General features: G+C 34.8%; 3 protein-coding genes across 6 annotated transcripts; 1 reads left to right on the plus strand and 2 right to left on the minus strand.

Moving 5' to 3' along the window:
- Positions 1–10,408: 10,408 nt before the first annotated feature.
- Positions 10,409–17,113, minus strand: MOGAT2_1 (2-acylglycerol O-acyltransferase 2). 3 transcript variants are annotated; one of them, XM_051209190.1, is made up of 2 exons: positions 16,069–17,113; positions 10,409–11,398 (listed from the first exon to the last, which is right to left on the minus strand). In XM_051209190.1, exons 1-2 carry the CDS (start codon positions 16,940–16,942, stop codon positions 11,379–11,381), a joined length of 894 nt encoding a protein of 297 aa, XP_051074625.1. In that variant the 5' UTR covers positions 16,943–17,113; the 3' UTR covers positions 10,409–11,378. The 3 variants fall into 3 exon arrangements, with proteins under 3 accessions (XP_051074625.1, XP_051074626.1, XP_051074627.1); XM_051209191.1 differs by lacking the exon at positions 10,409–11,398 and adding an exon at positions 13,239–14,000; XM_051209192.1 differs by lacking the exon at positions 10,409–11,398 and adding an exon at positions 15,437–15,632 and having other exon boundaries at positions 15,675–17,113.
- A 524-nt stretch (positions 17,114–17,637) lies between these two features.
- DGAT2 (Diacylglycerol O-acyltransferase 2) lies at positions 17,638–35,460 on the plus strand. The gene is made up of 5 exons (XM_051209193.1): positions 17,638–17,968; positions 23,172–24,274; positions 31,492–31,675; positions 33,277–33,455; positions 34,281–35,460. The coding sequence occupies exons 2-5, from the start codon at positions 23,470–23,472 to the stop codon at positions 34,427–34,429; spliced, it is 1,317 nt and encodes a 438-aa protein (XP_051074628.1). The 5' UTR covers positions 17,638–17,968; positions 23,172–23,469; the 3' UTR covers positions 34,430–35,460.
- Positions 35,461–35,833: 373 nt separating this feature from the next.
- On the minus strand, positions 35,834–54,160 carry EIF3H_1 (Eukaryotic translation initiation factor 3 subunit H; the record flags this gene model as incomplete). 2 transcript variants are annotated; one of them, XM_012941543.3, is made up of 10 exons in its annotated part: positions 36,722–36,910; positions 38,901–39,239; positions 40,068–40,091; positions 48,891–49,133; positions 49,168–49,494; positions 49,578–49,729; positions 49,942–50,320; positions 50,341–50,658; positions 50,740–51,214; positions 54,054–54,160. In XM_012941543.3, 10 exons carry the CDS (start codon positions 54,158–54,160, stop codon positions 36,722–36,724), a joined length of 2,553 nt encoding a protein of 850 aa, XP_012796997.2. The 2 variants fall into 2 exon arrangements, with proteins under 2 accessions (XP_051074629.1, XP_012796997.2); XM_051209196.1 differs by lacking the exons at positions 49,942–50,320; positions 50,341–50,658; positions 50,740–51,214; positions 54,054–54,160 and having other exon boundaries at positions 35,834–36,910; positions 49,168–49,729.
- Between the last annotated feature and the right edge of the window lie 3,914 nt (positions 54,161–58,074).

Consider the following 58,074-nt stretch of genomic DNA (forward strand, 5'->3'; position numbering starts at 1 on the left):
TTGTCTCTACCCGACACGCATTAGCTCCACTGGTCACGGCTTCTCACTAGAATTCCGAGAATTCCGTCACGAAGCTAGTCACTAGTGAGTACATGGTAATTATCAGTATAGGGTTGTGGAGATTACTAAGTCTTTAACTGAGATCATGTAACTGATTGATGTTAGACCACCATTGAAAACCCGGAAGCAAGTGGTATCGTGGATGCGCACTGTTGAGAAGTTCCACAACAGGACGAAACGGCCATCCAGTGCTTCCAGCCTTTGAGTGGTGGTATTACACCAATCAGTTCATGATCTCCATCAGAAACTTAATGATCTCCACAACCCTATACTGATCATGGTATTCTATTTCGTAAGAACTATACTTTACAGTTACGTAACCATATGTTTTAAATAAAGTGATTACAAGTTTATTTCAGAATCTTTGTAACACAATGTGGATAATAAGATTTAGATATCTCCTTAAATTGTTTACACTGAAGTTTAAGTATAATGTGAGAATTTATTGCTGTCTGTCGAATGAATCCTGATGTTAAGTGCATAGGGTATTCAAAAAATTGTATTGTTTAGTAATTTAATTTTCCATTTTAATTTTTTTCATCTTCTGATATCTCAGGTATATTAGAGAATTTATATCAAATCATTAGTAAATTGTAAATGGTTTTCTCTTTCATGCAAATCAATAGAATCCTTTCTATGGGTGTAATTATGAAGACAGAAACTCAGTGAACTTTCACACACCTATTCAACTATTATTAAGCTTTATTCTAGTCATCAGTATCATTCGAAACCAATCAATAAAGATAACTACACAAGGGTTCACAACTCAAGATCATATAAATTGGAAAGCTATTAAGCTTTAGAAAATCCTTCTGTACATTATGAGAGTTCCATGAAGCATAATTCGATGAAATATTTGAAAACAGAAGACATAATCATAAGGACCAGGTTCCACAGCAAGTAACCTAGTGGCATGTTTCTCATTAATGGGTGCTGTTGAAAGTAATGTTGACTACCGTAGGGGGTGGTTGGAAGAAAGTTAAGGGAGGCCAAACCAAAACATGGCATAAGTGCTTGAAGTCACTAACTTCTGGTCTGAGCCATGTTGGTAGATGCAGACTACTTGGTTGGGGTCCACGTGACTATCACAACTAATAGTTGGAGACTCTGTGTGACATGGCTCAGAATCGATCACAATCGCGTCGGTGTATACACTCTGTCTTTCCTTAAACTAAGAGATTAAAATCGCTTCATATCTTTCTTTCTACGAACCAATTCCTCCTTCCTTTACTATGTTTTTATATGCTATCTTCCCCTTATGTATTACTACCATTAAAGTAACAGCTTCTATGAATCTGGTGTTCATCTTGATGTGCTAATGAGGTATGGCAACTTGATCCGAAGTACATATGTGTCTAGTAAACGTTATAGTTAACTGACTGTGTTTCATTAATGTGTAATGTAATTATACCACCAATTAGAGAACAGTGATTTATCGATCTGACCAATGACGCATAAAACCTGTACGAGCAGTCTAGAGTCGTTATCTGTCCAGCTTCCTACCTAGCCTCATCTGCTAAGTCCGGAACACCAACCTCAGCTTCTGCGATACAAATCATGTATTTCAAGCATACTGAGTTTATATACAAACCAAACAGACCACATCGTACCATAAAATAGAAAATAACATTTGTACAAGATTTAACCAAAAGTGGCTACGAATGTAGGAGATAGTAATTGATAGACTGAGCATAACTCAAGAATGGTAAGTAGTATAATAATAGTTCATAGATCAAAATAAAGCTTATAATAAGAGGAACACGAATATGAATAGTTTAGCTACTTAACAATTATACGATAAAAATATGTGTATAGTATTAGTCCAGAAATAGATTCCGACAGTTACCATTCATTATTCTCATTGGGATATAACAGTAACTAAACTTATTCGTCTATGACAAGTTTGTAACTAAGAGTTCAAACCAGTTGATTATTTCAAAAAAAGTAAAAACATTTCTTCCAGTTATTCTTCGGTGAATAATTAGCAAATACCAACAATATCAAGTGAATATATGAAAATTGTTTATACAATATATAATAATTTTATTTCTTTTTCATGTAATTTATTTTACTTTTAAATATATCGTACTCTTTTAAATAACTCGATATTCAGAAGTTGATCCGAGGGTATAAATGAACTCTTATATAATTTAATAAATACTTGAATTCAATAATGAATCCTACTTAGATAAATAAAAGCTCTTGGAAAATTTTAAAGATAAAGATAAGATATGTAAAGTTAAAAATCCATCCAAATCAACTGATGAATAAGTCATTCTGAAAGTATCAAGATCTCCAAACACTTAAGTGATTGAAAAAAACATTCTGTTTTAAGATGGAAATTCAATGAAACGATTATCTTCATTGATTTTTACATTATGTTAAAAGTGAATAAAAAAGTCAAATTTATTTTGAAAATTTTAATAAATTAAACAAATTAGAAATCTAATAATCCTTTAGTTAGTTTCTTATATACTACTGTCATATAAGTATAGACTAGTAGTTAATTGTCACTTTATATACCTTAAAAAAAATTTTTTCTTAGCTTCAATCTGATCAATTAGTCAAAGTTAATGGTTTATATTATCCTTCTTACATCAATAGACAAACAGCTTATTTTACAATCATCTGTTATTTATCATTTTTAAGACAGTCCCATTGACTCATCAATAAATAGGGGCTTCTGACTAGGTAAATATAATGAAGTGTTTTCATTAAAAATTTTCAAGATATCCGATAATGAATAACTCCTCAGCAATGCACATTCATTATCCCATCCGCGGGATTCGAACCCAGGACCTTCGGTCTTGTGGGAGGACACTTGACCTCCAGACCAACGAGCCAGCATCTAACGGTTAGGACAAAATGGCACTGATGACGAGTCCCATACTAGGATGAAATGGTAGTCCAGTGCTTTTAGACTTTCGGTTGTTGTCTAACACTGATCGATTAATGATTTCAGTCAAAACTCAATATTCTTCACAACCCTATACTGATAATGAATAACTAGTAGAAATTAGATACGAAATTAAATGAAACAACTGAGTTAGGTTAAACTGTAACCAGTTAGTCAAAAAGCATTCAGTGAACATAATTATTTTTAGGATTTGTAAAGCGAGTGTATAATTACAGCAGGCTACTAAATGTTTTGTATCTTTAATTAGATTTGAAATAAATAATTTTAGTGTATGTACTTAGAGGTTAACAAAATTTTACTCAATCTCGTTTTGCATGAATAAATTACATTTATGTTTATATTAGCAATTGTTGATATGAGCTTAGTAGCACTAAATTACTAGAGTTACATGCTCAAATAATCAGTTTTAGGTAAAATATAAAGATGGAAATTTCAAAACATTGTCTAGATGTTCTTTTTTTTAATTTTAAAACTGAACTATTAGTTTATAATGTTCAGATAGACATATTATTATTATTGATTGCCTAAAGTTAAAACTTACAGTACAAAGGTATACTGTGAAGTGATATCACCTACTGATAAACATTATAATCATCGGTTATTATATTAATGCACTTTATTAACATGTGAAATACACTATAAGTCAATATTTACTGTCTATATAATATTCATTTTACAAATTGAGTCAATCTTAAAACTGTATATTTTTATTATTAAAATATTTCATTTTCATTTTGATATTTATTACGTTAAAAGAGGATTGTTTTTAATCATTTTCAATAAACTAATCCTGTATTAGTCAGATAACTTGAAAAAACGGTTGTTTATCTTTTAAACTGAATAATTAATATATATGCAAAGATGTATAGTGGCTAGCAGTGTAATCCTGGACGCGCGTTTCGTCCTATCTGGGACTCGTCAGCTCGATGTACCTGAGTCTCAAAGTTTATATACATCCTGGCTATTAGGATTCAATAGATAAGTAAATAACGCGATGAAGCTTGAAGCAAACGGTACTGGTTTGATTCTCAGAGTGAACATCAACTCTGTGATGCAGGTACATCGAGCTGACGAGTCCCAAATAGGACGAAATGCGCGTCCTGAATTCCACTGCTAGTCACTATACATCTTTGTATATAAAGCTTGTGACCTCAAGCAATATTGAAGCAGTTCACACAATATGCACATATGCCAATAAGAGATTGATCAGTTGCAGTTCTAAATAACAATGGGAAGATACACGTAAACGACACCAAGTAAATATAAATACCCCATATATTCATCAGTTATGATAATGAATAGCAGACTTTCATCCGAATCTCGTAATTACTTTCATAAATGGTTGTCTCTAACAATCGTGTGTCAAAATACTAAATGATAAATTTCTGAAGATTTTAATGACATCTTATTTCGTGGAAGAAGAGATATTCACTGAACTATATGTTGGGAGCCTCTTTTAGAAAATATGTATTTGGAGTGTATTACACTTCTGGCGGATGCTAAATCAAGAGGCTGTTTGGGCACAAAAATAATCATTCGTTCCTAACTTACAGTCAGTAACTATACATTATCATATATTGAATAAAGTCACTGCATATTAGCAGTTATATATGTGACCTACTGATCCACAAGAAACAAGTCTCGAATAAGATTTAAGATTGTTGAGTTTACCCACCAGTAAGTTGGTCAGTATGTCCCGTTGACGATAATACGGCTGGAGTTTGTAGAAATGGTTCTGATACACTGGGATAAACAGAAATCAATTAAGTGATAAATGTGTGTGATTGAACAATAAATATATATATATATATATATATATATATATATATATATATATATATGAGTGGGTACACATGCATTCGATTCTATTAGTCAATTAAATTCCTATCTCACACTCAATCTTTTCACTCAAATGACCAGGACGATTGCATATGGATGTCAACTCTCTGACACTGCACATCACAAACCTTTCATCATTTACTGACCAACAGAGTTTTATCGTCTGTTCTTGAAAATATTATAGAGCTTTAAGTCCATAGTTTATTACTGTGATTTACAACTACTATGAAAGATTAAAATTATGAATGTGAACTATATTGACTATTTTATATCTAATGCACATAAAGTACGTGCTTGATTACTTCTCACATGTGTATAAGAACTGTGTAATCAGTATGAGCGAAACACGAAATAAATAATACTCTAACAAACTGTATGTTCGGGTTATTGGAGAATGTTAAGATGACTGTTCCTGTATCTCATTATGGGTCTATTCTCAAACTGTCAAGCAGATTAGTTTTATTAAATGACATGTACCACATAACCCTTAAGTTACAACAAAAACATTATCAGAATTACATATAATCAAATAATATTAATTTATATATATATAGACAGAATAATTACTTATACAATACTGGCTTCTATGCAGTGTTACAATAATCCAACAAATTTTCACTTGACTGAATTCCAAGAATGATGAAATCATTTCGATTAGAGGTGATAGATGTATAGAAACTATCAGAAATATTCACTATTTACAGATAGATACTTTGATGTTTTGTTCAAAAAAGCATTTCCCTCTCTTAACATCGATTCTAACTTAATGGTATTATCTCTCCTGACTAAAAGATCAATTTTTCACTGTATGAGTTGATTTATATGGGCTAACTAATAAGAAATGAACAATTCACAACATGTTCACAGCCTGTATATCAAAAAGAGAGTGTTTATTGAACGTAGGTAATTAGTCTTACCGACCAAAATATTATTTATTACTAAAGCTTAATGTTAAGAATGGGATTTAGTCTATAGGATAAGTGTTTGAAGTTTAGGGTTACAATGTAGGTTTAAATCCCAAACCCCAGTTTAAAAAAAGGTACATACAGACTAGTCATAAACTCATGGTCTACCTTAAATCCTAAACTTCTCATCCTAATGTTAACTCTATTTATTAAGCTCTAAATCTTAATTCTAATTACTAACATTATAAGTCATCCATCTATATTTATTATCTTCTAATTAGATGTGTGGGTTTAGAAATTTATCACAGTCATCTAAATAGTCCTTCACGCTTACTGTAGTGAGTCGCTTTTACCTTTTTGCATTTTCTCTAGTTTTAACACTAATCTTATCAGACATGTCAGAAGCATATGATTTATATTAACATTAGCATGAAACAAGTTCAAAAAGTCGAATAACATCATTCATAACTTGTTATGAGATGAATGATAAGAGTAAAGTTTTGTCATTACATCTATATACTATACTATTATCGAAGGAAAATTAACATAATGATCGAATAAAATAATGAATAGTTGTTATGCCTAAGAAAAGTGGCTAAAACAGACTGGCTACTAACCATTTACAGAAGGAAAAGATATGAGCACAACCATAAGAAATATTTATTAGCATAACTATTTCTAGTGTTGTTACCTTTAAATTAAAAAAAGATAGCTTGACTAAAAAATCAATAAATCTGACCATAAAACTATTGAATACTAGAAGTTTGATAAATTTGCTTACGATACAATCATACATAATTATTATCTTTATATATCATATATATATATATATATATATATATATATATATATATATATATATATATATATATATATATATATATATATAATATATAGTGTCTATCAGGACTCGGTAGTTAGGTGGATAACGCAATGGCGTTCGAAGCGAATGATCCTAGGTTCGAGTCTTGGAGTGAACATCAACTCGGTGATGCAGGTATATCCAGCTGACGAGTCCCAAGTAGAACGAAATGCACGTCCTGAATTCCGCTGTTAGCCACTATACATCTTTGCTTAAAAAGCTTGTGACCTAAGGCTATATCGAGGCAGTTCGCACAGGCTGTACATATGCCAACACGAGACTGACCAATTGCAGTCCTAAATAACTATGGGAAGATACAAGTAAAACAACACCAAGTGAATATATATATGTACATATATTCCTCTTTTAACGCTTATTTTAACCTTTACATTATTCTGAATATATAATTTCATTGTTAAATTTGAGCTTTTATCATATCAGTAAATTTCAATATCTTATCACATCACAACTCTAACATGATTTTTAGAAATGTTCCCATTACTAGTTCAGTATAACATATGATTTCTTAATTAATGATATAGTTCTCATTTTGTTTATTGAATATAATCATTTTTGGTATCTATAATTTATTTAAACAAAGACACTCACTATACCAAATATATTATGTAAGTATATAATCTATGATGTTTTAGTGACTAAGTTATAGAATAGTAAGTTAAGAAATTATTAAAAGTCATATGATTTCATCTAACTAATTTAATAACTGGTATAAATGTTTATTCCATAAAAATCTTTCATTGTATTCGAGATATATAATGAATAAATAATTGTGACAAAATAGAAACTCTTTGATCTCTAAACCATAATGTATTCGTTAAATAATTATAAGTTTTTGAAATTTGTAGCATACTATTTAAATAATCATATTTTGTGTAGTACTTCATTTACTTCAATAACCTCAACTAAACTGAGACCAAAGCATATAAATAGCTATATATTTGATGTGACTCTTAACCTCTCTATGTTTGTATAGCTATTCAATGTTAACAGGATAAAAATAGTCATTCCATATATGATTTAATAAATTTGCTCCAGGTCCTTTATATCTATCAACAAAAATGTTATTCTTTTCATTCTATCTTAATAATATTTCAAGTGAGAAAACTGTACAAGGTGAACATACTTAGCTTTAAGTATACAGACAGTGTGAAATATATTGATGCCAATATTTGTTATTTCTGTTATGAATGTAAGTTGCTTAAATTCTGAATAAACAGATAAAAGGATGATAAAAAAGAAATCAATTCTGTTTTTAGAGGCAGGTGACTTCTTAAAACCAATGAATCGTAGATTATCACTGTCTTTTATAACATTATTGGCAGAACTTATCGGACTACACTAAACTAAAATCTCATAGTTTTCTAATCAGATATTTCATCGAAGAAAATATTGTTTTATCGAAAATATGCTTTCAAATTTTTGTCGCTTGAATTTTTTCATGACTTTCGTTCTGAGCTTCTTTCCATTAATGATTATTTAATGCAATTTAAGAGAAGAAACATCTGATAAGCCACAAAGACAGTTTTTTTTTACTGAATTCAAGATAATCTTCAAATCCATACAAAATAGAAACACACAACCGATATTCCTTCAGTAATGTCTAAATATTAAAGCTTGGTTCGATAGTACTTTTCTACTCTGTAGATTGTTATAAAGCAGAAAGTGAAGACAAAATAATTTGATTAACATATCAAAAGTTTCTTTTAGATTTTGAAGTGCTTCCTGGTAATGAGTGTCAACATGTAAAGCTAGAATTATTCAGTAAATGCCTTTATTGATTTAACATGAAGTGCAGAAAACCCAAAACCTGATTCTCTGAATTCCATAGTTTGGTCTATAAGTTTCGGTTCATAATTGAAAGTGAAGGAAAGCACAAATCATTGTTCAATGGCTCCTTCATATATGAATGACTTATACATCAATAAATGCATTTGGAAAAAATCTAAAGAAATTCGATAAAACATATCGATCTTTTCAGTGTGCTATAAGAGTATAAATGAATATTTGTAATTAGATTTTAAATGATCTAGACAAAAATGCAAAACCATCAGTCAGTCAGTCAGCTAAAATGTAAGACCAGGCTAATACTTACAGAAAAAACATATTAATTACTTATTATTCTTCCTCGTGATTTCATTTTATGTCATTAAGGACTATAAAGGTGAAGTAAATAGCACACTATTGTTTGTTTTTTTACGGACTTGTAATATATGTATATTTTTTTTAAAAAGTGTATATATTTTATTCAATCATCAAAATTCAACAAGAAGTTCACTATCTGAATATATTTTCTTTCTGATAATCAATTGTAATTCTTTGTATACTCTACCAATTGTTATAAGTTAGTTTGATGAAATATAGAAATTAACACAAATAATAGTTCATATCTATCACTAGATATTTGCAACCGCTTAATTAGACAAATTCATACTCCATTATATTACATTAAATTTACTGCATTAAAATGAAGTAATTACTAAATGTGTTGCTTAATTTCGTGGATGAGTTGAAGTTAAACATTAACACCATTGTATGCTGACCAGCTCAGTAGTCTAGTGGTTAAGCGCTCGCTCACGAGAGTGATAGGTCCTGGATTCGAACCCCGCGAGGCGGGTTCGTGGATGTCCATCGCTGAGGAGTCCCACAATAGAACGAAACAACCGTCCGGTGCTTCCACGTCTTCCATGGTGGTCTAGCGTCAAATGAGTCATGATCTGAACTATTGTAGTTACTAAAAATTATTATTAACTAATCATATGTACAGTTTAATCTACGTTAGACCAAGTAGAAGTTATTTAATGACATATCGATTATAAATTAACGTTGAGTAATTGGAAGAAAAAGGATTAATAATAATCAAAGTAATTATTCGAATATCAATCAGTTGATACGTTGCATAATACATGTAAAAAAGAGAAGAAACTAGCAGAATATTTTGATGAATGGTCCGCAGTAGTTATGTAAGAATCAAGAGATGAATGTTGAGAATAAGTAAAATACAAAAATACAAAAATAGTCGAAGAAATACGAGAATAGCTTATCAAAGTTCTGCTGCAAACTCCCCCAATGCCGATGGCCAGGGTAGTAAGAATGGTTGTATAAATAGAAGTTTATAAAACAATATTTATTCAGTTCCTACTATTTCATTGACTAATTTAAAAGATTTCAAATAGTCAGTTTGTAGTTTATTTATTTCTTTTTTAAGAAACATAAAATGTGAAAAAAATTGATCAAAAGCAACACCGATTACATAATAATGAGTAAATTGTAGTGACTTTTTAGTTTTTTAATTTGATTCTGTTCTTAATTTAATAACATGTTAACGGATTCTATTAATCCTTTCTCATGTTACTAAGTGGTTCATAGAGATTGTAAATTACTCAAATCATCTTCATTATTAAATAATCAGGACCGTATATATATAATCTTTGAAGACACATGGGACAGAATAGAACTTTTGTTTATATACATCAGTTATGCCAAATAGTTTTCTTTCATAGAATTCACTATCCAACCTTTTTTCTTTAATTTTTAGCTTTCTTTAGTGATATTTAACATACCGTAATTCTGCTATATTTTAAAATTCATACATAAGTTAATGAATGAATTGAATCAATGTAAAGTTTGTTTATATGAAATGAATTGATTATCATAACCATTCAGTGACTATTAAGTATTTAAACCATTCTTATTTTACAGATAAATTTTACAGAATAATTAAAATTTTTATTAATTTTATGATTATTGACTATACATAGTTCCTATCAAAAATGAAAACTTCAAGGATTTGAATGGGGATTTATTACCTTAAAATAACTGGAAGGAAATTTAGACGTATTCAGGCAGATAATATAATTAACTGAATGAAAAATCTATTCATCTACCATTCAGTTAGACAAGGCGTGAATGTGACAATTCATTCTAGTCAGTAAGGGGTTGTGGAGATTGATGAATTTTATTGATACCATTAAATATCGACTTAGTCGTCTAGTGATCAAGCGTTCGAGAGCATGTCCAAATGTCTTGGGTTCGAGTCTGGAGTGAGGAGTCGTGGGTGCACACTAGGATGAAACAGCTGTCAAGTGCTTCCAAGTTTTCAATGGTAATCTAACATTGATCGGTTCATGATTTCAGTGAAATTGATTATATCTTTCTCTAACGCTAGCGTCATTACTTGACAAGGTTTATTTCTTTGACAAAAGTGATGATGTTCGAAAAACTATCAAAACCAAAGTACGGTATGTGCTAATCAAGAGCAAATACTCCCCAAACAAATCGTCCTTGAAGTTCAAAACTGGGCTACACAAACTTGTGTAAAATTACGATATTAGGTTCTTAAAGATATTTACTGTAGGTATATTGTATTTCTTCCTACCGAACTAATCGATACTCAGACTATATGTATACAATAGCTCCCTTTTCTTACGGTTCAATTGTACGAGCCCAAAAAATAAACGAACAAGAAATATGTTTATTTTTACCGACACATTAATCTTATGGCCTCTAATTATCTAAGGATAACTTGAAATTACAAAAGCTATCACTATTATTAAGTCCATAACAATTTAATACCGTTGAAGAAAAAACCACATTCCAAGGGCTGTGCTACAATTATGACATCAAATAAAATACATAAGGAAATAATTAAGCTTAGTACCTGAAACCAAATGTAATTTATGTGTAATGAGGTAGAGGATTCTCAAATCTACGATAAAAGCATCTAAACGGCAAAAGTTGTTCACAAATTATAAATGTGTATATAGACGACCAGGTGTTACGATGAAACTGAGTTATCTAAAATCGAAGAATAAAAATAACGATGTGATTAAATTAATCACGCGAAGTTAAGGAAACTGTTTTCGAGTGCTGAAATTAAAATTTTTAAAAATATTCCTCTTTCTTAAAATCTCCCAGGAATTTACCATTGGATCATAGTTATTTTTCTCTTTCAAAAAACAGTTTTCTAATTAAACTGACGTCACAAAATTTATCTTTAGTGAATAAGCCATGACATTACAACGTGTGTGTTGTAGTTTATTTGATGTCGGATACTAAAACTCTTTATACATGAAGGACCATCTAATGATTTCTAATCTTTTAATTAATGAGTAAGTCTTTACTCTTAAATGCCTCCCAGCCGTTTTTTCACGATATTAACATTTACTATTTGACAGTATAATTTGTTGCCGATCTTGACTATGATTAATAAAAAAATGACTTTTCATCTTAGTAGAGTTATCAATGGAACATTAGACTTGGATGATGAATTTGGGATTTATTTTCAAAACGAATGAGCAATCAAATCATAATCTGTTTACCGTATAGACATTTATCAATCTTCATAAAATATATCTTTAATACTTGAATTTACAAAAAGGTTTCTATTTAACTTAGGGATAGTTATTCTACTGGATTAGTCACTATGTTTAAAGTTCAAGGTAATCCTTTCTAAATCTATAGCTTCAATTGAATCATGATCTCAACTATTGAAATTACTGAAATCTCTACAAAACCCCTTCTGATAACAATCAACATGTGCTTACTAGTGACTGGCTTCAAGAGGTATATCCTATAATTCTAGTGAGAAGCATTGACCGGTGGAGTTCAACCGTGTCAGTTGTGAGGCAGGAACTCACTGGTGACAATGGTGGATGTGTCACTCAATTTCGTGGATTAGTTGAAGTTAGACATTATCACCGTCGGATGCCGACAGGCTGTGGTCTAGTGGTTAAGCGCTCACTCGCGAGGCTGATTGGCCCTGGGTTCGAATCCCGCGAGGCGGAGCTATGGATGCCCATCGCTGAGGAGTCCCATAATAGGACGAAATGGTCGTCCAGTGCTTCCAGGTTTCCTATGGTGGTCTAGCTTCAAACGAGTCATGATCTCAACTATTGAAATTACTGCGATCTCCACAAAACCTTTTTTGATATTAGTTAACGATTATTTTAAAGGATATATTTCAGTTTGTGTTCACAAACTGCCATTAACTTCGACGCTAATAGGAGCATTTTTATTGGATAGGGTTTGAATTATTCCGTTGATAATATTCTAGACCCATTTTCTTTCTTGCATACGTACTTTCTTAGCGGATTGTCTCGAAATAGCCACTTTGTTACCAATTTTAGGATAGATAAATTATGGACAGGATTATGGTCAACGATACACGTTTTGTTCTATTCGGTACTTGTAAGCTGTATATGCCTGGATCTCCATGTTTAGGATCACACTAAGAATCGAACCGAGTACCTTTCGCTTCAAACGTTGAGTCATCTATTAAGCTACTGAGACCAGATACCCATTAATCCATCTATAGTAATAAAAACAGACAATAAATGAATAGTTTATCGTCTGAAATTTTTTAGCGTTTCAATAAACAGATTTCTTGGTTCTCTAACTTGTTGGTTGAAATTACCATCATTATTAACTTATTTTATAATGTAATTGAAAATAGTTGGTTAAACATTGTTCTGTTTATAAAACTATTTGTTGAAACATATATGTTTATTTGAAATGTGCTAAACATATTTAGTGGTGAAATAAACATGAATGACAGGAAATGATTCGATATATATACTGACCTTATGATATTTTAAACAAAGGTTCAATCAAGTTTATTAATAACTGTGCATGAAATGTTTACCTTAGTCCTGTGAACCACTATTTAAGCCACTATTACTAACAAATTTTCACTCTAAAATTTTGTTTACAAGTCACTTATCAAACGAACTGTTAACCTTCCACTTACATTTTTCTCATTAAAATGCTTATAAATCAATTTACTAAATTTAAGGATACGGTTTCCCCATATGACGTTATCATTAAATATAAAACAGTAGTGAATAGCTACGTATTCTACTTAGTAAATCCTTATCAGTAAGAACATAAAAACCATCTTTTAACTAGATCTAGGAAGTAAGAGTTCCTGACTGATCAGAAATAGTTTCTAAACCAATTAACCTAATATTATTTGTCTCTTTAACCAATTCTTTTTTGAGTTTATTTCTAGTTTCAATTGAAGGAGTGATGATAACAAAAATGTTGTAACGGGTGTGACTGCAGGGTTTGATACGCAGCGTATTTATCGATCGCTTCTGTGACAGTGACACGGAGAACACGTAAGGACGACCTAGTGCCCTGATTGGCCCTGCTTCGCTGTCTGTCCCAGCCAGTTGAGTCAAGAACACAAGTCACAGCCTCTGAGTTATGAATCATTGTATTTCAAACATACTCTATTTATATACCAAGCAAACAAACCACATCGTACCATAAAATAGGAAACAACATTTGTACAATATTTAACAAGTGAAATAAACATCGACCAATAAGAACTGTACATTTAAGGTCCAAGGCCACCATAGACTTAACACAATAATTATTGGTATATTTTCCGACTATCCTAACAAAAAACAAAGGTATATTCAATACTTTCTAAATGTCATGATAAAAACTATATTTTAAACTTCATTCAATCTCTATAAGCTTTCATATATCTTAACACTATATATTGATGAATTTCAGATAGGTTAGTTTATTCTTATATAAAGGAAAACATTAATTAGTATGATATAAATTTATTCTAAATATTAGAACAATGAAAATTAATCCAACCATACAAAGAACAGACTCAACCTATTAAGGAAATTGCTAATCTTTTTCTCATAGAAAATCACAGTTTAATTAACCATAAAACATTTTAATAGAAAATCAGACTAGAATAGAAACATTAAGATTACTAGCAACATAGTAAATTTACTCAGAACATTAAAAAGCGAAGTAATACTTTGGACATTTACAGAATGTGTTAGATATTAAAACAATATTTAACTGTTATGTAATACCTATCTAATGTGTTTCTGTGGGACCTCAAAAATTACATATCTTTGGTCCTAATTTATACGTTTAAAATTGAAGTACTTGAAAGATACATCATACGAAAATGTAACATTCATATAACAACAATAAAAAAACATTTAAACTTTGGACAAAATAAATATCATGTCTACATACCATCATTCATTTTTTAAAGATGTCATTAAGTTTTGAAGGTAATCATATTAATAAATTGACATCGTTTGAAGGAACTAAACAGCTCTCAATAGCTACATAATAAATTGAAGCATTTTATGGTTGTGGTCTTTTAAATTTTAATTCATTGATGTGGTAGCCTGAATGTTCTACCAACAAGTGTAAGATACTGACCTCCAATCTGTGGTGTAGAGTAGCTGAGCAAAGTGGAAGAAAAATGGTACACCTAATGATAACGGATGCACATTACAGGACCCCCAAAATACCAACACGTAATAGAGGACCAAAAAATGAAGCTACAAAGGACACTCACGTCACAACATTTGGGAATCTTGACAACAGCCATGAAGATATTATGCAAACAACACAGAGAACAAAGAAGAGACACCCTAAAGATGAAACTAATCAAGATCTCGAAACCATCCATGGAAGAAAACATAAACAACTGCGTGGTCAACCTGTCAAATTCAGTGATGTCAAAGTTTCTTTCTTATTGCGCTAAATTGAGTGTGAAATCACTAATGGATATTAATAAAGAATTCCGGACTAAGATGAAGTAACTTTTCAATCCTTTCTTTCTTTAAATGTTTCTCCAAAAAATGAGAAATACATTCAAATCAAAATTTGTTATTATGTAAAGTGTACTACAAGTGCATAAACTTATGATTGTTTCAAATAATTTGGTAATTTTATTTTGGCACAGACCAACATTCAATAAATACAGACAATTTCGAAAAGATAATTGAACAGCACATTTTTTAAAATTTTTCAACTATTCAAATTAGCATTATATATATAATGAAAGTTCGCACGTTCATTCTGTTATTTAAATCGTGCTTACAAAATACTGTAGCTTAAATGTAAAGATTGGGTTTTATCTTTAAGGAATAGTATGATGTATATATTCACATGGTACCAGTTTTCTCATGAGCACTTGTTTTTGACTAGAAATCAATTCTTAATACCTAAAAAGTCCAAATGGATTTATAATTCAGTGTATCAACTAAAAAATATAATACTGATCTATATTTAACTCTGAATTTACCGATAATTTATACAGAATAAGCATTGCTTTTCTTTTTTATGTGGTTTTATTGTATTTATTGCTCTTCATTTTTTGTTTCCAATAGTACTTAGATACATGAAATCGACATTGGTGATTTTGATGTTCACTATTAAAAGTCAATAAACTAACTTATTTACTATGATCACATTCCGAATGACATATTGGAATTCTTGAAGCATCAGATTTTTTCAAGTTTTGTAGTGCAATATTCTGATGTACACTGGTAAACATGGAAAAGATTCAGGACTTCCTGTGTAATGATTTCAAACGCATGATGCAGTTAAACAATGTTTCGAAACATCATAAAAAATAACTACAACATATAGCAATTGAAGTTATCACTCAAAAAAAATAATAATAAAAAGACACTTACCGAATAACATTAGAAAATCTCGATAAAATGGTGCTATAAAATGAGCTTTTAATATAGCTAAATATGGCTTAAATCCAGGAAATACTTTTGAAAAACCAGTAGCTTCTGTAGCAAAATTAATAAATGCTCCTGTAGCAAGTATTCCATGTGGATGAAATCCAACCAAATAATTAACATCCATAGATAAATTTTCTTTCATTAATTCATTATCAAAATGATCATCATTTTTATAATCTTCATTATTCATAATAGAATTCATAAAATAAGAATGATGTTTAATATGATGATTATGAATTTTATTAAATTTAATAAATTCTTTACTAATTACTAAATGTATTGGAAAATAATCTGCTAAATATTCCCATATTTTTAAATAACGTATAAATTGTTTTGGATGTCCACCATGATTTTCTGAATTCCAATCCCATAACCAATAAATTATATATAGAATAAATAAAATAATAATAATTGAATATTGAAATTCATTTATTGAATTTATATTGATTATTGATAATTTATAATTATTGATGATATATATATTGAAAGTATTTAATAGAATAATGATTAAATTATTAATTATTATATAACTTATAATGAATAATATAGATAAACAAAATAAACCAGAAAATAAAAATGTCATGACATATAGATAAACAGTTGTATTTTGAAAGAATTCAGTAAATAAATAATATAAACATTTAGTATTTGAATATTCACGACGTTTTAAGATCACTTCACCATTATCACTTAATTTGATATCATTAATATAATCATTAGAAGAAGAAGAAGAAGAAGAAGAAGAAGAAGAAGAAGGATAAGAGGAAGAAGAAGAGGAAAAAGGAGAAGAGGAAGAAGACGTCAAATTGATCAGCATATTCACTGAAAATGAAGTAATAGATTATTTCTAGTTTCTTCAACGATAATGATTTCCTTAATTTTTAGAATAGATATGATATGTAATTAATCAAGATTTGTATCTTTTGTTGGTTTGTTTGTTTGTTTTTTATCGTTAAAACTTTAATAAACACAATGTAATGAAATGGTAATGAGTATTATAAATAAATAAAAAATAATAAATTACAACTTTAACTTAATTAAAGTCAATTTAAACAAACGATGATACAAATAGTGTACTGTTTATTAATTTTTTTGTAATAGAATTTTCTAGATATTCCTTATTTCAAATCTGTTACTTACAATAAACGAACGTAGGATATTGAAAATAAATTTAATAAATAATATAACATTCAATCAATTCATATAAATAAACTATAATTCAGTATAAGGTGAATAAAATAGACTGAATGTTAAATAAAGTTCAATTAAACTATGGACTTGATCATTTGATTTATTTATTAGAAAAAATATTAATTTTTGAATTATTATTATTTTTTATTACTAAAACTTATGTTTATGTGAATATGTGTAAATAAAACAACCAATCTGTGTTTAGAATTTATCTCACATATAATTGTGATTGTATAATGTATAATGGTCCAGGGTTTCCTATCGATTACTTCCAACCACCATCTAATCTTAATATATAGTGCCCGCAATGTCGAGTCACCTAGACTGGTGGCCACATTGCAACATAGTCGATAGCATTCGATTTGCACTAAATAAGGACTTGACAGACATGACATTGATCACCACCCAGTGATCAACCAATTGTGATTACATCTCAGTCCTACAGGAGATCGGTCGCGACTCGGATAGCTCAGTGGTAACGTCTCTCGCTGTGAAGCTGGGTGACACGAGATCAAATCCGCCAGGGAGCACCAGTTCCCTCAAGGTTACAGGTACACTTTGCTGACGAGTACCATGTAGCACGAAACCCGGGTCCAGGGTTTCTTGTCGACTACCTCCAACCATCATCTAAGTTGGTTTTATTTAAAGCTTAGTAAGTTTTGATATCATCATTATGACTTTGCCATTTTATTGAAATTAATTCTATTTATTGTGTTATAAATTCTATTAACATTCAATAGTATTGTGTTATTATATTTTTAAATCCTGAAACTGAATTCTTTAAAGTCAATCATTCAATTTGAAATTACTGCTTTATATGTTTTTGTTGACTGATATACAAAATTAAACTGCAACTCGATTATATTTTGTCATCAAATGAAAAGGTTTACAGAACACCTTTTTTAACCATGTTACTTACTTACTAACTTACGCCTGTTACTCCCAATGGAGCAACGGCCACCAACTAGCATTCTCCAACACACTCTGTCGTGGACTTTCCTTTCTAGTTCTATCCAATTGTTGTTCATTCTTCTCAAGTCTGTCTTCATTTATCGGCGTCATATGTTCTTTCGTCTTCCTCTTCTCCTTCGGCTTTGATGATGCCTTATGACTCAGTTGGGTGCTTTTCTCAATGTATATCTTATCTACTTCCGACGCTTATCTTAATTTCTTCCTCCACTGGAATCTGGTTTGTTCTCTCCTACAGTAGGTTGTTGCTAATAATGTCCGGTCAACGGATCCGAAGTATTTTGCGTAAACAACTGTTAATAAACACTTGTATCTTCTGGATGATGGATTTCGTAGTTCTCCAAGTTTTCGCCCCCTACAGTAGAACTGTCTTGACAATCGTATCGAAAATTCTGACTTTGGTGTTGTTTGACAGTTGTTTTGAGTTCCAGATGTTCTTCAGTTGTAAATATGCTGCTCTTGCTTTGCGATCCGCGCCTTCACATCTGTATCAGATCCACCGTGTTCATCAATGATGCTGCCCAGATATGTAAAGGTTTTTACATCTTCCAAATCTTCTCCGTCAATTGTGATTGGACTGGTTCATGTTGTGTTGTATCGGAGAATCTTGCTTTTCCCTTTGTGTATATTGAGACCTACTGCTGCTGAGGCCGTTGCTGCACTGGTCGTCTTCTCTTGCATTTGTTGTTGTGTGTGCGATAGGAGGGACAGTTCATCTGCGAAGTCTAGATCGTCCGGCTGCATCTTAGCTGTCCACTGTATCCCATGCTTGTACCCAGATGTTGATGTCTTCATGATTCAGTCGATCACCAGGAGGAAGATTTTTTACCATGTATTGCAAGCTTTTTCATCGGGATGATTCAAAAACTTGAATAGTGTATGACATACTGATAAAGTTATTTGCCCTAACTCGTAATGAAAATTTATACTGTTAGATTCCTTTAACATTATAGTATTTACCTATCTTTGTCGTCCATTAATAACGTTAAATGACGTCTGAGTAATACGTTTTCTCAATATGTCAATTAGGGAGATCGCTCCAAAATTTTAGTGAACACCTTGTCTAGCCTTCGCATAATTTTTCTGTGAATTACAATATATATCCTTTAAAATAACCACTTCACTATTACTTACCAAAGGAAGATACCTGAAGGTTACTAAAACTTCTTACTACCATCACAAAAATAAAAGTTAACTGTGAAATCAATGATTTACAATTTACGTGTTAAGGGAGGATGGCTATTTCTTCACAATGTTATTTTATTAGTTCTAGAGATGGTGTGCTTGGTCCTTTTAGGAAGCTATGGATTACTTTAGTTGATTCTCCTGAATATACTTCAGTTCAGTGATAAAATGTACTGATGTTGATTATAGGCATACATGTTTAAAGATATTATTGAGGAGTCCTGACAGTGAGAAAATAGATGTTGTACATGGTTTACCGATGTTTCATTATTAAACCTAAAAACAGACACCACTGAACTCATGCAGAACTAAAAACTCACTTGATAGCATTCACACTACACTGTAGTTTTATCAATAAACTATGTCGAGTAATTTATTTGAAATATTTGTCCAATACGGAATACTCGATTTGGTTGTGTTGTATGTAATAATTATTTTTAAACATGAGTTGTCAAAACATTTAACAAAAACGAATACTGAATTGTGGGTCGAAGATGGGTTGTGGCTAGCAGTGGAATCCAGAACTTGAGTTTCGTCCTCTTTGAAACTCGCCAGCTGGATGTACTCGTGTCTGAGTTTATGTTCACTTCGGGACTCGGACCCAGTCCCGTCCGTCTCAAACTCCATTGCGTTATCCACTTTCCTATTGAGTCCTCACAGGCGCTAGCTAGTGCAATGCGGTGAAGTTATAATTCATTTTGTATTGTTTGCTTGAACCTTCTCATTGATGTTTAGGGTCCGTTTGTTCATGACACAACCGATCGTAGTTGATCATTAAACAAATATGTAACACATAATAGTAAGATTAGTTGGTACCTTGAGGGGTTATTCTTTAAGTTGGTATAAGATTATTCTGAAGTACCAAATCAATAACCGGATTTATTCCGTAAATATTGAACTAAGAGATATTTCTGTTGTATTTTCACGATGTTCATAATTAATTCTTTCAAAATTAACAACTGTATTTGTAGTAAATCTTGCTATTTTTGTCAGTGGAAATAGTTAAATTCGTAGTTATTATCTAAGGATTTTAGGAAGTGAGCTTCACAATTCTATACTGTTTATTATTTGAAATGAAATCACCATTTCCGAACCTTGAAGCTACATACTCAAAGATTATTCGACTAAATTAATTTCGAAAGATGAGTTTCTAGGGATTTGGTGTGAAACAACGAATGGATATTCAACTCGATTTGGAAATGGAAACGCGAAATACCAGAAATTCTTTTTAACGAGTTACAGTCTAAGATATGACAGATTTAGTAACTGAACAGCCTGAAAATCGATTACAGGAGTATGAAACAAATGAGAAGCACCGTCAGATAAATGACTGTTCAAAAATATTTATAAGGATCTTTAGAAGTGGATGTAGTACAATAACTGTATTCAGTCAACGTAAGAGAAAGACTGCAATCATTAGACTAGTTTATAGGACGGATAAGAACATACTATTATCAAGACACTGTATAATCCATGCAACAAGTAACTTGATACCAAAACTAGTAATTGTATATAGGTTTCAGTGTATGATACAGGAAGATAATCAAACGTAACTTAATGCTCATTCAAAGGTTTCTGTACCATGCTTCGCTACATACCGAGAGTGTGAAGAGTAATTAAAGATTTCAGATCCCAAGACAAGTTTACATAGGGTGATCTTAGCTCTGTTTTCAAAAATATATGGCTTAAATTCTCAGCTTACTAACTTCCGGCTGAATTCTATATGTATGTCGATATATGTACTTCTAAGTGCAAATGCAAAATGCACCCGAAATCGGGAATATTATACACTGATGAAAAATTTATGTTTTTGTAGTATAACCTATTGATTGTATACACAATTTATTGATTAATTAAATCAAATTTTTACCAAACTATTTTATCATAAAATCAATCCTCAACTTTATCTCATGTATTAAAAGTGCTCAATCCAAAATTTAAATTAAATCAGTTAAAACTCAAAATAACAGTTTTTGACTTTAAAGTAAACAATATTCAAAATATTAGGGAATTTCATATATTTCTTACACTTCCAACTCATATTAACGGTCTCGTATATTCTTACATCTGATTATAAAGAATCGACTTGATGCCTAAACCATTAGATTTACAGAAATTGGTATTGGGGTTTGAACTCTGACTTAACTGCTTTGGACTAGAGAGATGGGCTGTGTTGCTAACCTTGGTATCTAAAAGTGTTGCTAAAAGCTGAATATACTGAACAGAGTATACGATTAGAAAATGTCGACACGGCCGGTTTTTATATTAATCAGTTTAGTAAAAAACCGAACTAGTAATATGTGATAGTTCTACTTACTGGTTTGAGTAAAACCATCCTATATAAGTTATTTAACCGTCGATTAACCCTTCTACTCAACATCATAATTGTTATTTCATTTGTCTTTTTTTGTTACAGTATACTAGAATGATTTTCGGTAAACAAAAAGATGCTTAAGTTCATAATTGTCTACACATCGCTGTATATATGAATAAACAGAAGTTTTCTGTCACGAATATTATATAAGCCATTTACTAAATTCGGTTAATTTTTTAGCGATATAGTGTTAATCGCCATATTCCCCCTCCCTTGATTCAGAGTTTATTGCACAAAATCTCATTCTCCCATTCTGGTCATATTATTTTTTTAACTGATGTTTTAGAGTATAGAAAGATATTAAGAGAGAATCATTTTAGTCAATGTACATGAAATAGGTCATTACGACAGATACACTTAATCAATATATTAAATTGACAACAGATCGAAAACGAAAGAATATACTCTAAAACAAAGAATTTTCAAATTAAGGAATTAATTCACCAAATATCGGATAGTGGTTGAAGGTATTTGATAAAGATCCAATGACTAGTAATGATAATTTAGTTTTAATCTGTTAAAGGTTTACAGATAGCTGAATAATTTCATGCTTTGAACTTTACAAAAAATCAGTCATATGTCCTAGGGCGTACGTATGACTACGAGACCTATAAAATCCATTTTAATCAGAATGCTTATGATAATCCGTTTCAACATATTATTTAAATGTTTGGAAATGGACAAAGACAACTGAAATTACAGAATACTAATCATATTTTCATTAAGCCCATATACCTTATTCTAGCTTTCGGACAGCTCATTCTACTCATTCTACTTGAGTCACATTTTGACCTTGTTGATCATTCGCTTATCAATCTTGAGTGTTTTTATATGAGCGCGTAGGTGTGTGTACATTTCTTATCCCATTACTCACCACATGTCTGTATCTTACTTTTGTGTAACCATAAATATTGATTAACGCTTGGTTAAATGGAAGTTGGGTTACCAACCCTCTCCCCTCCGCGTCGTTTTTCTTCTCTCTATTCCATTCACTTTACATACAAAATATATGTATTCAAAAGTCCATTCTCGTTATTTGACTTATCTAAATCCGTTATTGACTAACGCGATTAACGTCGATGATTATATACGAGGATAAGCAACATATATATTCCGATAACAAACACTCATACGATCTAATTGGAGTCAGATCAACGGGCCACTAAAAAAGTATCAATTTCAAATTCCACACATTAAATCTTCTGTTTAGGGTGTTATCAAAACAGACAAAAACCAATTTCTTTCTAATTATTATTATCTATCCAAGTCTATATCAAAGAACAAACTAAAGATGATTTTATTTTTTTATTTTTTTTAAAAAAAACAGACATATATCAACATCTCTATTATCAGTAGTCAATATCATTATTTTTAAACTACCACCCACGCAAACACTTTCATCGAAATATTAACCAATCATATTTTGAGAAAAAAAAGATATATAAACAAAATTAAACTATCACAAATAGTTTAAATTCAATTATTCAATCCTTATTATTCATTAAATAGAATGTACAATTGATTAAATGTTATATTTGTGATCATTTACTTGTAAAAGAATAATTTAAATAATTATTATTAATTTATTAAATAGTTGACTAAATTTCTTTCTTCTTTAATTCATCATGTATAAATGTATCATAAAACTATTTTCAAATTTATCACATTTCATTCAATTCAAACAAATTTTGTTACAATTTATAAGTGTTACTTGTTTTGTTATGATGTTTTTATTTGGTGCAACATCATGTTGGTTATTATGGATTTATTTAATTATTAAATTTATTAAATTATTCTATATTATTGGTAATAAATTAATTAGTAATGATAATATTATACAAAATTCATATGAATTTATACATAATGAACAATTATATGATTTATTTCGACAATTTATTACATTATTTTTAATTATTATTGTATATTGGATATATTGGTATATTGATAAAGGTTCCGAAGAGAAAGGTAGTCATCCAAAATATTTTATTAGAAATTTAATAATATGGAAATATATAGCATGTTATTTTCCAATTAAACTTGTTCTTAGTGAATTATATCAAAATAATAATAATAATAAAGATAATGAACATACATCTGAATTAACTACACTCAATGTTATTACCAATCAAAATTGTCATAATGATGAAGATCAAAATTCAAATGATAAAATGTATATTGAAACAATTATAAATAAACAAGATTATTCTACAAATGAAAATAATTTAACATGTATAAAAGAATTATTTCCTACAAGTAATAATTATCTAGTTGGTTATCATCCACATGGAATATTTGGTATTGGTGCTTTTATTAATTTCTTAACTGAAGCTAATCAATTCTCTGAAAAATTTCCAGGAATTACACCATGGTTAACAACATTGGAGATTAATTTCAAAGCGCCATTTTATCGTGATTTTCTATTATCTTTTAGTAAGTTTATACTGAATAATTGTTGGCTTGTTTCTTTTTTTAACATGATAAAAATTAAATATCACAAGGTTATACAATTTATTTGACAAACCCATTGAAACGCAGCTCCAAAATAAAGCCCTTTTGTAGTAAATAGTATCAAAGATTATGGGTAATAATTGTCTTTTTGTTAAAAAAGGAAGGTATAGTATAAATATTGAATTATAAGCAGAGATAGATGATGGCTAGCGGTGGAATCCTGGACACGTGTTTCGTCCCACTTAGGACTCGCCAGCCACCATTCGTCGCTGATTATAATGCTTGTGACATAAGGTAATATCGAGGCGGTCAGTACAGGATGAACTTATGCAGTTCTAAACATCAATGGGAAGATTCAAGTAACCAGTACAAGATGAGTTAAAATATTGAATATTATATTTATGACAGTGTTCAAATACTAGTATGAGAAAATCCTGTTAAACTCCAGTCAATTGGCAGGATGAAGTATATCAAAACCACAGTGAATGGCCACAAACTAGGAAGTGTTAATATATATTAATAAGCCTGTAACTGATTGATGAACAATTCACTAACCAAACATCATAGGTACAAATCAGTTTTGTAGACGTCAGTTTATTCCTGTTTCATCGCTAAATCTAATGTCGCTGAGTACAATACTGTGTAAATTCGCGGATAAGTATAGTTGAAATTTTTCATCCTAGAACGGAAAATTGAGTAGTATTGCCTAGTTTCCAATGGTTTACAAGCTGATTTCAGTCTCTCATAACAATTACCTTAAAATTGAAGAAATTCATGAGTGAAGTTTAAAAAAAAAACACATATACTGGTGACGAAGACATTCCATTATCTTTTTGATTGTATATTTAAATGTAACATGGTTAGGAACAATTCAGATGAAGTTCAACATTATGTTTGTCTAGCTTAACGTAAAAACCGTAATTTACAGAGTTATCAAACAAATTAGATCATATAAATAAAATACAACATTACTTGATAACAACAGTGAGAATAACCAATGAGGTTTACATCTAAAGTTAATGTAACAATTTCTATCGGAACGGTATTATCACTATTGATTACAATACTCAAAATATATAAAATGTTAGTTTTAAATATCTATCAAACTTCTTTAACGATTTCATATGATTGAATTATGCTAAAACATCTTTTATGTCATTAAGAAATATCGTTTTACATAGAATTAATTCTCTTAAATGATAATCTTTTTTTTCCGTGAAAAGAAACTTCAGACAGTCAAAAAAGTTGTTTAGATTTGAAAGTTTAGTTAGATAAACAAACGGATTTAATCAATACACCATAGTAAAAGTAATAATACTTTCCATTTTGTTAATATTTATCAACTACTTACAAAAGCTAATATCATTTTTGATATAGGTAGTTGAATTGTTTAATAAAGCAGTTTGAACATGTTACTAAAACCTTTTTTTTACTAAATTCACATTGTATTTCTTAGTTCAAAGCCATTGTTTTTACAGCAAGGTAGATTATTATTATTATTACTATTATTAAACAAATTCATAAATGTGGAAGGAACATGACTAAATATTTAGATTACAAACGAACTAGTCATATTGTTTTATTTTTAACCAGTGAAATTAAAGAAGTTAAAAGAAATATAACACTCAATATTGGATCTCCTAAGAATGTTGTTTTCTTAATTCAAGCTATTACATTAAAGTAATTCACGAGAACATATCAACTGATTTCACATAATGATAATAAAATGAGTATAATAATAAATGAGACATTAAAAATTATAATACTGAAACCATATAACATGACTTTGATATAATTGAATAACTTTGAGAATACGGGGACAAAATTTATGTGAACATAGATACACATGCTGAACAATTATGAGTATAGCTCTAAATTAGTTTAGTCACAAAATAGAGACTATCTAAGTATAACAAGTACTGAAGATTATGAAGTTATGTCAATTTTGTTATCTTGCATTATACTCGACAGCAAACAATAGTAGTTCTTAGTCGATAAGAATTTAGTAGACGTCTTCATTATTCCCCATTATGATTTTGTCTTATTTACATATATTAGGTTAAGTCTAAGGCCTTATTCATTAAGCTCTACCTCACATACTTGATTCATATTAATATCAGTAAGAGATCCGCCCCTGACTACAGTTTACTGAGAAGCCACTGAAGATAATACAACAGAATTTCTACCATTAACCGTTTTTTACTGAAGTTACATATCACGTAATGGTTTAGCTGCGGCCAACAAGGAATCATCAAAATAGTGTGGATAAATATCTGGCAAGAATTAATTTATATTACAGTTCAAAAGTATTTTATTACAATAGCCTCATCAGAGGCTGTATTTTACTATACTGCATTGTTTTTATCAAATGGTATCTATTTTGTTCACTTTAGCTTCAATTCATTGTTGTTTTTTTTATTTATTTTTGCTTTATATGCTAACGTGAAGTGTAATGAATAGAGTTAATTCATCGTTTTATAAAATGTTATGTTAATGTCTTTGTTTATCAACTATTTGTAGTGTTAGGTATTTCAATCTTCAGTTAATATAATCTAATGTAATTAAAATCGATAATGATATAATGACCTATATATCTGGTGAAATTATATTAATGAACTTACATTGTCTACCAATTAATGAATATAAAGATTTCACATACAATAACCTGATGTCAAAAAAGGTTTACACATATATGAGAAATATAGAATAGAATTATAAATGTTTATGTTATTTTTAAAAACAATTCGATGAAAGTTAATCATATTTAATGATAAACATGTTGTATATGTCAATGTGCAAATAGTCGTGGTTTTCTCACTTATTCAAAGTCTAAAACTATCAAAATCTTGCTAACATAACAGAGACTGAATTTGGTTAAATAACCATTGAAAACCAGAAAGCACTAGACAGCTATTTCATCCTAGATTAAAACTCTTCTGTAGTGTATCTATCGCTTTACCTAGAATTGATTTCAGGATTTTTAAATCTAACAGTGTCTATGATACCTCCAGGTTATTAAATTCGAATTTAATGTTACGCATATCCTACTTGAATTACTCTTCAATATACTAATAACATCAATGTTTCATATTTTTAATGATCGAAACCATGAATTACGAAATCTATTATGTTCTTGCTAAACATTTATCACTAGAATTACATAAGAATTCCGTAGGAAATTAGGGGCATGAAATCTATGATAATATTTACTTAATAATTCACCTGGCATTATTCCCGATAATTAACTATCTACAGAGCTTTATGACATCAAACAAGACGCCAAAATTATTATCAGTAATACTAAAACAAAACAAAAATTTTTAAATGATTATTTTACTATGCAGTTCACACAAATCTTTTATACATCAAAGTGTAATTATACTAAACTTTAAAAACTATTTACACGTTCATAGAAATAAGGTCGTTCTTAAGAAAAAATTCTGTTCATATGTATTTGAACATCAATTACCATAAGTAATTTATATGCTATATAATGATATACATATGTCTAAAGACAATCTTCCCTCTATGAACAAATTCATTAGATAAGTGTAGTAATGGAGATTACTTGATTAATTAAGTTTTAATGGCTCAATTACCTTCAGGATTGAATATTTTTAGAAGTGATTAAGTATACTATTAATAGAAAATCAATAAACTATAGGTAGTTTTATCGCTTATACCAAGTTACTTGTTTTAATGATTAGTTTACATTAAATTAAAGGTGAGAATGTCATTAGAATAATCCTTCATACAGTAATTTGTTAATTGTAAACGATAGATTATGACTAATAATAATAATAATAGTAATAAATGTTTCAAAGTAAAATCATGAACTATAAAAAGGTCATAATACTAGATTACGTAATACAAATAATAAGACTAGACTTGAATAAGTTAGCAACGAATTATAATGTGAGTGTAGTAAGATTATTAAAATGTTTTTGTTACAACAACTAAGGGTCACAGAAGTGTAAAAAATGAATAAATAAAGTGATATCATGAGCAGTTTTGAATAAAATAGTGAAAATATGAGGCATAAGTAAAGGGGGAAATGTAGTAATAATAATAATTAAGGCCAAAGTAACGATAACGATGGGATGCACTTCTTTTGTAAGCATAGTTCTGGCTTGAGCTCATGGATGATAAAAGCTTCGGATATTTTTAGAAGTTGGATACGAAAAAATCCATGTGCATCTACCAGTTCACCTGCTCTTGTGGAGCAAGGTACATTGGCCGTAGCCAGCGCTCACTTTCATTGCGGATGCAAGAACATGTCCGAGTGTGATTCTATAAGGGTAAGAGGAAAGCAGTTAGGAGTTCCATACTTGAACATCTAATCGACTGTAATTATTCTACTGATCGACAGTCTGATTTTAAGGTTGTATAAACAATTCGACCAAATCTACCTAGATTTCTTCGTATACAACTCCTAAAAAAAGACGAAGCTCTTAGCATCCACGAGCTCAAGCCTGAACTATGCGTACAAAAGAGGTACATCCTATCGTTATCGTTAACCTGACCTTTATTATTAATATTACTACATTTCTCGCTTTACTTATGTCTCATATTCTCACTATTTTATTCAAAATTGCTCATGATATCACTTTATTTATTCATTTTTACACTTATATGACCCTTAATTGTTGCAACAAACATTTTGATCACCTTACTACACTCACATTATAATTCGTTACTAACATATTAAGTCTAGTATATATACACATATATGAAGATTTTTTTTAAAGTACTAGTTCCGTGAGGAAATGTGAACAAGGAACAACCAAGATGATGTAATAGAAAGATTATAATACTGGATTACGTAATACAAATATATATATTCATCTGTCAGTATAAAAGGGTTATTATTAATTCGAAACAATACATAAACAAATGATAATCAACAAAATGAAATGACGAAATACGACAGCTCAAAGTTTATCTGTCCAATGAAATTTAGTAGTCGATAAATTCTCAGTAGTCAAAAACTATAGAGTAAATTCATTTATGATTGACAGCATTTCTATCATGACCATCTTCAGTTTTAAGAAAATTTACCCACAATGTATGTTATTTATCCGAATAATTTATACATCTGGCTTGTACCAATATGTTCATTGCATAATATGTAACTTCACTAGTCACATACTACTCAATAGAGTCCATAAAAATGAAATGAAACTAGCTGTGATAAATTAAATGATTGTATACTTCTTCGATTTATTTTGACAATGTTAATGTAGGACGTGATTTGGAGAACTTTAGAACTTAAGTACATTATTTTCGTTTAAAGTAAGTAATCTAGGCGATATATGATTCAACCAAGCTATAATTGTCAGCAAACTGTATGTGAAGTTATAAGCTCATTATAAAAAAATATAACAATAACTATCGCATAAACGTGAAGTTCTGTATTCAAACTTAAAAGGAATTGTAGAGCATAAAATGATTGTTAAGTAGTTAGCTTAAATCATCAAGTAACAGAACAAACATGCAATATTTATGTTCATCATTGGTTACAATCGACATATCAAAGGAATCAAGAATGGTGACTAGATTCGGACAAAAGGCTGATTAATAGGATTCATATACTTGTTACTACGTTTGTTCGGCTCTTATGTTATCAGATTAAGCATTCAGTTGCATTTTGTCAAAATAAACTGTTCGATGTGCATTAATCAACAATATATAAAACGTATTTATATCACAGTATTCGATATCAAGTGACAGTACAGTATCGGATAGAACATATGGATACATTTATCGTATAAACTTGATCTAAAAGTTCACATTTGGTAAATAAACATTGGAGTTATTATTGATTATTTATAGTTCGATTAATATTTCTCGAAATCTACAAATTATAAAGAGATTTCGGTTTTTCTTAGACGTTATTAGCAATAATACAATATTAGAATGGAAATAATAATCAATGTATTATTCAATAAAAAAGCACTAATGTTTTAGAAGATGCGCACACTTAATATGCATATACTGATGTTACCCCTGAAGCTCAAACTAAAGTGATTGATGTAAATTTCAAAGTATCAGTGAAGAGTAGATGATAGTTGATTATAAATTATTTAAATATTTATGCTTTGTGGATACAGCAGTCAGCTAAATAACAAGATCGAGGTCGACAGGACAATCTGTCAGTCATTTGTTGAGAAATACGAACAATTCACCTCTACCTGAAATTTATGCTGCTTTTGTTCAGAATAATGAAAGCTCCACCACACCACCCAGCCCAGGGAATAAAACTCCCCCTAAAAGATAACTATCCTTCATCCCATCTATGCAGATTGTTAGAACTTTCTCAAATTGTAGCAGTTTTGCCATCAATCTATGTGACAGATACTTACTGAAGAATATTTTTTATACCGACGTTAACTTGATATCTTTTCCTCATTGAGTATGTTTCGGAAACTGCATTCTTACACAATCAATTTCAGCTGTCTAGGCGTCCTCATCATATTTATAGCAAACTCTTACAACATTTGCTTCCATAGACACAACTTTATTGTCTGTTTTGAAACTTCATCCTTAAACTTTACTTAATTGAAAAAGATAATCAGACCAAACTTTTACGCTACATAAATTTCAATTGTTGACATTATAACCAATATATTTTTATGTCTGTTTTCTCAATAATTTTTACGAAAACGTACTCTCAAACTTCAATGAAAGTTTAGGTATAGAGCTTTACTGTCATGAAAACATCAGTACAATATCCATACATAGAACGCGCTTTGAGAATCATACGAAAGCATTCGCTAAACTTAGATATTATCGCTTACAATAAGTAATTTCCCTGATTGAGAACATAAAAACCCAATAACTTTTTTCATATTTACGATACTACCTTCAATTATTAAGTAGTAAAACTTAATCACCGTAATTTGGCCGAAGGAATTGGTCATTACTGTGAAATGAATGTAGATTAAATGTCCTTCGTTACCTTTATTTATTCAAGAGTTGAACCACAGGAATCCGAAGAAAGTTCAAATAAAATATCATTCATCTTTTGTTCTACGGTCGAGAGTTATATCGGATGAAGTTAAATGGTTTATTTATCTCTTCCATTTCCCTAGTTGCCAAGACTTCAAAGTGGACTTTATTTTGTACTGAATTTCCCCATGATGGATGTTATTTAGTTAAATAAACCAATATACTGACAGATTTATTTTTTAATTATTCAGATCTTGTAGCAGCAACATACAAAGGACTTTCATATCTCCTTGATTCCCAACAATGTGGAAATACAGGAAATTTCGTTGTCGTCGTTTTGGGTGGTGCTCCTGAAGCATTAGATTCACGTCCTGGGAAATATGTCTTCCACACTAACCGACGATATGGCTTTTTTAAGTTAGCATTAATGACTGGGTAAGAATAATATCGAATCATTTTCTTAAATTTACAAATTGCCGATATTGAACATAATTCAAATATGTTACTTGAGGATCTAGAAGGATATGGGTTATAACATAATTGTAGTATTTACGAGAGCTTTAAAATTGGGCAAATGAAAATTAGTCAATCCAGTAGTATTTTCTGATTCAGGTGAAATAACAGTTCAGTGAATAAGGATAGTATATTTCCATAAGAAAAAGCAAACAACTTATACCTACTACAGCCATCTAACATCAAAATGTATCAAAAGAGTCACTTAGTTTAGTGTAACTTGACTGACGGAATCCACTTACTACAAGGGATAAGACTTGACATCAGTGATCGAGTAATAAGTCAAAAGGGAAATGATTTTCGAAACACTTTCAATTAGACTTTGATGCAAAACAGCCACTAGTTTCACTAGGACTAATGTAACGGAAGCAAAAGAGATGGAAAAGGCAACGGCTGTAGGTAATACCAGACAGTTTCTCAGACTAATAAAAAAATGGAATTAAGAAGTCAAGTGTAAGTGAAACAGTCTCAGAAGACGGCAACCTTATCTGCTCTCAGCCCAGACGCTTAGAACGATGGGCGGAACACTTTAAGGAACAGTTCAGTTAGCCTTCAGCTACTATACAACTACTCAACATTCCCAAACAACCTGAACGGAACATTGAAGTAGATCCCTCGACTTCAGCTGCCAACTTATGTCACCTATGGCGAAGGCGAGATATCCGCCTATCAATTAAGGGACAGCACAGCAGTTTGTTTCTGCTCTAATTTATGGCTGCGAAACATGGCCATTAAGAGTAGAAGATACTCATAAGTTGCTAGTAATTGATCACATATATCTTAGAAATATTGCCAGCAGCTGCTGGGATCACCGGGTAAGTAATAGTGAGGTTGGACGCAGGGTATTAGGGAATGATGGTAAATCAGTTGATGAGGTTGTGAATCTTCATCGACTGAGATGGTTGGGCTACGTGTTGCGTACACCTGAACACCGATTACCACGACGCGCAATACTAACTGATGTTGGGATGGTTGGAGGAAAGTTAGGGGTGGCCAAACCAAAACAAGACATCAGTCCTTGAAGTCATTAACTTCTAATCTGAGCTGTGTTGGTAGATGCAGACTACTTAGTTGGGGTCCTCGTGGCTACCGTAACCAATGGTTGGAGACTCTTGGTGACATGGCTCATAATCGATCACAATGGCGTCGGTGTGTACTCTCTTCGTCCTCCCTTAAACCGTGAGATAAGAATCGCTTTATATATTTCTTTCTACGAACTAATTCTTTCTTCCTGCATTATAACCTTATACGCATTCTTTTATACATTACTACCACTGAAGTGACTACTTTTATGAATTTTATGTTCATCTTATTGTGCTAATGATGTATGGCAACTTGGACCGATGCATATATGTGCCTGGTCCTACGTTGTAGCTGAGTGACTGACTAAGGCTTAACGTAAAAGGATATTGGAGACAATTAAAGTTCAATTAATGGAAAGACCTGCTAATTATTTTCCTATTCTGAAAGCCCCAAACTGTTTGTTAACTAATTAAATGTCTTATTCTTATGGTTTGGTTTAGGTCGCACTTGGTACCGTGTGTATCGTTTGGTGAACCGAATATGTTTAAACAAGTGTACAATCCTGAAGGGAGTTGCATAAGACACTTCCAAAATCGATTTACGAAAATGGCAACATTCTCACCTCCTTTCTTTTATGCTCGATTTTTTCTGCCTTATCGGACAGATGTAAACACAGTCAGTAAGTTAAACAAATATATCATTTAAAATATTTACGACGTCATGAAACAATAGAATACAGTGGTCACAATAAATTTTACTTAATATCATTAGTAATCTATTCTAATTATCTCAGATAAATTGAACAACCAGGTAGCTTAATGAGGATAATCTCAATACAGTGAAAATTACACCAACAGATGTGCCCAATGGTTTAATTGGACGTTCTAAAATAGGACAGCTGCAAATGCTAACACAACCCGTTGTCCAGTCTCTAAACACTGTCATTACAAAGTCGCTAAGATCTGATTAAGGACTGGAAACAAGAGCCAGCGATACTTATCACAATTCACATGTCTTTTTCACTTCAGACCACAAGCTTCCAAAATGATTGGTTGGCTATCTTACAATTTAATTTGAGTCTCGAAATTACACTCAGAATTCTCATATATTTCCAATAATACGAAACTAGAAGGAAAACTACTGTCTAGCTGGTATAATGGCTACTGTTTGTTGTGGAAAGTCAAGTATCTAAAACGCACTTAATTATTATCTGTACAGTCAGATTTTGCCAATGTACCTTAACCGTTAACAAGAAAACCATGTAAAGTACATTCACTGGAATGTAGAAAACTGGAATTCCGTTAGCAATCTGATAGATTGTAAAACTACTAGTCTTCAATAGAACACCAGATTAGTAACCCAGAAGACGTTAAAATCCACTTATAGTACAAATACAGCCTATAAACTAAGGTAATCAAAATTATTGTTTAGGTTCTTCTCTCTTAACTACAAAAATAGTCATTCCGATTTTCTAAATGTCTTTTTTTCTACCGAAATAAAAAAGTTGGACGACCAATACCGTGTGAAAAAAACCCAAATCCAACAAGAGAACAAATATCAGTGCTGAAAGAATTATACCTAGAAGAACTTCGAAATCTTTACAATAAATATAAACCAATCTATGATCCAGATGGGGACCTAATGTTTGTTTGAAGCTGAGATAATCGTATTTTCACAGTTTATTCTATTAGCCAAAAAAACAATAAACATTACTATCTAGGACTTTATGATTCTGATTATTTTATTTATGACAATTATTTTTCAGTTTCAAGATGTACATTCATTTGAAAACATTTTTCGCCTTTTAATTTCTTCTATGATCTAATGAGGGACAACAACTCTCGATATATTTCAATACTGATCCGTAGTACAAGACTACGGAAATACGACGGCTTAATCAAATCAATCGGTATTATAATGTATCGTAGTCTATGTTAAAAGTCTTCGCAACCTATATAAGTCATTGTCTAAAATGATAGACTATGTAGGTCTGAGGTTCGAGAGATAAGTCTAGATTACTCTTAAATTCTAGGAACAATAAGGGTGTATATCAAGTTTGTATTTACTAACTTAAGGGAGAAGGAACAAAATGCTTCCTCTATTTTGGCAGAATAGTGAAAAAAAATTTATCACCGTTCACAATATTCAGGAAGAAACTTTAATGATTCAATACAGGTCACTTCTATTAAGCATTAACATGGTAAAGTATACCTGAAAATTTAGCTTATATGAACAAAATAAGGTATGGAATTAGAGTGCATCATACAGAGTTAGTACACCTATTAATGTCTAAGAAACGCTTTAAAGAGAATTCAATATATAAAGTTTACGCTATTCACTTCGACCAACAATCAACATATGGAATAAAGACAAATTGTGGAGTCCCGCTGCCTGTGCATATAACAGCTCAACGGCTTCGTGGTTAGTTGTATTGTACGGACAATTAGGCAAGTTCACTGTACCTCGAATACCACCCTTTAAAGTTAAGTGAGGAACAGCCATCCAATACCAAACAGATACGACTCACATTTTTAATTTCCATAATTACACAATCACTTACTTATTTACACCTGTTACTCCTCGTGAAGGAGCATAGGCCGCTCACCAGCATTCTCCATCCAACCCTGTCCTGGGCAATCCTTTCCAACTCCTTCCAGTTGTAATTCATCCTTTTCATATCTGCTTCTATTATCCGACGTAATGTGTTCTTTGGCCTTCCTCTTTTCCGCTTCCCTTCAGGATTCCAAGTTAGGGCTTGCCTCGTGATGCAGTTTGACGATTTGCGTAATGTATGTCCTATCCATTTCCATCGTCTTTTCCTAATTTCCTCTTCAGCTGGAAGTTGGTTTGTTCTCTCCCACAGAAGGCTATTGCTGATGGTATCCGGCCAATGGATGTTGAGTATCTTGCGTAGACAGCTATTTATAAATACTTGTACTTTCTTGATTGTGGTTGTTGTAGTTCTCCAAGTTTCAGCTCCATACAGTAGAATTGCCTTGACGTTCGTATTGAAGATTCTCACTTTGATATTGGTTGAAAGTTGTTTTGAGTTCCATATGTTCTTCAATTGTAGGAATGCGGCCCTTGCTTTGCCAATCCTCGCCTTTACGTCTGCATCTGAACCTCCATGTCTATCGACGATGCTTCCCAGATATGTGAAGGATTCTACATCTTCCAGAGTTTCGCCATCAAGGGTGATTGGATTGCTGTTCTCCGCTTTGACACAATCACTAATGAATTTGTATTTATATCCATCTTAAGATTACTCCACTACTATTTCTATAGATAAAATATTGTGTTAATGGATTCATCGTTTGATTGGTACTTATTTTATAATGCATGGATAAAGCTTATGTGTAGAACCATGGTGGGGAATTAAAACAATTTCTTGTCAAATCGGCACTTATAATGCCTGAATTGTAATAATTACTTTATTGAAATATAGACTTACGCACTGAAAAATAGTTTGACGACACTAAGATAGGAATACGAACGATGTACAACGTTAGACCTGTATGAGAATGATAATCTAAGCAATGGGTATTAAGAAAAAATATTGGAATGAACCTTGATATGTTAACAAACAGTACAAAACTAGGCCTTAATGATTTAGATTGTTAGTAATATTTATGTTAAACAAGTCAAACCCTTAAATTGTGGGATTGTTGAGATATGCAGTACTAGACTGACTAGAAGAAACCTTATTTCGAAACATATTTTAACGAATTACTTTTTTGGTTGGATGAAAATGAGGTGCTCTTTTTAAGAAATACTCGTGTTACCGTGACCGATTATTTAGAAACGAACTCATAAAACTATCAACGAAATAAATGGCAAGGCTTTTAACCAAGATCACAGGAGGAATAATTATACAGATTGAAACAAATATTAACATACACCATTTTGTTTATTATGTTATACAAGTTATTTAGATCTTTACATCGTTTAGATTTTTTGAGATTTAGGAGCTCCGGATGAATTTGTTTTTTGTACAGCTTGTGTTAACATCAATTTGCCTATTGTTTGACCTGCCATCTGAGCAAGACTGTTGCAGTAGAAATCAAGCTGAGCTGAAACCAACGCAGTGTCCAAACGGATTGGAGCCAACTCCCGATTACGTGTTTCAGTTGCAGTCTTGTGCAAAACAAAGAGGAAATTTTTAAAGCAACTAGTCCCTTTGATAAATTTCGATAATCTAATAAGACGAAGATTATCAGAACTATGTGATATATTAACGCAATACATTTCGAACAATCTGATCACACATATACTTGTTAAGAACATTTATATATAAAAATAAAGGGTCAACTACACTGGAAATGGGGTAAGAGGAGACAAGGATAATAATAATAATAATAATAATAATAATAATAGTAGTAATAATAATAATAATAATAATAATAATAATGGTAATAGTAATAATAATAATAATGTGAACACAATTTGGAACCTAATCACTCTGGATAATAAGCCAATATTACCAGGGTAGGTTTGAAGTGAGAACAAACTGTTTCTGAATACACAAAGGCTTCAATAAGCCTTAGTATACGCCCTTTTACACTTTTGCATAACACCACAAAGGCCATGTTAAGATCAATCTTATGGCCTGTTTCGATTATATGTTTAGCGATAGATGATGATGGATGTTTATCCTCTGCTTTTATTGGGTCACTTGATTCTGTTTGTTACTGCAACCATTTTGGTACATGTTCACCCACCCCAATTTTGAGATCACGATTGCTCCTCCCTATGTATGTGTGACCACACACATTTAAAGTGGTAAACACTGTGGGATAACACAATCGTTTCCGTGTCTTTCAGGTTTTGGATGAAGCATGAGCCTTGTTCTTTCTTTGATAATGATCTTTGCTGCGCAATACGTTTTGTTAATGAGTGATTTAAGCCTTTGTTTCAATAAAAGGCTATTTGAATCATCTCTGGATGGTAAGATGATGTAGACAGGCTTTTTTCTACCAAGGCTACAGTAGGTCTCACTGTACCACGGATTTTCTATCTATTTATGAATCTCAGAGGATAGCCATTTTTCATTGTTTTATTTAACAACTTAATACCATCATCAATGACGTCATTTGTACAAATACGATCAAGCCTGTTGAATAGGCACCTTATCAAACCACGTTTTTATTGCACAGGGCAATAACTATAATAACTAAGGTATTGACCTGTCCATGTTGGTTTCCTAAAAATGGACCGTTTGACTGAGCCATCTTCTCGTCTGCTCACATGTATATCTAGGATGGGAAGCTGGTTGTTCTTCTCCTCTTCACATAAGACTGATATGGTTTTGGAGTGTTAAATTTGTTCAATAAACAGTACATATCCTTATTTCTTTCACAAAAAACTAAGATATCGTCCACATATCTCTTATAAAGTGACATGTTTTCGATTAAGTCATCAGCCAGATTGTTCGAAATGTATTGCGTTAATATATTACATGGTTCTGATAATCTTCGTCTTATTGCATTATCGAAAAGAGAAGATTATCAAAACAAACATAAACAAGCAGTATTATACAAATAAAATCTACAAACAATACAGGGACAGAAAATGGTGACTGAACAATACATAATTGAACAATAATCATCTACAATAAGAGGATGACTCCAAATAATGTTCGCAAATCGGTGGCATCAGATGTAAAGTTGATGAATAACTGTGATCATTAAAATCGAATACATAGCATATCGCAATAATGCTGGCCTTAGCATATTGGTTTAAATTACTGAACAGTATAGATGATTTCCATATGAAGCGTCGCTCACGGTATGTTGTGATCACATACTTTGTTATCCTTCTAGCCATTGTACTATGAAGATGAATATCTTCATTATCAGTAATAAGGCAGGCTTAATGTTGGAAATTGTAATGCATTCAAAGCTTGCTTTGTTTAGTTTCAAACATCAACCATAGCAAAAATTATATCACTAAGAGTACTGATGTGTAACTAAGTAACGATTTATCGTGAGCGACCAGCCATTCAACAGGCTAAATAATTGCCAAAAATTAGCCACTTAGGATCAAACAATTCGCTTTCCCTTATAGTATTTCACAATTATATAATTTGATGAAAGTACTAAATAAGTAATAAATTTTATTGATTTACCTTGCCAGCTACCGTAGTTTGAGATTTTGATAGACTACGTTGATATGAATACTGGTAATCATGTACTGTTTCTAAACCCGCAAGAAGAGAACGTAGTTGTTGTTCCAAACTAGAGGCCATGCTTAAATTGAGAGTAGAATAACGACCAGGATGGTCTTTTGGAAGCGGTGGGGCCAGATCTAGCATTGATGAATTTGTAGAAAGCTCCGATCGCGACAGTTCTTGATTATCAACGATTTCAGTCAAAAGGATGTTTACGAGATGTGAATTATGAATCACAACCGGTATCTCTTCTAGAACACGAGTGAAACTGCTGCGACCTACACTGCTTGCCGCTTCCTAGAAGTGGAAATTTTCAAACATGAGAAAATGATACATTGGGTATATTTGCTTATTATTTACTCTAAAGTGGATTTTTCTTGTTGGACAAAAGATAAATGCTATTACTGTTGAAAAAGTTGGAAAAAAGCTTGCATATATAAGTAGACGGATGACTGTCATCGCAAATGATATTGATAATCGCCCCCCAACTTAATAGATCGCAAATGAGCCATGTGCTGCCCGCTTTACTCATGTCGAACTTATATGTATGATCATTTTTATTATATATAGTCTAGATGTTTGCACCAATCACACCACAGTTGATATTTGACAATCCGACATGTTTCACACATTAAATAAAAAAATTAATAAAAGGAACTTTATCGGGAACTGATTCAAAAAACATAATTATTCATAGTGTAATGACTTTAATATTGCATAAATAACAATTAACGCGTATCTTTCAATTTCCACCAATTAGTATGTTTTTGTGTACAAAACCTAAAGCTGTTAGCTAAAACAATGCAAATTACAAAGCGATCGTGATTTACTAATAACTTGCATTGCGTAGCACAGAATACATGTAACATATATAAAACCTAACGAAAGACTACCTTGATTATCATATGCCTCACTAGAACCTAAAAATTTAGAATGTAAGCCGACAATAAGGCTTAATATTCCTTTGGAATACAAGAACGATTAGATATTTTCCGACGGACTTTCCCCTATATTAGCTCCAAAGAAATTAACCAAGCAAACGAATTGTACTGTAAAAAAAAAGATAAATGACAACTATGCAGAAGCTAAAAAAAATCATAAAAACAAAGTGATACATAAACTTACACATTCCCATGGGACCTCGGGACCCTATAATTAAAACAACGAAATAAACGTTATCAGAGCATTAACCAAGAGATAAAATGCTTCGCAGTTCTCAACATTCCCAACGTCATACTAAAGATACGTCTACAGCAATAGTGGTTGTGCTAATAGATGTTACCTGTTTAGGTCACCGTGAATGTATCGCTCTGAATAATCAAGTTGAGTGAGACGTTCCGAACTAAACAAAAAGTATTTTACGACGAACTGCTTACCATCTAAGTGACACAATACTGTGATACATTATATCTTTTGGACTTTAATCTAAGATGGCTAGTGAAAATTCTGGAGCCTATAGACGCATAAAACCAAAACCGTCTCCACTTATTGACTTCATTATGTTTCGTTTCTCAGCTGCTGTTTTTTATAGCATACATCAGAGTTATAAGGATGATCACTTGCTAAAACGGGCAGCTTTATATCGATAACTAGCAACCACTAGCCAAGCATTACTATCAAAGTAGAAGGAATTGAAGATAAGGTATCGGATTATTTCAAGGCATCAACGTGGAATTCATTTTTGCATTTTTCGTCTGCGTCAATTCACGATGAAAACTTAACGATTCATGCATTGTCTTTTTACTAGGGTTAAGACTGCTCATTGTTTGTAACTCTATCATTTCCTTACAATAAGACGTTCTTGACGCGCGCTATCTAAAAGGACAGTGGTATTGTTTCTTGTTGGGTTAGTTAACTGTTTTGATCGTAAATTACGCATCAAAACCACGATTTACACTTTAATTGAATCTATTCCAGTTAAGGTGACATTGTATTGACTGTTTTTTTGCTTTTGTGTATTTATTACATCGGAAGCATTCTTGGTCTGTATCAAAGTACTTTAGTTAAGGCTTAAAATCTTGCTAGAGTTTGTCTTGTGGTAATCTTTTATTCATTGACTGACACTTGTGTTCATACTGTAATCATATTGTGTTTTACACCTTGATCTGACTAAAATGGTTGGTAGTACTCACAAATGTGGACAACCAAACTGTTTGTTCCCTGGGGAGGAGGGAATGCAATGTGATGAATGCAATAAGTGGCTTTATAAGATGTGCACTCGTTTAAGTCCCACCGCATACAAAAGATGTTCGAAGCCTAACTCACATTGGCTCTGCATGTTTTGCTGTGCAAATAAGACGTTACTAATACAGAAGGCTATGAGCCTATTGGCTTTGGCCTGTAAGAAGACCGATAGCACATGCGCTGACAACACGGGCACTGACAGTGACGAATGTGTCAGTGTAGTACCTGCTATTACGCGACGCCTCAAACAACCAACTCTGACCGATGTAAAAGAGAAATCTCCGTTAACATTAACAGGGGGAGTGGTACCACCTGGTACTGACTTTGGTAACAATGCATCTTTAGTGGGAACCGACGAACTGGATAAAACCGTCACCGTTCGAAATAGCGCCAGTGTCTTGAGGGATGAAAAATGGACTACGGTACGTAGGAGACGAAAGGAAGAGAAAAAAGATGTAGGCAGTTAGTAACTCACTGGTGGACTCCCATTGTGGGTCACAAACTGCACTACCAAAATCTGGTAGTAAGAGTGAAACCCATCCTGGTGTGACTGAGAAGAAAAATCAAATAACATCTAATATTATTGTGAGCAAATTGCGGGAGTCAAACGACCCTGATCCGAAAATTAGACACGCGCATGATTTAGAAAAGCTAGGAGAATATATTCGTAGTATTTTACCAGATAACTCTAAAGGAGTTCAGGTCAAAAAATTGGTTAGAATAGGCAAGAGCACTGAGGACAGTGTTGAACCCCGACCATGCAGACTCCTTAAGGTAATCCTAGGATCGGTCAGTCAGTCAGTAACAACGTAGAACTTCGTACGTACGTACATCAGTTCAAGTTGCCACACCACATTAGCACACAGATGTAGTGGTCGATTCAAATCCCGTAGTGGTAGAGGTAGCAAGAGTACAAGCAGTAATCGGGAAGATTAGGGTTTGGAGATGTTATTTAAAGAGTATAATCCAGTGAAGCCCCCAAACGCCCTGGTATGGCCGAGAGCGGGGTGGGTTCGCCCTTCTTCTCGAAATACTCTCACACGGCCGCGCGTATACAGCCTCTGCCAGGGAAGTCCTACTCACTGCCTTATCGTGGCGGGGGTGTTGTTTACGAAAATGAGAGGACGAAAAGCGAATGTCCGGCGATTTAACCGGATTCCAAACCAATGGTGCACATGGGCACCAGTATCCTGCGGGAACAAATGGCGTATGAACCAATTTTCGGTCACCGGCTACCATGGGACTGCATCTCCTTACGATGCTCCACTGCCTTGTGGGTTAGACCTTTAGGTCAAAGGCTCGGGGTGTGACCCCCTAAGAGAACCACCTGCTTCGGTCTGGGCACCCGGGCAGTAACGCAGCCCACACGCAATTAATGAACTGAAATTGTGTGGCGCATATATGTTTGGCGCACTCCTGTACCAATATATATGTGTTGAAATAAAATAAAAAATCCAGTGAAACAAATTTGGAAAGAGGAAAAAAGGGGCATGAAGAATTCAGAAGATTAGAATTTGGGAGAACACAAAGATTGGATGCACCTGCGCCATTGCAAACGATTTTGAGCCATGTCATTCAGGGTCTCTAACCATCGGTTGCTATCATCTCGCGGTCCCCAACCAGGTAGTCTACACCTACCAACATGACTCAGTCCACTTGTCAGTGACTTCATGGATTTGTGCCATGTTTTGGTCTGGCCGCCCCTAGCTTTCTTCCAACCTACTCCTATACCACTGAACATAGCACGTCGAGGCAGTCGGTCGTTAGGCATACGTAAAACGTGTCCCAGCCATCTCAACTGATGAAGTTTCACTACTTCATCAATTGATTTGCCATCCTTGCCTAGTACCCGTTTCCTGACAACTGCATTACTTACTCGATAGTCCCAGGATATACGAACAATGTTTCGAAGACACCTATGATCGAATACTAGTAACCTACGAATATCCTCTACTCTTACCGGCCATGTTTCACTGCCATAAAGTAGGACGGAACGAACTGCTGCGCAGTCAACACGTCCTTTGGTTGATAGACGAATATCCCGCCTACGCCATAAATGACGCAAGTTGGTAAAAGCTAGTCGAGCCTTCTGTATCCGTGCTGAGATTTCGTCACACACCAGACCACAACGGCTGATCAGACTTCCAAGATAAGTGAAGCGATCGACACGCTCAATTACTTCACTCCCTATCATTAGTTCGGGTGTCGATGCAACCCAATCCTGAAGCAACACTTCGCATTTCGAGGGGGAGAATCGCATCCCGAACATGCTTGCATTGTTGCTTAGAGTGGTCATAAGACTCTGCATTTTTTCAGCGTCTTCACCAAATAAAATTATGTCATCAGCATATTCTAAGTCAACAAGTGAACCTCCCAGTAGAAGTTCAACCCCTGGAAATCTAGATGAGGAAAGTGTTATCTCTAAAAGTACGTCGACCACAAAGTTGAACAAGAATGGAGATAGTGGGCAGCCCTGACGAACACCACTTGAGGTAATCAATTCTGATGACAGTTCGCCATAAGCTCTCACTCGACCAGTTGTGTTCGAGTAGGGAGCCTTTACAAGGTTAATGTACTTATTTGGTACTCCTTTCAGTGACAAACACTGCCATAGAACCACACGGTCGACAGAGTCGAATGCTGCTTTAAGGTCGAGAAATACTACGATTGTGAGGCGTCTGAACGTGTGTCTGTGTTCTAGAACCTGACGTAGTGTGAATATCTGATCCATACAACCACGTCCAGGTCGAAAACCAGCCTGATTTTCTCTAGTCTGCTCTTCACGAGCTTTAGTTAGGCGTCGAAGTATTATTGAAGCTAATATTTTAGATACTATATTTGTCAAACTGATTCCTCTGTGATTGTCACAAGAGGACTTTTGTCCTTTCTTATAGACTGGCACAATCAGTGATTGAGACCAGTCAGATGGGATTACGTCCAGTTCCCAAATTCTACCTAAGACCTCGGTTAATCTCATTGCTAATACTGGACCACCATCCTTAAAAATCTCAGGAGTAAACCTGTCAGGGCCTGCTGCTCTCCCTCGTTTCAGATTTCCTATGGCTTTTTCAACTTCGCAAAGGGACGGAGGACTCACATTAACTTGCCATTCAGGTTGACTAGAGATCGTGGGAAACCGAAGTGTGGCTGAAGGCCAGTTGAACTGATTCCTAAAGCGTTCTGCCCATCGATCCAATCTCCTGGATTGAGAATGAATAATATGTCCATCTTTCTCCGAGACTGCTTCGCTAACAGTCGGGTTCCTAATACCGGTTTCCTTAACAAGTCTGAACAATTGTCTGCTATTACCTATTGCCGCTGCCTTTTCCATCTCTCTTGCTTTCGCTACCCACCACTGTTCGCGATCATTGCGTAGACTTCTTATCAGCTTGCGCTTAAGCTGACTCCGCTCTTCACTATGTTCAGAGCCAGGTGGAATGAGTTTCCGAGCATCTATCAGTGCGATAGATGCTGCTGAGATCCAGTGTTGCTCCGTAACCTTGTGGTTTACCTTACTAGCAGATATCACTGCTGTTTCCACAGCTTTTCGGATATCATTCCATGCTGCATCGGGGTGGGCATCACATACATGGCTGCCTCACTGTTTTCCTAGTTGTTCCTGAAATATACTCTTAGCTTGACTATCATTAAGTAGGCCCCTAAGAGGTTTCCTTGCAGCGTCTTTCCTACGTCCAGTAAGACGCAGACAGATACGCGCTCGTACTAGAGCATGATCTGAATCTAAGCATGTGCTCCAGAATGAGCGACAGTCTTCTATCGAGCCCCTCCATCGGTGGCTGATAGCGATGTGATCTATTTGGGTTCAACGTTGGGACGAATTAGGGGGTCGCCATGTTAAAAGGTGTTTTTCCTTATGCTTAAAGTTAGTATTTGCAAGGAACAGGCGGTTATCTGAGCATAGCTGCAACAGACGGTCGCCATTATCTGTTCTTTGAGCCACGACACCATAAGATCCACCTAGGTGTCTTTCCCTTTCGCTTAGTTTACCTACTTGAGCATTAAAGTCACCAGCCACTATTACTACATCAGAGCGCCTAGCTTTTCGGAGAAGGTCGAAAAGCTTTCTGTAAAACTCATCTTTTACATCACCTGAGCTGCAGTCAGTGGGAGAATAGGCAGAGACGACGAAGAGGCAACGACGAGTGTCCCTATCTTTCCGAGTCCTTATTGTTCCGTTTAGTCGGACAGCGCACAAACGACTGTCTACTGGGATCCACTCTAAGAGAGCTAGTTCTGCCCTATGACTCAATGCTATACTTACGCCGACGAGGCCACGGGAAGCAGAATCTGGGCTTCCAGATACACGAAGTGTGAATCGAGTTAGTTCTGTATTTTGGCATGGTGAGACCAAGTGAATGACGCTACTCGGATCCTGTATGCGCGTTTCGGCGACACAGCACACATCAATGGCGTGGGATTCTAAAGTCTTAGCTAAGGAAGCCTGCTGTCCTACTTGGCACAGTGTTCGGACGTTAAAAGCTCCTACGTGCAGTTTAGAGCGTGGTTTCAGGAGACCAGGAATAGCGTTCCGCGTACTCGAATCGTTCGCCCTAGCGGTGCGAGGTGATAAAGAGACGTGAGGAGGGTTAGTCATGGAGATAAGAGAGGTATTAGGTGTGGGAAGGATTTGAATGTGACCAACTTGGTCTCGTGTGCTGTTACGGGTATGAGGGCTGATATCACTTCCCGGCTGCCCACACCGTGGAAGGGTATTTCTTGAGGAACCTGAAAAAGAAGTCGGTTTAGTGTTGGTCTTAACGACCTGGGAGGGTGACCAGAGCCCGAGGGACAACTGCATGAAGCCGGTCGCGCACGGCCTTTTTGTGGAAGGTTTTTAATGTGTTAAATCCGTTCTTCAAAGGGCCTTACCGCCAGAGACGGAAATCCGTGAGGTAAGGTGAGGTGTGACATTTTTAGGGTCGACCTTTTCTAACCCCACCCCTCCTTGTGGGAAGGCAGCATCGTTGCAGATGCTGGTTGTCCGAGGGAAACACCTTACTGCTGTCACACCCCTCTACAGTCAGCAGTACGACTTCGCCCTCAGACCTTCAGTTGCAGCTTTTAGTCTTACCGTTCTCCAATCGACCTGCCTGGCATGCTAGAACCTACAGGAACATATGTTCCAGCCAATATAGCTCGGTTGGGTCATCACGATAGGCAAGCCCGACCACCGCGTCAGGGTAGCAGCTTCGGTCGGAGAAGTAGCGGGATCTCCTGTTAAGTAGCGCTCGTTGTCACGAGAATTTCGACATCCGAGTTAGACCTGACATGTCTCTCAAAGATAGAATAAAAAGGAAGGAAGCACTAGCTGAACTTGAAACTCGTCGGCAAAACGGTAGGGAAAATCTCCGGCTAGCGGGTCTTCGGATAGTCAGGTCTTGGAAGCGAATGCTACCAAGGCCTGTGTGGATAGACCGTTCTACTTAGGAGTTTTATATGCCAACGCTCGTAGTCTACGAAATAAGTTCTATGAACTAGAAGCACTAGTGGACAGGTTAAAGCCACTCATTGTAGCAGTGACAGAAACTTGGTTAGTCCATAACTTAGACATTACTCCTGAATTATCCGGACACCATTACCTCAGGAGTGATAGGCATAGATGTAGGAAAGGAGGTGGCGTCCTGTTATATATAGACAATAGCATAAATATCTGCTCCTCTGCTAGTGAATTCCATGATAGCGGTACTTGTGAAGTCATTAGCTGTAAGTTGGCTATCGGATGTAGTACATTTATGCTCGGTGTCATCTATCGCAGCCCAATCTGCTTAGCTGATGACTTTATTTTAGAGCACATTCATTTTTGGAGTGCAAATAACATATGCTTGATAATAGGAGATTTTAACGCACCTGATATTAGTTGGACTGAGGTGACCACAGAAGGATCTATAAACTCCTTTGATAGTAGGTTCCTGAGAACAATAATGGAGCATGCATTAGTGCAGCATGTATCCCAACCCACACGTTTTGGTCTTAACCAAGGTTCTTCTCTGTTGGACTTGGTAATCACTCATGAGACTGAGGATATTGTCGACCTAAATATTCTTCCACCGTTAGTGAATAGCGATCACGCTGTTTTGTCATTCGCGTTTAGAACTAGGGACATGTTATACGACCAGATTACACCTCGCCCAAATGTATGGAAAGCTAACATATCAGCCATTCAAGAATGCGCCGCTAAGACAGATTGGTTTGTAGATACTAGCTTATCAGTTGAAGAAGCATGGTCTGAATTTAAAGGTAAGTTTAGTCTAGTTACGTCTCCATTCGTACCATATCTGGTGCCACGAAGACCGACTAACAGTCCACCATGGATAACTAAACCAGTCAGGAAACTTCTTAGGAAAAGGAAGGAACACTGGAATATGTTCATCTCTACTGGCCTAGAACAATACAGATCCAGTTATTGTAAGATTAGGAATACCTGTAAAGCGTTAATAAGTAAGACTAGACCATCATACGAAAAACAATTGGTTAGGGATTCTAGATATAGTCCGAGACGGTTATTCTCGTATATAAAAAGGCGAACTCAAAGAAACGATGGAATTCCATCACTTTTGATACAAGGAAATTCGTTAATCTTGGCAGAAAATGATGCCGAAAAGGCTGAAGCTTTATCGGAATATTTTAGTAAAGTATTTTCTATCGGTAATGAGGAACGACCAACGATTCATCGCGACCGTGGCGGCTCGCTGATGGATCCTGTATTCATTGAGAAAGGTACTGTTTTAAGGCTACTTCCGCATCTCAAACCTGATAAGTCCAGTGGTCTTGATGATATTCATCCTAGGATTATGAAAGCCATATCAGATGTAATTGCTGAACCATTAGCGACACTGTTTGTCATGTCACTGAGGCATTCTAGACTGCTCAAAGATCGGAAAGACGCTATAATAAGTCAGGTGTATAATGCTGGGACTAGGGATTTAGTTAGTAACTACAGACCCGTTAGCTTACCTAGTGCAGTTATAAAGCTGATGGAAAAACCATGCGAATATCTCGTATAAACTATGTTGAAGGGCATAATCTTTTCTCCAGGGAACAGCATGGTTTTCGGAGAGGCCTATCATGCTTGACAAATCTTCTCATTTCAAGAGAAGATTGGGCTGCTGCAAAAGATCGGAATATTCCTGCGGATGTGATCACCATAGATCTAAGTAAGGCCCTCGATAAGGTATTCCACTCTGGTCTTAAATTCAAACTGGAACGTTTTGGAATCCATTATACAGTCGTAGATTGGATAAGTAACCTTACACATGGCAGGAGACAAATGGTAAGGGTTGATGGGGCTTTCTCCTCGTGGGTACCTGTAAAAAGTGGAGTTCCCCAAGGCACAATTCTCGGTCCTCTTCTCTTTTCACTTTATGTAAATGAATTGCCAACGAGATTGGACCTCCACAGTATTACACACTGCAAGGATTAATATAGGTCAATAGACCTCCTATCCTTATTACTGAAGACTGAAATGCTGTCTAATTGTAGGCTGAAAGATAATTTATCTTCCACTGGTTTAACTAGGTAATTATTGGATTGATCAGCTTATATATACCTAGGACCAGCGTATAGAAGTGAGTAAAGCAAGAAGGACCATAAGTGAAATCAAATGTTTACCATAAAACTTGGACCAATTTGTAAGGAACTAGTCTCATCATGTGACTAAGAGTTTAGTTAGACTACGCAAGTTCCACAGACAATAATTGTCAGACGAATCAAACACCATGAAGTGACATGAAAATACGGACAAACCTTGTGGCCCATCAGACGAAAACGATCTTCCGCTTCGGATCTTGCAGCAAGAACATCGTCAGACAGACGATACGCTTTCAGACCAATTTGACCTCTGCTAGTTCTTGTTGGGTCATAAGTGAGCAACACAGATTCAGGGAGATTAATTTGGCGTTGATAAATGTTTTCAATGTTAGCACGGTTAATAGAGACGCCTCCAGGACCAGCTTGATAAAATCCTACATTGAGGTAATCTGTTTGTAGCTATAAGTGTATTACAAGATCTTCCAGAACTTACTTGTCTCAAATTACGTATCATATTAGCTTCATAAGTGACCAGAGCCTCGTTGGCGTTTGGGTCATCTTCTTGAGTCTTAGGTAATGGGAAGCAATTCGTGATTTCAAGTTGGCTGCCTTGTGCAAGCCCTAACAATACACCATTGACAAAATTTTGGCTAGATACAGATTCTTCTTCATAGTGCTTGATCATTTTTAAGAACACCTTTCCTTCGACCTGAACTCTATCAATAGGTTTGGAAATTTTTGACTGAAAATCCATGTTCCAGAGTACAGACAGCGACGACACCAAGGCGTAACGTTCTAAACAGAAAAGCCGCTCAGTAGTCTGAACGGTGTGACATGTTCAGGGAATTCAAATGGCTGTGGATGGCAGAGATGTTTTCGCTTAAATAAGCACCATAGAATCACTACTGACTGTAGGTAGAGTTCTGTCCCCAATTTCTGGGTGTTACCCCTTAGGTTGGTGTTGGGACTAAGCTTAAGTAGGTGTTTAAGAGGATGTCCAGAAATGTTAAGGGTACTGTAAGCCATTAGAAGGTCACCTCTAAGACGCCTATACTCTAATGAATAAAGGTTAAAAGATCAGAGGCGCTCTCCATAAGGTTTAAATTTGAGTCCTCGAACTGACTTCGTGGCTCGCGATTGGATACTCTCCAGAGTGTCCTTATCCTTTTGGAGTGAGGGAGGAAGTAGTATGGGGACGGATAAAACTGATGAAGATTATATGGAAAGTTCTCCCGTCAAACTGGCCAAAAATGCGCTTCAATGTTACCAGTGCAAGGTTTGCTTAAAAGGCGTTTTTTGTCACAGTTAGCGTAAGACTTTAAATCGTAGGGCACCAGGACTCCTAAATCTTTTTCGACTTGGGATACTACTAGAGAGGAGGTTCCTAAGTTGTAACGATAGTCTGCGACATGTCGCAGATAGACTACTTTACACTTTGAAGTGTTAAAGGTAAGTCCATTATTATCTGCCCAAATTTGAAGTCGAGTCAGATCCTCCTGAAGTGCCTGTGTATCGTCTTGATTGCGTATCTCTCTCCAAAGTTTCACGTCGTCGGCAAAAAGTAATAAGTTTGACGCTACCTGTTGAGGAAGATCATTTGCGTAAACAAGAAGATAAGAGGTCCTAGTATTGAGCCTTGGGGGACTCTTTTAGGACATTCCATAACCTGAGATAAAGTGAAGTTAACCCTGACTTTAAAAGGTCGATTTTTCAGATATAAAGTGAGCCAATCGATTAGAGGTGGTCCGATACCCAATCGTATGAGCTTATTGATAAGACATATATGATTAACCCTATCAAAAGCTTTTGAGAAATCAAGGTAAATGATATCAACCTTCGCCTCGCGATCGAGGATGCTTGTCCATCTGTCCACCGCAGTCATCACGTTGGTTATACAAGAGTAACCCTTCCTGAAATCATGCTGTTGGGGTGAGGAGAAATGTAAGGACAGTAAATAGTCATTTATACCATCGCATATCAGAGACTACATGATTTTCGAAGGTATAGAGAGAAGAGCCACCGGTCGGTAACTTGAAGGTTAGCTGCGTCGACCTCCTTCGAAAACTGGTGTAATGTGAGCCAACTTCCAGTTTTCCCGTAGTTTGCCTCGGCTTAGCGAGTGTGAGAACATCACGTTAAGCGGCGTTGCCAGGATTGAGGCTGCTTCCCTCAGTATAGCAGAATGGACCATATCTAGGTCAGGAGAAATGTCTTTTCTTAGATGCTGCAGTCTCTGGAACACCAAGTCAGCGCTCAGGTTCACTACGGAAAGTCCTGTGCAGTTGCAAATGAAGCCGTCCTCAGTATAGTTGATGTGAGTCGGTCGAATTGTTCGGGAGTATTGTTCAGCCAAAAGGTTAGCGGCGTCGCCGTCGTTACTGGTCGGGCCGTTAAGGCCTAGCATTTGGGAAACTCCGGTTTTGGCTTGACGAAGAGAGGCTGCATAACGGAATAAGCTTTTCGGATTAGAGACAAATTTTTCCAGAGGCTTTGTCTGGCACTGAAGCCTGTCATCTCTTATAGCCTTCGTGAATATGTTCCTTATATGTTTGCATTGCCTATACGCGCCGTTGTTGTTAGTTCGCTTGTACTCTGCCCAACAGTGCCTTTTGCGGCTTAGCAGGCGAAGAGTGAGGTTCCCGTTAGGACCTAGCAGTTGGCAAACTCCAGTTTTGGCTTGTTGAGTAAACTATTTCCGATTTTTCGGGCAACACGAAACCTTCCGTCTTTTTATTGGATATGGTTTTCGGTTAAATTATCACGACAGTACTCACTTTTCACTGGTATCTACCTTCAAATTGTTTTTTGCATTTGCTCACTTGGTAAATACATAGAACTAAATATGCCACAGGTATTCGAAGTTTGACAACACCTCTACACGTAATACCTTCATAATCTCAGTATCCCAACCCAGTCAAATCAGAAGTCAGAAATGAAGAGGTCCGAAGTAAATTTGAAAGGCTATCGATATCTCGGGAAGCATTTAATCTAATCTGGCTAGCAGTTGTAGAAGGTGCGTAGAACTTTGTACACACTCGTGATCTGGTGTAGATGCTTAGCTAAGCTCTTTCAGCTAAGGTGTGTCAGTTAAAACTAATGACGTCAACATCAATGTCAAGGACTTACAGATATATTTGTCTCAGGGATTGATTTACCGCCACAGAACTTTCTGGTGGCTCATACTGACGCCAAACCACCGTGAGCGATATACATACTGATCAACAAATTGCTACAGTAAAGACTACTAAGCTTGCGAAGGAACAGAAAAAGAATATAACAGAGAAAGTGTGTGAGTGACCTCATACAGTTTCAAAACTCTACTATGATATGAGAAAGGTTGTTAAGTCTTGAGCAAATCTCTTCTAACTAACATATGACGTTGACGAATGGCTAAATGAAGTCCAGGAAATAAAATAGGAAAACCAAAGAATTTGTCACTGAATCGATCTGCAAACAAGAGCATATTTAAGAAGGAAAATCCAAGGACTCATCAAACTAGACCTCTCAGAGAGGGCAGTCTTCTTGCAAAAACTTAACGAGTCCTCTGATAAGGTTTGAACTAGATCTAGGTCGCGCTAAGTGCTGATATGCGAATTCGATCAGGAAACAGTAGCCGTTGTTAGCACAAGTAAGCTCTAGAATAAGACGGGAAGCGGTTCAAGAACGTATGGAGCCCAAATGCCCTTCGAAGGTAACTTCTAATTCCACCATGATCCTCTGGCCATGAATGTGTGGTAGTATTAGATTCTAACCACACGGTCCTCGAAGTTGAACACACAATGCTTTCAACATGTAACATTAAGGGAAATTCAGCTATGGTGAACGCGAGAACATTCAATCGGATGTCATGGCCCAATCTCGCAGACGTGGTCACTGAGTATAACTTGTCTTTATCCACATTAAATATATTATTCTGTCTTTAGCCCAAATATGTTCTTCAGAAATAATAGACGTTATATCGATTATTCTTAAAATACGACAAGTCACAATAGATACTGGTCTCATAGATTAGGTAGTCACATCATGACAAATATATAATATTAGAATTAAGTTTATTATTAAAGCAGTACTAATAACGAACTAGACCACGATTCTGTGGATATGAGACTCAATTTCCGTAACCTGTATTTGGAAAGTCAAAGTGACTTTTTCATTCATCATTAACAAAACAAGGACGTACCCATGGACTTAGAGTCTAATTGCCAGAGTGAATCTCAAATGACGAGGGACCAGGAAAAAAGGAGCTACGACGGACGATTTATGAGTGGCCTTTACTTGTGAGTCCCTTCTCAACACAGGTTTACCTTCACAAACAGTGCCGCTGTACCGAGTACTTGCTGTTAACTCAAGCCAAATAATATTAAACTTTTTGAACTCGAAAAAATCAGGAGAACAATTTACGATAAATGTTATTCCCCCCTTCACTACAACAGTTAAGATGTGAATCAACTACCATGAGTTACCTGTGGACTGGAAGAATGTGATTGTCACTTCGAACCATAATATAGGATGAAAATGATATTTAATGAACCATGAACCCGTCTTCCTCATCAGTATCACAGTTGAGACACCGAAAGTCTATTATAACCTTTATGGAAACCAACAGTTAGCTAACCAGTGAATAGAACTTTTCTGACTCATTAAAATATATCCATTTGGAAGTACTCCTGGAAGGTTGCAGGGACCGTTCGAGTCAGTAACGAATTTCAAGTCTTCATAAGTAGTAGACATATCTAGAGTTCAGTTTAGTTTGCTGTACCCCTTATTTCAGGGTATTTACTAGAAGATACCCAATAGTGTTCGACGTTCTGTATCAAATAGTTGCCTCTGAATCCCTCATATCCTAAAAGCCAGCGATCCAGTAATTCTAAGTATCACACATAAGGTTTGAATTCCTGTCCACAAATTGCATTAATGACCAGTCTCTAATGGATGATTTGAGACCCTCTACATAAAACTTGTATTTGATTCCCGAACCGACTTTGTGGCTTAACGTTGAATAGGTTCGATTGTATCGTTATCGTTTTGGAGTGAGGGAGGAAACATCATTTTTTCACATTCTAAGTGGGCCGAATAAAACAGTCGACGGTTAAGCACATAGCTCTACGGTCAAACTAGCCAAACATTTACTTCAATGTTACAAGTATGAGATTTGCTCGAAAGGAAATTTTAATGCGGCTAGTGCAAGACATTAGATTATAGGATACCAACACTTCCAGATCATTTTCAACTCTAGATATATCGAATGTATATGCGTAATTTGTACACATATTCTGCATCATGTCTCAGACGAACTACTTTACATTTTGAAGTGTTGGCAATAGGTCTCTTGTTATTCGCACAACTTTGAAGTCGATTCAGATCCTCTCGAATAACCACCTTATCATCTCAGTTGCAAAATTCTCCCCAAAGTTTAACATCGTCAGTGGAAAGCAATAAATGCTTGCAGAGGAAGGCCATTTATGTAAATTAAGGAAAGAAGACATCCTAGTACTGAACCACGAGGAACCCCACTGCGATGATCCATAGCCTGAGAACGTGTGAAGTTTACTCTGATCCCAAAAAGTTGGTTATCTAGTCTCGGCTGAGAGAATGTGAGAACATCAGACTACGCGGTTTCGCCAAGTTTGAAGCCTCTTCTTTACCATCTGCGAACTTGCCGGAGTAAATGTCGGTCTTATTATTCCCAGCAATAAATTAAAGGCCTGTTCGCGACTAGTACAATTAGGTTCACAGCTGTGTTATGGGAACCTAAGCGTTTAATAATTAAATACATCTTCAATTCGAACAGAAAGGTGTTGTAGAGTACGTGTAGTAGGGACATATGTTTAGCGAATGAAGGAAAATGTCACCTTTTTCACAAGTCTCTAACTCCTCAATATGATCCAGAATTCCCTTACCATTGATCCATGAATATACATAACTCTTATAGGGTTGCTGCCGGTCCCAAGCCCGAGTAAAGGAGGAGGGTTGGGCATGCGGTTAGCGTCCCCATCCCGTAGAAAACTAACTCGCTAAAAAAACGCTAACCAGAAAAAATTATTCAAACCATTTTAACTCTGTCCTGGGAGTTAGAAAGTCTTCATTTAGAAGAATTATGACGCCTCATCGTGAAAGCCGAGTTCCTTCGGAATTCACGAGGCCGATGCCCCTTCTAACAACCAGAGCAAAATTTTTTATAGGTACATGGAACGTCCGAACAATGTGGGAGACCGGGAAGACCAGTCACATAGCAACGGAAATGAGGAGATACAACTTGACGGTACTGGGAATCGGCGAAACTCATTGGACCCAATCTGGACAACAAAGGCTAAATACGGGTGAGATGCTGTTATACTCCGGTCGCGAAGAGGAAAATGCTCCACACACTCAGAGAGTCGCTCTTATGCTGTCCAAAGTAGCACGAAATGCACTTGTAGGATGGGAATCTCACGGATCCAGAATCATCAAAGCATCATTCAAAACAAAGAAGTAGGGGATCACAATGAATATTATCCAATGTTATGCACCCACCAATGATAGCAACGACGACATTGAAGATCAATTCTACGAGCGGCTGCAGTCAATCATTGAGAAATGCCCAAGAAAGAACCTCACCATTCTAATGGGAGATCTAAATGCCAAAGTCGGAATAGACAACACTGGATATGAAGATATCATGGGACGACATAGACTGAGAAAAAGAAACGAAAATGGAGAAAGATTTGCAAATCTATGTGCATTCAACAAACTGGTCATAGGAGGCACAATATTTCCACACAAGCGTATACACAAGGCTACATGGATCTCACCGGACCACACTACAGAGAACCAAATAGATCATATTTGCATCAACAAAAAATTCCGAAGGACAATGGAAGATGTGAGAACTAGGAGAGGTGCTGACGTAGCTTCAGATCACCACCTAGTTGTAGCCAATTTGAAACTGAAGCTAAAAAAGAACTAGACAAGTGGACAAACAGCAATACAAAGGTTCAATACAGCCTTCCTTCGAGATACTGTCAAACTCAATGAATTCAAGATAGCTCTCAACAACAGGTTCCGAGCCTTACAAGATCTACTGAAAGAAGAAGAAACTACTATGGACGACAACTGGAAAGGCATCAAGGAAGCATTAACTTCAACGTGTCAAGAGGTTCTGGGTCTAAAGAAATACCATCATAAGGAATGGATCTCTATAGAAACACTGGACAAGATCAAAGAAAGGAAGAACAAGACGACAGCAATTAACAACAGCCGAACACGAGCAGAGAAAGTCCAAGCACAAGCTGAGTACATAGAAGCAAACAAACAAGTGAAGAAGGGCGTTGAAGCCGGCAAGAAGAAATGCGTGGAAGAACTAGCAATGACGGCGGAAAAAAGCTGCAAGAGAAGGAAATATGAAACAGCCTTACGATACAACGAAGAAACTAGCAGGGAAATACAGTAAACCAGAGAGGCCGGTCAAAGACAAAGAAGGCAAGCCAATCACCGAAATTCAACAACAGCGTAGCAGATGGGTAGAATACTTCGAGGAACTCCTGAATAGGCCGGCTCCAATGAATCCACCGGACATCGAAGCAGCACACATAGGTCTTCCTATAGATGTCAATCCACCAACTACGGAAGAAATTAGAATGGCCGTCAGACAAATCAAGAACGGGAAAGCAGCAGGACCCGACAACATACCAGCTGAAGCACTGAAATCAGACATCGAAGCAACCACAAGCATGCTTTATCTTCTATTCAAAAAGATTTGGGAGGAGGAACAAGTGCCGATGGACTGGAAAGAAGGACACCTCGTCAAGATTCCAAAGAAAGGAGATCTGAGCAAATGTGAAAACTACAGAGGCATAACACTACTGTCAATACCAGGGAAAGTCTTCAACAGATTGTTGCTGAACCGGATGAAGGATGCAGTAGACGCCCAACTTCGAGATCAACAAGCTGGATTCCGTAAGGATCGGTCGTGCACAGACCGAACCGAGACACTACGGATCATCGTCGAACAATCAGTTGAGTGGAACTCATCACTATACATCAACTTCATTGATTATGAAAAGGCATTCGATAGTGTAGATAGGAGGACATTATGGAAACTTCTTCGACACTACGGAGTTCCTGAGAAGATTGTCAATATTATCCGGAACTCATACGACGGACTACAGTGCAAAGTAGCGCATGGAGGACAGCTGACAAATGCATTCCAAGTAAGAACCGGAGTCAGACAAGGCTGTCTACTCTCTCCCTTCCTCTTTCTTCTGGTGGTCGACTGGATTATGAAGACCTCAACATCTGAAGGAAAACACGGAATACAATGGACAGCTCAGAACCAATTAGACGATTTGGACTTCGCAGATGACCTAGCCCTCCTATCGCATACACACGAACAGATGCAGATGAAGACAGCCAGTGTAGCAGCAGTCTCTGCATCAGTAGGCCTCAGCATACACAAAGGGAAAACTAAGGTCCTCAAATTCAAAGCGGAGAACAGCAATCCAATCACTCTTGATGGCGAAACTCTGGAAGATGTAGAATCCTTCACATATCTGGGAAGCATCGTCGATAGACATGGAGGTTCAGATGCAGACGTAAAGGCGAGGATTGGCAAAGCAAGGGCCGCATTCCTACAATTGAAGAACATATGGAACTCAAAACAACTTTCAACCAATATCAAAGTGAGAATCTATGGTATACTAATTGTCGTATGAACTAGGAATTCCAGGATTAACGCAATTCAATTAAGAAGACACAGGCACAAACGAATGTATTGTATTTAGAATTCGAAATCAAGCATTCAACCAGTACAAAAGAATCATTAGTTAATTCAAACACCACAGAACCTTCAATACGAACGTCAAGGCAATTCTACTGTATGGAGCTGAAACTTGGAGAACTACAACAACCACAATCAAGAAAGTACAAGTATTTATAAATAACTGTCTACGCAAGATACTCAACATCCATTGGCCGGATACCATCAGCAATAGCCTTCTGTGGGAGAGAACAAACCAACTTCCAGCTGAAGAGGAAATTAGGAAAAGACGATGGAAATGGATAGGACATACATTACGCAAATCGTCAAACTGCATCACGAGGCAAGCCCTAACTTGGAATCCTGAAGGGAAGCGAAAAAGAGGAAGGCCAAAGAACACATTGCGTCGGATAATAGAAGCAGATATGAAAACGACGAATTACAACTGGACGGAGCTAGAAAGGATTGCCCAGGACAGGGTTGGGTGGAGAATGCTGGTGAGCGGCCTATGCTCCTTCACGAGGAGTAACAGGCGTAAGTAAGTAAGTAAGTAAGTAATGAATATACATGCAGCCTTTCCTAACACCACACTGCTCACCATGAACTAATGGGACCACCAAGAACGCGAGTGACCCCAGGTCAGTATCATTGCCGACCCTTTGTACC

Source organism: Schistosoma haematobium, chromosome 1, assembly GCF_000699445.3.
Source record: "Schistosoma haematobium chromosome 1, whole genome shotgun sequence".
NCBI classification, from domain to species: Eukaryota; Metazoa; Platyhelminthes; class Trematoda; order Strigeidida; family Schistosomatidae; genus Schistosoma; species Schistosoma haematobium.

What these genes read in the sequence shown, in the direction of transcription:
- MOGAT2_1 (XM_051209192.1), bottom strand. Translation starts at nt 16,942, where the DNA reads ATGCTGATCAATTTGACGTCTTCTTCCTCTTCTCCTTTTTCCTCTTCT.
- DGAT2 (XM_051209193.1), top strand. Translation starts at nt 23,470, where the DNA reads ATGTATAAATGTATCATAAAACTATTTTCAAATTTATCACATTTCATT. An exon ending in TGATTTTCTATTATCTTTTA is followed by an intron (nt 24,275 to 31,491) that starts GTAAGTTTATAC and finishes TTAATTATTCAG; the next exon opens with ATCTTGTAGCAGCAACATAC. An exon ending in GACAGATGTAAACACAGTCA is followed by an intron (nt 33,456 to 34,280) that starts GTAAGTTAAACA and finishes GAAATAAAAAAG; the next exon opens with TTGGACGACCAATACCGTGT.